General features: G+C 47.2%; 1 pseudogene across 1 annotated transcript; it reads right to left on the bottom strand.

Moving 5' to 3' along the window:
• Positions 1–12733: 12733 nt before the first annotated feature.
• Positions 12734–47743, bottom strand: LOC308258797 (large ribosomal subunit protein uL13-like; annotated as a pseudogene). Its single transcript has 2 exons — positions 47680–47743; positions 12734–13310 (listed from the first exon to the last, which is right to left on the bottom strand). The product of its transcript is annotated as a large ribosomal subunit protein uL13-like (transcript).
• Positions 47744–72089: the final 24346 nt, after the last annotated feature.

Consider the following 72089-nt stretch of genomic DNA (forward strand, 5'->3'; position numbering starts at 1 on the left):
ACCTGTAAGATGGTCCAGGAACGTACGTGAAGAATAATTTGCAATCTAGTCACATGGATGCCTCTCCCCATCTTTCAGCTATGTAAAAGTAATATTACCAAATGCACTTATAAAGTAAAAATTACACAGTAAAGTCAAGCTGTCTGGATGTTTGACAGGGTGTGAAAAGAACATTGCTCTCGTAACACTGACAGCTATTAGCTGATTCAATTCAGGGGATGCTTTAAGTTCTACTTTAAAAATAAGCACAATAACCATCATAAAATCTCTTTGAACAAGCATCACTTGTGGGCTGACAGGCACAGAGCTGCATGTTCCTAATTTATCCCTAGAAAATAAAATGGACTCAGGATCTGTAATGGTCTCATGGGCATGCTGTGTGTGTGGGGTGGATACTGGGGATTGAATCCAGGGGCATTCTACCTCCGAGCTACACCCGCAGCCCTCTTATTTTTTAATTTTGAAATAGAGTTTTGCTAAGTCCTTGAGGGTCTCACTAAATTGCTGAGGCTGGCCTCGAACCTATGATCCTCCGGTCTCAGTCTCCCAAGTACTGGGATTACAGGTGTGTACTAATGCTATATGGTCAATCCATATCTTTCAATGAATGGTGTGGTAAAACCTCTCTCCAGGAGTTTCACACGTTAGCAGTTCAGCTCAAAAGAGACAGAAATTACGTCTGAATATGGAAACAGCAATGTGATATTGCAGGCCCCTCTAGTAACTGCGACGCAGCCGACGCAGAGCCACCACTCACTACGACAGCGTCGGCGCGGGAGTCCGTGGAGGAGGGAAGGGCCCGCTGGACCCTTACCTCTTCCTTCCTTTCCTCTGGGCTGGCCTCCCCGCTGAGGCTCGGCGGAGGCTGGCTGCCGCGGCCACTGTCGTCGTCGTCCTCCTCGGCCTCCTCGCAGGGCGCGGGCTCCTCCGTCCTCCCCTCGGTCCTCCCCTCGCTGTCCGCCGAGCCGAGGGGCAGCGCGCCGAGGCCGCCGGGCGCGGGGCTGCGCGGGCTCGGGGGCTTGGGCGCGGCGGGCCGCGGCGGGGTGGGCGGGCCGGCGCGGGGGTCGTGGCGGGCCGGGGGCGCGGGCCCGCAGCCGGGGGCGGGCGGCCGGCGGGCGGACTCGGAGCCGCGCGAGGCCCGGCGCGAGTAGTCGTCGTGCAGGCGGCTGCGCGGCGCGGGCTCGGGCTCGGGGGGCTCGGGCTCCCCGGCGCCCCCCAGCCGCAGCGCGCGGCCCAGGCCCGGCGGCCGCAGGGGGCTCCGCCAGCGCGGCCGGGCGGCGGCGGGGAGCCCGAGCCCCCCGGGGCCGTCGCTGCTGCGGCCGCGGCCGGGCTCGGGCTCGGGCTCGGGCTCGGGGGGCTCGGGGGGCTCCGGCTCCCGCAGGCCGAGGCCGAGGCGCAGGCGGCCGGGGCCCAGCGCGCGGCGCAGGCTGCGCGAGCGGCGCGAGCTCCGCGCGAAGGCGCCGTCCTCGTCGGCGTCCAGGTCCTCGTCCTCGTCCTCGCCCTCGTCCCGGTCCTCGCCCTCGTCCTCGGGCTCCGAGCCCGGCGCGCCGGGGGCCTCCTCGCGGGCCGCCTCCCCGCCGCGGCCCTGGATGCCCTGCAGCACCGAGGCCCGGAGCTTCTTGAAAGACCCCACCTTCCGGAGCGAGGCCAGCGCCGACCACGAGGGCCCCGCGGCCCTGCGGCCCGAGAGCAGGCGCGCCAGCCCCGAGCGGCCCGGCGCGGCGGCGGGGCCGGCGCAGCCTCCGTTGTGACACGGGCCGGAGGCTGGGCGGGGGTCCGCGGCTGGGCGGGGGTCCGCGGCGCCGGGCCCGTGGCCGTTCTGCGCCGTCGTCATGTTCCGGGGGCGGGGGTCCTGCCTCAGACCCCGCCGGGCCGCTGCGTCCTCCGGCCCCGGCTCCACACCGCGGGCTGCCGGCGCCCCGGCCCGGCGCCCACACCTGCCGCGCTCATCAGGCTCCGACGAGGTGGCCACAGCCTGTAAGAGAAAAACAAAGGCGCTCAGACATTTTGCCCGCAGAAAAGTGAGACCATCAGTGTGCTAACAACCGGGAACGGAGGAACCCGAGGACCCGTGCCAGGGCTGATCAAATAAACTGTAAATTAAAAGTTAACTTTTGCTTAATAAATTTACTTAGTAAAGTTTGACTTTTAATTTGTAAGCTTACTTTAGAAATTAAAAGTTTACTTTTCTCTTTGTCAACTCATTTCACAATAAATTAAGGGGAAATGCAAGTCAATATCCCCCCAAAAGAGTTAAGAGGGGTGTGTGTGTGTGTGTCGCTGGAGACTGAACTCGGGGGCATTCTACCTCTACATCCTTAGCCCTTTTTATTTTGAAACAGGGTCCTCTAATTCTGCTAGGGTGTATTAAGATTCAGAGCCGAGGTAATTAAGTTGTGATCTCATCAGCAGATAAACTCATCGTAATGGATTTATTGGTGGCCGTCTAGGGGAGAGTCTGGAAAAGGCCTGGGGGTGTCTGAATCCCTTGCTCACTTCCCTCTGCTTCCAGCCTCCATGCTATAGGAGCAGAGCCTGCTCTCTTGTCCCCGTTTCCTGCCACCATGCCCTGAGCTGTGAAGACCCGGCCTGGCACAGATTGAACTCTGGAATCTCCAAAAAACTGAGCAAACAAACCTTCCTTCCTCTAAGTTGTGTGGTCCATTTTTGGATTATAGCAGTGAGACTATACACACTGAGACAGTTCCTGAGTCTTGATAAATTGCTAAGGCTGCTTAAACGCTATCCTCCTGTCTCAGCCTCCTAAGTACTAGGATTGCAGGCTATAGGTTGTACAGGTAATGTGATAAGGTTCTGAATTTGTTGAGCCTAAGTAAAAGTTTTGAAAACCTGCTGAAACAAAGACCATATACTTTCTCTTACTTTCTTTTTTCTCTTTCTTTCTTTCTTTCTTTCTTTCTTTCTTTCTTTCTTTCTTGTGTGTTATTAGAGCTTGAACCTAGGGGCACTCTACTACAGTCCTTTTTACCATTTATTTTGAGACAGAGTATCACTAAGTAGCTAAGGCTGGTTTTGAACCTGTGGTCCTCCTGTATTAGCTTTCCAGGTACTGAGATTACAGGTATGCACCACCATGCCAGGCTTGTGTCTATTCTTTTTTTGAACTGAGTCTTTTTAGTATTAAGTACCCCAAACCCAGCCAGGTGTAGTGGCGCATAAATTGTAATTCCAGTACTTGAAAGGCTGAGACAGAGGAGGCCAGCCTTAGCAAATTAGTGAGACTCTTTCAAAAAATAGTCCTGAGATGTAGAATGCTCTCCGGTGGAGAGACCAGGATGCTCTGGCTGCTTCCTACCTAAAGAGGGCGCCAGAAAGTCGAAGGAAAAGCCATGCAAGGTCAGGAGGGAGGACCCAAGGAAGGGGGATAGGCTTTGGCTTTGTGAATAGCTCAGTTAGTGAAGAGACTTAAGGGACTGGCTGGCCAAGGAAAGGGAGCTGGAGAACAGGAGAACCAGCAACCCGGCACACACGGCGGCCCCTTCCTGCCTCAGCCCCACAGCCAGCAGCACCCGCCCAGCCACCTGCTCCCCCATGCTCCGGGTCCCTTACTTAACCTTAACGTTTCCCACCAGGCCAGACCTGCTCAGCCTTCATGGGCAGGTGTAAATGCCACAGCCAGCCCTCCCACTCCCTGTAAGTCATGAATAAGTGGATGACAGGCCATGATAGTAACTTCCAGAGGCTTCTATTCAATTCGTGCTCACCAGATGTCTGGGCCTTGCACTAACGTATTTCTTCTTCTTTTTCTTTTCCTTTTCTTTCTTTTTTTTTTTTTTTTTTTTTTTTTTTTGGTGGTACTGGGGTTCCTGAAAACCCTTCTACCTCCGGGGTACACTCCCAGACCTATTTTATGATTTTATTTGGAAACAGGGTCTCTTAAGCCAGCGCGGCTGGCTTCGAATCTGCGCGATCCTCCTGTCTCTGCCTCCCAAGCGTGGAGATTACCCAAAAAGTGTGTACAACCACGCCCGGCTTTTTTCTTCTTTTTTGCGCTCGCTCCTGGAAATGGAACCCAGGGGTAGTTTACCTTTGAGCTCCACCCCCAGCAGTATTTAGTTTTTATTTTGAGATAGGATCTCACCACATTTCTGAGGCTAGCTTTAGAATTACTATCCTCCTGTCTCAGTCTCCCGAGTAGTGGGATTATAGGCGTGTGCCACCACGCCTGGCTTGTACTGAGGTCTTTAAAAACATCATGCCACTGAGAACTCATGCAAATCCCAGAGGCTAATAGGGTGACTTCCATCCCCAACCCTTGCCCTGAAAATGGAAATTGAACTAGGGCCTTGCAATATGCTAGGCAGGCAAACACTCTACCACTGAGCTACAGCCCCAGCCCTTTTTCTTTTACTTTGAGATAGGGTCTCACTAGGTTGCCAGACTGACCTTAAATGTGTGATCCTCCTTCAGCCTCCCAAGTAGTTGGGATTACAGTCTTGTGCGACCACGTCAGACCATGATTCCACTTTGTGTGTATTTGTGTGATCTGGCATTGAACCCAGGGGCATTGTACCTCTGAGCTACATCCCCAGCCATATATATATATTTTGTTGTTGTTGTTGTTGTTGTTGTTGTTGTTGTTGTTGTTGTTTCGTACTGGGGATAAAACCCAGAAGCATTCTACCTCCAAGGTACATCTCCAGCCCTCTATTTTTTTAATTCTTTATTTTGAAATGGGATCTCACTGAGTTGCAAAGGCCTAAGTAGCTGAAGCTGTCTGTGAACCCAGATCCTCCAGTCTCAACCTTCCAAATGCTGGGATTACAAGCGTTTGTCACCACGCTCAGGTCTATTTTTCTTTCTTTCTTTCTTTCTTTCTTTCTTTCTTTCTTTCTTTCTTCTCTCTCTCTGCTGGTCTGGAGGTGGAACCCAGAGGCATTTGACCTCCAAGCTACACCCCCTGCCCTATTTTTTATTCTTTATTTTGAAACAGGGTCTCACTAAGTTGCGGAGGGCCTCACTAAGTAGCTGAGGCTGTCCACGAACTGCGATCCTCCAGTCTCAGCCTCCTGAATGCTGGGATTACAAGCGTGTGCCACCAGGTCCGGCTCTATTCCTTATTTTGAAACAGGATCTCACTAAGTTGCAGAAGACCTCACTAAGTAGATGAGGCTGGTCGCAAACCCAGATCCTTCTGTCTCAGCCTCCCAAGTACTGGGATTACAAGCATATGCCACCACACCTGGCTTATTTTTAATTTTGAAACAGGGTCTTGCTAGGTTGCTGAGGGCATAGCTAAATTGCAGAGCCTAGTCTTGAACCTGTGATTCTCCTATCTCAGCCTCTTGACCTATCCTATCTCCTAACCCTGCCTCCGTGTGGCAGGGTTTCCACCTTCTAGATGATCGAATGGGTGTTTGGCAGTTTAGGCCTCCTGCCTGGGGTCCTGCACCTCCCCCTCCCACCCCTAAGCTGTGTTCCACTGCATTAAGCTAATGAGCAGAGAGACAGGCCCAGCTGGGCTCTGCACCCCTCCAACTCCAGTACCTCATGACCCTGGCAAATCAAATTCTGGCAATCTCTAGAGGCCTGTCAAGGCCATTACCTCCAAGGTAATATTAAAGGCAGGAGGGAGAAGGAAGAGGAAGCCATAGAAAGACCTGAAGATTAGATCTCCATGTAGCTTGCCCTTGGAAACCTCAGATAAAGTAATGTGTCGTCTGCCCCCATGCCCCAGCTTCTTGGTGAATTCTTGACCCTACTTCATGCCAAATGAGGGGGGGGTCCCCAGGGAGAGCCATGGTTGACTCCGCCTGGGACTAGGGGGCTCCTCTTCCCTACTCCGCCAGACAGCCCATGATTGAGAAGATGGGCTGCCACACCTGTTGCAGTTTAATGATGTAAAGGGGAAATCAGGGGCCCAAGAAACTGAGGGTTGCATATAAATGGGCCATTTAAGCAGGGTTTCAAATCATCCCCACACCTGACTGATATGAAACCTGTAACCAGTTACAAAGTCTAATATGCAGCATCCCCTGTCCACTCTGGAGGGGTATGGCTTTGGTTAAATATCTCAGAATCCTGAAATAGCCAGATAATTCCATCAGACATTCCAGTTCCGCTCACAGGCACCGACCAGCTGCATAGTAAGTAGTAATGGTTTTATGACAACTACACTGTCACAGCAGAGAAGCAGGACTGTCCCTGTACAACTCAGCTGGACAGCCTCTGGCCTCAAAACTAGAGGGCATCAGGAGACCTTCTGCAACCAAAGAGGACCCTGTGCCAAGCTGACCTAAGGTCTCGAGGCATGCCGGGAAGCACGTGATCCAATGTCAGGTAGTTTGAAGACACTGCTTGGGAGACCTGGGGATGGGCAAAATAGATGTGGCATGAACCTGTAATCCCAGGATTTGGGAGGCAGAGACAGCAGGTTCAAGGCCAGCTTTGGCAACTTAGTGAGACCCTGTTTCAAAATCAAAAACAAGGCCGGGTGTGGTGGCGCACGCTTGTAATCCCCGTGCTTGGGAGGCAGGGACAGGAGGATCGCGCAGGTTTGAAGCCAGCCGCACTGGTTTAAGGGACCCTGTTTCCAAATAGAAAGTTTAAATAAGTCTGGGAGTGTAGCCTTGAAGTAGAAGCGCTTCCAGGAACCCCAGTACCACAAAAATAAATAAATAAATAAATAAATAAATAAATAAATAAATAAATAAATAAAAAACAAGAAGGGCTGAGGGTGTTGTTCATAGGTAGAATACCCCTAGGTTTAACCTCCAGTACTACAGAGAGAGAGGGAGAGAGAAATTGGCACGAGCTGAGTAACAGTCCCACTGGGAGGTGTAAGCTCGGTGATGGCGGTCCAGCTGATGTCGGGCTGGGGTTTCCAGGATGTGGGACCTTGGAGGCTGAGGCTGGGTGCACCCTTTACCAACTCGTGTGACTGATCTTCACACTCAGCTAGAGTAGCACCCTGGGAAGGACAGCTCCAGGTAACACGGTAGAAGGGATGAAGGGGAAGTGAGCTGCAGGGTCCACAGGCCTTAGTCTAATACCTCGAAGTCCTTTGAGACCAACCACAGGTGTTGCCCGCTCCTGGGATTCCTTTCCTGTACTCTGCAAAATGAAGAAGCTTCCTAGATCCCTGAATCCGTGGGGCTTCAGGAATCCCGCCCAACTATCAACTAAACATTCTATGATGATGGTTCTAGCTGGCTGCCTTCAGAATAAGATGGTAGGCTCACAGCACAAAATTTGTGTGCCTTGACATGTTTTTTGTACTGAGGATTGGATCTAAGGGTGTTCTTCCTCTGAGCTATGCCCCCAGCCCTTTTAATATTTTGTTTTGAAACAAGGTCTCATATGTTACTGAGGGTGGCCTCGAAACTGTGATCTCCTCATTTTGGTTTATCTTCCCCCACCCTCAGTACTGAGAATTGAGCCTAAGGTTGCTCTTCCACTAAATATACTCCCCAACACTATCTATCTATCTATCTATTTATTTATTTATTCTTATTTATTTTTAGTACTGGGGATTAAACCCAGGGGCAGTCTACCTCTGAGCTACACCCCATCCCTATTTTATTTTTATTTTGAAACAGGGTCTCACTAGGTTGCTGAGAGTCGCACTACTCATTAAGGTTGTCCTTGAATCTGTGATTCTCCTGCCTCCTGAATACTGGCATTATAGATCTGCGCCACCACACCTGGCTCCCTTTTTATTTTTGAGACAGGGTCTAAGTTGCTCAAGTTGGCCTTGAGCTTGGGATCCTCCGGCCTCAGTCTCTCAAGTAGCTGCAATTATAGGCATTGTGCAGCCATGCCTGGCAGATAGTTTATCTTAATGTGAAATTGTGATTCTGCTTTCTGTCTGTTTCAAGACTTACACACCACTATTTTTCTAGAATGAAAATGCTTCAAGTTGTATAAATAATATTTACTCAAAACTTTAGTTTTTGAATTCAGAATCTGTTAAACATACAAGCAACAAACAAACAAAAGCCAGGCATGGTGGCGCACGCTTGTAATCCCCGCGCTTGGGAGGCTGAGACAGGAGGATCGCACAGGTTCGAAGCCAGAGTGAGGCTCTCAGCAACTTAGTGAGACCCTGTTTCCAAATAAAATACAAAATGGGTCTGGGTATAGCCTGGAGGTAGAAAAGCCCCTGAGTTCCACCCCCAGTACCACCAAAACAAAAAAAATCACTGAAATTCTAATGGGCAATCATGTTTGTTTATTTATTTATTTATTTATTTATTTATTTATTTTTGTAGTACTGGGGATGGACCCCAGGGGCTTTTCTACCTCTGGGCTACACTTACAGACTTATTTTATACTTTATTTGGAAGCAGGGTCTCACTAAGTTGCTGAGAGCCTCACTAAATAGCTGAGGCTGGCTTCGAACCTGTGTGATCCTCCTGTCTTAGCCTCCCATGCACAGGGATTACAAGCGTGCACCACCGCGTCTGGCGTATTTATTTATTTTAGTATCAGGGATTGGACCTCTGTGCTACAGCCAGCCCTATTTTATCTTTTAGGGTGTGTGTGTGTAGGACTTGCCTGAGTGAGAGAGAGAGAGAGAGAGAGAGAGAGAGACAGACAGACAGACAGACAGACAGACAGACTGACTGACTAGTAAGGTTTATGGGTAGAACAATGTGATTGTTGTTTACTGCTTAGAATGAAACTGAAAATGGTGGAAAAAAAGCTTTTCCTGGAATTTCTGAGTAACATACTACATTGCATTATTTAGAACTAATACCCTGACCTCTATTAACTAACAAGCATTGCAATTCAATTAGTGGTTTTACAGTAAGCCTTACAAATCATGGGCGCTCTGCCAGAGATACTTACGAACAGAACTACAAGAAGGAATTTTAGAAGGGAATATTGTGAAATCCAATTGTCCACAAAGTGGATGGGGGGGGGGTGAACTTTAAAATAGTACCTTTCTTCCCAGCGGTAATGAGAATTTTCTAAAAACAACCCTGACCGGCAAACTAAAATTAGACCCTAAATCTGAAATTCAGAAATATAACCAGGAAGCCAGGTGTGATGGTGCACACTTGTAATCCCAGCACTAGGGAGGCTGAGATAGGAAGATTGCAGGTTTGCAGCCAGCCTCAACAATATAGCAAGGCCCTCTGTGACTTAGTGAGACCCTGTTTTAAAATAAAAGAATAAAATAGGAGCCAGGCATGGTGGCACATGCTTGTAATCCCAGCATTCGGGAGGCTGAGACCGGAGGATCATGATTCAGGGACAGCCTCAGCTACTTAGTGAGGCCCTTCGCAACTCAGTGAGACCAGGTTTCAAAATAAAGAAAGAATAAGCTGAGCATGGTGGCGCACGCTTGTAATCCCCGTGCTTGGGAGGCAGAGACAGGAGGATCGCTCAGGTTCAAAGCCAGCCTCCCTGGCTTAAGAGACCCTGTTTCTAAATAAAAATATATAAAAATAGGTCTGCGAGCATAGCCCGGAGGTAGAAGGGAACCCCAGTACCACCAAAAAAAGAATAAAAAATAGGACAGAAGGTGTAGCTCAGAGATCGAATACCCCTGAGTTCCATCCCCAGACCCGAAATAAATAAATAAATAAATAAATAAATAAATAAATAAATAGGGCTGAGGGTGCAACTCTGAGGTAGAATGTCCCTGGGCTCCACCTCTGGTACCACCAAAAACCAAACCAAAACAAAACAAAAAAAGACGTAGAACCAGGAGAAACACACAAACAATAAGATTTCTTTAATATGTTGATGTAAAGTATAGAAAAATGTGACAATCAAATAAAACACACTGAACTCTGAAATTCTGATGGAGGAGGGTGGATCCCTAAGTCCCAGCACTGCCAAATGTTCCCTCGGGCAAGTTTAACCCTACTGGTAGAGATCAGGACCAAGGGACCAGTGAAGCTGGTGATTTATGATCCCCAGGTTTACTGTCCATGTTTTTAGTTTCATCCAGACCAAAAAAAAATATACAATGGAATGTTCCAGATCTAAAAATATCAAATGGAATATTCCAGAAGAAAACAATTCGCACATTCTACATCAGGTTGTTTTGTGTAGTATGGCAAATTCCCATGCCATCCTGCTGTGTCCTGCCCAGGACACGAACCATGAACCATCCCTTTTCCAGCTTATCCATGCTGGGTGCAGCACCCTCAAGTTAGTCCATTTGTAGCTGTGTTATTGTCAGATAGACTGCTGTGTTGCTTGTGTTCAAGCCACTATTCATTCATTCATTCATTCATTCATTCTCATTCTCTCTCTCTCTCTCTTTCTCTCTCATACTGAGTATCAAAATCCAGGAGCATTTTATCTCCAAGCTACATTCTCAGCCCTTTTTATTTTCATTTTAAAACAGTGTATTACTACATTGTGGCTGGCCTCGAACCTAGAGTCCTCCTGTCTCAGCCTCCCAAGTACTGAGGTTCCAGCTATACACCACCATGCTGCCTAAGTGACCCTTATTTTACTTAATAATGATCCCAAAACACAAGAATAGTGATGCTGGCCATTCAAACATGCTAAAAAGAAGCAGTTAAGTGCTCCCTTTATCTCAAAAGGTGTGTGGGGAGCCATTAAGGCTTTCCCCTTTAAGAACACTTCTGACTGTCCTTTGCCCAGAGCCAATAAGGTTTGGGGTCATGGAAAGTTCAACGTCTGAGAGAAGCTCAGGTGGAATTGATTGCTTTGACCGCTAAGCGCACAGGTGGTGACGGCACAGGCTTGATTGGTTTGACCGTTACGTGCGTAGGTGGTGACGTCACGAGGGTTGGTTGACCGGGAGCGGTATAAATAGGATGAGAGCGATAAAACCGGGATCGGTCAGTAGAGATATCGACCCGGGAGTGTACTGGCGATCCTTCCATGAGAGAATAAAGTATTCTATGAATAAAATTCATTGAATAAAATTCTTTTCATCCTCACTCCTCTCTTCAGAACCCGTACTTTTGCCGGCTGGCTCCGGCAAAGGTGGAGGTTTACCATAGGTATGCATATATAGTGTATGGTGAGGATTCAGCACTTTTGTGGTGAACACACCTGTGGGTAAGGGTCTACACTAAGGCCTGAGGGAAGGAATCAGCCAGCAGGGTGTGCTTCTGGTTCCAGCACAGCCACCTCCGGGGCAGAAGCCTGGACATCCTCCACCACTCCCGCTGCAGACCTCTTTGGTCCCTGAACCTAAGGGAAGGTGCCGCCTGTCTCTCCAGCTTGAGGAACCTCCCACTGGACAGGGACCTGGGCCAGCCAGCTGCCCTCCCATCACCGGGTCTGGCTCTCATCATGCCTTCCTTCTGCCACCAGCACCCATTCCAGGCTGTAAACTCAGCCATGTCCCCTCATCCAGCCACCTCAGAAGACGTGGAATGCCCCAGCCCAGCCTTCGGGTCCTCTTTCTTTGGCCGTGTTGTCTCCGGACTGTGGGGAAGGGCCATTCCCAGGGTCCCCGATGAGTGGCTTCTGGCCAGCTTTCCGGTGGCTGCCCCTTCTTTGGGTCCTGCCTCTTGGTAGCAAGCACCATCATGCCTGGCTTTATTTTTTATTTTGAAATGGGATCTCCCTAAGTTGTTGAGGATCTCACTAAATTACTGAGGCTAGCCTCTAACCTGTAATCCTCCTGTCTCACCTTCCCAATCCCAGCCTCCAGGGATGACAGGTGTGAGCCATCATTCCTGGTTGAGTTTGAGTTCTTTGAAGGCAGAACACATGACGGCTCTGTATCCTCAGCAACCGTGGGCTGAGTGATGACAGACCGGGAAAACACTTGTTTTACAGACTCAGATGTATCAACTCGGGCCATTTGGAGCCAGATAACTTTTGTTGGGAGCTGTCCTGTGAGTCAAAGGACGTTACCAGGAGTGGAACCACTGAACACCACAAAATGGTCACTCTTAGAGTTGTTTCTTTGAAGCTATGGAAATTTACCATTTTCAATCACAACGTAGAATGGTCTATTTACTGATGGTATGGGTCACAAAATAAATTATAACATTGTTAACAGCTATAGTTTCCTGTGGTTAAAAGTTCAGGTTTTTTTTGTGTGTGTGTGGTACTGGGGTTCCTGGAAGCCCTTCTATCTCCGGGCTACACTCCAGACCTATTTTTACATTTTTATTTGGAAACAGGGTCTCCTAAGCCAGCACGCGCGGCTGGCTTCGAACCTGCGTGATCCTCCTATCTCTGCCTCCCAAGCGCGGGGATTACAAGCGTGCGCCACCACGCCCGGCAAAAGTTCAGTTTAAGGATTGTTTATGTTCCATTATGGCAGTAATATCTAATTTTGTTAGTGGCTTTTTAAAAATTCAGTTAAAAAGAATTTTTAGTATAATAAAATAAATACTAGCATGTAAATAAGTATACTCAAGTGTGTGTGTGTGTGTGTGTGTGTGTGTGTGTGTGTATTTTACTGGGGTTGAACCCAGGGCCATTCTATCTCCAAGCTACACGCTCAGATATTTATTTTTTATTCTGAAACAGAGTCTCACTAAATTGCCCTCAAATTTGTGATCTTCATGTCTCAGCAATTGGGTGTACTGAGAGTATTGGGATTATAGGTGTGTACCAGAGCACCCAGCTTAAAAAAAAAAAAAAAAAAAAAAAATATATATATATATATATATATATATATATATATATATATATATCAACATACCTTTTGTGTGTGTGTAGGGGTATACTGGGGATGAACCCAAGGGCAGCTCTACCTCTGAGCTACACCCCCAGTCCTATTTTACTGACTTTTTTGAGGCATAAACAATCTTTATTGGGCTCAGACCAGAAGTCCATTGGTCCTGAGGACCTCTGAGAACTTGCTAATTTTCTTCTCCACGGTCTTTTCTACCTGTTTCTATAGCCTCATAAGCTGCTTTTTCTTCTGGTAATGGATCTTGGTCTTCTTCTCCTCAGGGTGGCTATGACTGCCTAGTACTTCTAGCCAGTCTCATGAGCCAGGTGCCCAACATAGGCAAACTTTCTTGTGGGCTTCAGGCTCACAACCGTGAGGGCAGCAGGAACCACCATCCGCTTTTTCTTGTCATGGAGAGGTGGGGTCCCATCGGACACTTGGAGGCGGCCAGGGCAACCTGGCCTTGCTTGGTCTCGTGGGTCAGGATGCCTCACACAGTCCACCAGATGTGGCTAGGCTTGGAAGTAGCACACCCCCAGGATGGGTTGGTGTTCATCCCCTTGCGGAGGAAGGTCAGGTACTTATCTTGTTTCTGTAGAAATTGCCAGAAATGCTGATGCCCTCATAGCGCACCGCCAGCACCTTCCAGCCAGCCGTAACTGCTTGGCCACGATGGCCACCAGGCGGCCCAGGAGATGTCCTTGGCCACCCAGCACCAGGACTGCCTCTCCACCTTCTTCAGCAGCCACCAGCACTTACTGATTTTTTTTTTTTTGGTGGTACTGGGGTTCCTGGAAGCCCTTCTACCTCCGGGCTACACTCCCATGGGCTACACTCCCAGACTTATTTTATACTTTTTTATGTGGAAACAGGGTCTCTTAAGCCAGCGCGGCTGGCTTCAAACCTGCGCCATCCTCCTGTCTCCACCTCCCAAGCGCGGGGATTACAAGCATGCACCACCACACCCGGCTTACTGATTGTTTTGAAACAGGGTCTCACTAAGTTGCACAATACCTTGTGTTGCTGAGGCTGGCCGTAAACATGCGATCCTCCAGCCTCAGCATACCAATAATGGGATTACAAGCATGTGCCACCATGCTGGGCTAGAAGTACATATACATTTTTAAAATATAAAACATTTTTTCACTGGATGTAGTGGCGCACAGTTATAATCCCAGTACTTGGGACACTGAGACAGGAGGATCGCAGGTTTGCAGCCAGATTCAGCAACACCAGGTCCTGCAGAACTTAGTGAGATCTTGTTTCAAAAATAAAGAGTAAAAAATAGGGCTGGGGGTGTAGCTCGGAGGTAGAATGTCCCGGATTCAATCTCTAAAACTGCAAAAAAAAAAAAAAAAAAAAAACTTTTATAAAATATATCTTGGAAATATATAATGTAAGCCATATATATCATATCTTCCTTAATTTTTGTTCAAAAAGACTATTTTAACTTAATAAAATCTAAAGCAAAAGCAAAATGGCATGTTAAGTAAACAGGCAAAATAATTGGCAGCCAGGAACTTTGGCTTCATTCAAATATTCAACATAGCAGCCGGGCATGGTGGCACACACTTGTAATCCCAGCATTCGGGAGGCTGAGACAGGAGGATTGCGGTTCTTAGACAGCCTCAGCTACTTAGTGAGGCCCTCTGCAACTCAGTGAGACCTGGTTTCAAAATAAATAATAAAAAATAGGGCAAGGGTTGTAGCTCGGAGGTCGAATGCCCCTGAGTTCCATCCCCAGACCCACAAAAAAAACAAACCAAAACAAAACAAAAAACAAATATTCAACATAGAAGGCTGTGAGATGGCATATGCCTGTAATCCTAGTACTTGGGAGGCTGAGACTGGAGGACCTCAGGTTTGAGGATAGGCCCAGCAACTTGGTGAGACTCAGCAAGCCACCTAGACCTTGTTTCAAAACAAAAATTTTTAAAAGTATGGTGCGTAATCCCAGTACTTGGAAGGCAGAGACAGGAGAATCATAGGTTCTCAGCAATTTAACTAGCAAGACCTTGTTTCCAAACAAAAAATAAAAAAGGGCTGGGGGTAGCTTAGAGGTAGAATGGCTCTAGGTTCGATCCCCAGTACCACTAAATAAGTGGTCATTTAAGTCAAATGTTGGCCAATTGGAAGTCTATGTAAAAACCTACAGGAAGGCAATATGGTTGAGACTGAGTACACCTGAACGATGGCCTCTATGGGAAAGGTGTCGGTTTCACACAGTCCTGGGATGGTCTTGCCTGGCTTTATCTAGGTTACTGGGCTGAACCACATTCCTGTGGGTAAGACGGTGTTTCCCTGATGGGGATGGCTGTTTGCTTTGTGGATCCTGTGGGGTGCTGGGGAGGGGGAAATGAGGATTTGCCAAGGTAGACTTTAGGTCTAAGGAGAAAATCTTCCTTCTGTCTTGAAAATTGGGGGTCCAGCAGGTGTAGTGCGAGATGCCAGGGCAGACAGGTCTGGACCATGCAGCAGGGAGGCCCTCCTCTGCCTTGCATCTAGGCTCCTTCAGTTACAGCCTCCGTGTCCCCTTCCAGGAACACATCAACTCCAGGACTCAGAGGCTTGGAAGACAGCCAGCCCTGCTCAGAGGCAGGCCTTGTCCTGGCTGCCTACTGCGCATGCTCCCTCTGCTCCCGCCTCATGGCAAGTCAGATCCCCGTAGCCACCAAAGTTCATGGCCAGGACTCCCCATGCCTGCCACCAAGCCAAGGACTGATGTCACCTCAGAGAGGCCCCCCCTCGCATTTACCATTCAAAGCAAAGAAAGCGTTCCAGATGGGTGGCCCTAATCTCCAAGGCGCTTTGAAGGTCACTGGAGCAAAAATAATGTCTGCTTGCTGGGCTTGCAGGGGCTGACTGGTGGATCTGGGGCCCTGGTCCCTGGGCTTACCTCAGCAGCCCATAGCGCGCTGCAGTCAGCAGGGAAGCCCCTCAGACAGACAGCAGCCATTACACCCACCGTGTAACTACAAGTATTAACATCTATCTCTTTCTTCCTTCCTCCCTCCCTCCCTCCCTCCCTCCCTCCCTCCCTCCCTTCCTTCTTTCCTTCCTTCCTTTCTTCCATGCTGGAGATTAAGTGTTCTACCTCCAACTATACCTCCAAGCCCACCTCTTTTTTAGTGGTATGATTTTAGGGGCATTCTACCTCTGACCTACACTCCCAGCCCTATTTTTTTATTCTTTATTTTGAAACAGAGTCTCACTACATTGCAGAGGGCCTCACTAAGTAGCCGAGACTGGCCTTGAACCTGAGATCCTCCCAGCTCAGCCTCTTAAATACTAGGATTACAGGCATGTACCACTGTGCAAGGCTACTAAAAACTTGTGTAAGAGCATAGCTTTGTATCATATTATCCTTGCATTTATTTTAGCTGAGGTTTTTTTTTTTTCAGTACTTGGTATGGAACCCAGGGGCATTCTACCTCCAAGTTACACCCCCAGCCCTATATTTTATTCTTTATTTTGAAATAAGGTCTCACTGAGTTGCAAAGGGCCTCCATCACGAAGTAGCTGGGGCTGTCCATGAACCGCGATCCTCCTGGCTCAGCCTCTTAGCGTGCGCCACCACACCTGGCTTAGCTGAGATATTTTGTTTTTGCTCTTTGCATTAAATGTATCACTGGCAAAGAGAACAACTTTCACTCGGTTTCCTTCTGGAGCCAATCAGGTCATAATTTAGAGGATGTCACAGTAGTGCATTCTAATATACCTAGGGGCAGAGATCCAGAGAAGGTCCTTTCCCCACAATTTGTTCAAATAAGCACCTCAATCCAGGTGTGGTGGTGCACGCCTGCAATCTCAGTACTTGAGAGGCCGAGACTGGAAGATTGCAGGGTTGGAGTCAGCCTCAGCAACTTAGCAAGACCCTGTTTCAAAATAAAAATTAAAAAGGGCTGAGTGTGTGGCTCAGTGGTAGAATGAGCCTTGCTTAAAACTGTCAGACCACAAAACATCTCAGATTCTCAAATTAGGTCTGTACATTTGAGAAAAGCCTACGTGCATCCTACTGTGCAACTTAGGCCCTTCCCTCTGACGGAGCGCTCAGTGAGGCTCGCCCTCCACGGCGCTTTCCACAACGTACTCACTTAGGAGCCACCAGAGCGTGAGGCGCCATGGCGCCAGGGACAAGTGAGGCCAGCATGGGTGGTGCTCACTCCTCTGCCATCTTGATATCGCGACTGCCGGGTCTGACCACAGAGGCTTGGAGACCACTTGGTTAGACGAAGAGGCCCTTGTTCCTAGCCCATCCTCGGGGACATTGCTCAGACACAAGGAGTTCCCGTCAGGGAATCAGTACCACAGGGTCATACTCTCCTGACACAGCACAGGGCCCAGCGGCAAAAATCCCAGCAAGGGGGAAAAGGAGGGAAACTCAGGGACCTTTATGGGGAAGAAAAAGATCACAGTGCTCAGCCCTTCACTACCAGCACAGAGCTGAAGCTCAGGGCTATGTAGTGGCTTCTGGGAGTTTTACGTTGTGTGTGTGTGTATGTGTGTGTGTGTGTGTGTGTACAGAACCCAGGGGCATTCTACCTCCAAGCTACACCTCCAACCTTTTAAAATTTTTATTTTGAAACAGGATCTCACTATTTTTTTTTTTTTTGGTGGTACTGAGGATCCTGGAAACCCTTTTACCTCCGGGATACACTCCCAGGCCTATTTTATATATTTTTTTAAATTTGGAAACAGGGTCTCTTAAGCAGAGAGGCTGGCTTCAAACCTGCGGGATCCTCCTATCTCCACCTCCCAAGGATGGGAATTACAAGCGTGTGCCACCATGCCTGGCAGGATCTCACTAATTTGCTGAGGGTCTTGCTAAATTGCTGAGGCTATGCCGGGTGTGGTGGCGCACGCTTGTAATTCCTGCGCTTGGGAGGCGGAAACAGGAGGATCGTGCAGGTTCGAAGCCAACCTTGCTGGCTTAAGAGACCCTGTTTCCAAATATATATGTATATAGTAGGTGCCTGAGAGTGTAGCCGGGAGGTAGAAGGGTTCCCAGGAACCCCAGTACCACCAAATAAATAAATCAATTAAATAAAAAATAAATTGCAGAGGCTGGCCTGGAACCTGCAGTCCCCCTGTCTCAGTACTGGGATTATAGGTGTGCACCATCACCACCATCCTCAGCTAGTTTTACCATTTGAACCCACCAAGATTTGTGGCCGGAGGTTTCCATGGGGTCACCTGGGCTCCCAGGCTCAGGAACCAGCTATGAGCATGGTTGTAGTTTTTGGCACTGGACATGGAAAGGCCTTGGTGCAACAGGATCAATGACACTGGGACTTACTAGGATTGGAACGTTCCCTTCAAAATTCAGGCTCAAACTTAACTGCCATGGTATGAAGAGACATTAAGAGAGCCAGGTGCAGTGGGGCACACCTGTAATCCCAGTGCTTGGGAGGCTGAGACAGGAGGATAGCAGGTTAGAGACCAGCCCCAGAAACTTAGTGAGACTTTGTCTCAAAATAAAAAGAACTGAGGGTATAGCTCAGCGGTAGAACGTTTCTGGGTTCAATCTCCACTACTTTAAGTAAAATAAAATACGATGTTGGAAAGTCAGTGGAGTTAAGACTTTGGCAGGCATAACATATCCCCGGTGGCCTGCAGGGGCACAGAAATGCACCCACAGGAGCAGACCCGGGCATTGAGGCTAACCCCTCTGCAATCCTCAGAAGATGCCCCCCCTCTTCCCTACAGTCACTCTGCCAGTTCCAAGGTCATGCCAGGTGGACAAGCATGACTGCTTTTCCCAAAGAGTGCCTGGAGCCAAATACATAGTAAACACCATTCTATCATTTTAAGATCAGCTCTACGTCATCTCCATGAATATGGATAGCACACATAACAGGACTCTTTCTGACTCTGACTGTGAGATGTAAGTAGGATTTTACTTTTATTTTCAGTGTTGGGGATCCAACCCAGGCCCTCAAGCAGGCTAGTCTACCACAGAGGTGCACACTCAGCCACACAGACTGTGAAATATAAATATCAGATGCTTCAGCCGGGTGTGGTGGAGCACGCTTGTAATCCCAGCATTCAGGAGGCTGAGACCTGGAGGATCGCGGTTTGCGGACAGCCTCAGCTACTTAGTGAGGCCCTCTGCAACTCAGTAAGACTGTTTCAAAATAAAGAATAAAAAAATAGGGCAGGGGGTGTAGCTCGGAGGTCAAATGCCCCTGGGTTCCATCTCCAGACCCACACACACACACAAAAAAAAGCCTCAAAATGTTGGACAATTAGTATTCAGGGTAATTCTCCACAATCCGAATTGATCAGACTTCAAGACACACTTTCCTCCCCCCAACCCGACTTAATTCATAATGCAAATTGTCGACGTAACCACTGGTAATAGGATCACTCTATCAATAATTGCTCATTAGTGATATGCCAAAGTCAATGAGCTGTCAGGATTCTATGAAAAAACGACCCTGAGCCAGGCATGGTGGCGCACGCTTGTAATCCCATTACTTGGGAGGCTGAGACAGGAGGATCTCAGGTTTGAAGCCAGCCTCAGCTATTCAGTGAGGCCCTCCACAATTTAGTGAGACCTTGTTTCAAAACAAAAGAATAAAAAATAGGGCCAGGGGTTTAACTCGGAGGCAAAATGGCCCCTGGGTCTAATCCCCATTACCACAGAAAAAATGGAAAATTTTATTTTATTTTATTTATTATTATTATTATTTTTTTGGTGGTACTGGGGTTCCTGGAAGCCCTTCTACCTCCGGGATACACTTCCACGGGCTACACTCCCAGACCTATTTTTTAACTTTTATTTTTTTTTGGAAACAGGGTCTCTTACGCCAGCACGGCTGGCTTTGAACCAGCCCGATCCTCCTGTCTCCGCCTCCCAAGCACAGAGATTACAAGCATGCGCCACCACGCCCGGCAAAATGGAAAAATTTAAAAAGCCTGATATCTTTGGCGCAGAAGAGAAACGGTAGAAGAATGGGACAAAGAGAGGAACCAGCCACCCTACCTTGGAGCTATACCCTCGATCCTTTATTTTTTATTTTGAAACAGGGTCTTACGCCGGGCGTGGTGGCGCACGCTTGTAATCCCAGTGATTGGGAGGTGGAGACAGGAGGATCGTGCAGGTTTGAAGCCAGCCATGCTGGCTTAAGAGACCCTGTTTCCAAATATAAAAAAAGTATAAAATAGGTCTGGGAGTAAAGCTTGGAGGTAGAAGGGTTTCCAGGAACCCCAGTACCACCAAATAAATAAATAAATAAATAAATAAATAAATAAATAAATAAATAAATAATAAATAAATAAAAACAGGGTCTTGCTAAGTTGTTGAGTCTGGCCTTGGACCTGTGCTCCTCCCATCTCAGCCTCCTAAGTAAGTACTGCGACTACACCATATGCCCAGCTCTTCCCAATATTTTGAAGCAGGTGGCTTTGTCCTTGGCGTCCTCTGACCTTCCTCCCTGGGTGCTGGTCCTCTTCGACCTGTTCGCAGTCCCCACGACATTCCATAAGACACTCGGTACTTCTGCCCCTTGTGCGCCTCCGTCTGCTCGCCCGCTGCAGGGGCCTGCCCTCGGTGCTGTGGAGGGCCTGGCGCAGGCCAGCACCCTGGTCTGCTCCTGTCCTTTCCTCTTCTGTAATGTGCGCCTGCGGCCAGACCCGGCCCAGGTCAGCGGCTCTCACCTCCCCACCACACGCCACAGGTTCATGGGCTCTCTGCTCTGCTCTTACTACTTTGGTGGCTGTTTCGTTTCTCCCGATGGCAGCAGCTTTAGATCCTGCAGGGCAGGATGTGAGTGAGATCTGTGCGCCTCAGCCTTCCCATCCACCAAAAAGGCCTGTCTCTCAGTTATTCAGTGTCCAGCGAAGGGAAAGTGTCTGCTCAGGCACGTGCTGCAATGTGATCCATTTGACTATATTCAAATTTCATTTAAAAACAACATACAAGCCAGTGTGGTAGAGCACGCCTGTAAGCCCAGTGCTCAGGAGGCTGAGACGGAGGATCTAAGGTCCGAGGCCAGCCTTGGCAAACAAAGGCTTCCAGTGGAGCTCAGAGCTTCACCCTCCCCCATTTCCACTCCCAGCTTCAACCTGTCAAAGTCTGCCGGTTCATTTCTTTTCCAATTATCATTTCAGAACTATAATGATACCATCGACAGCTAAGTCCCAGTAGTCCCTGGGAGACTAGGGTCCTGACGCAACAGAGGCTGCAGTTTGGCAACACTCTGCCCGTGTTGCCTGGGTAGTTACACAAGGAGTTCAGGGCCACGAGCGCTGAGCACACGGAAAGGCGCTGAGCACACGGAAAGGCCACCCAGAGGGCGACACTGGAGCAGACGCCAATGAGAAAGGAAAACTGCCACCCCCATTCCAGTGAGGCGCCCGTGGCGCGTTCCCTTGTCTTCCAGCAAGAAAGAGCCTGGAGTGAGACACGATTCATGTACCATGCAGAGATGTTCCCTCGGTTCCTCCCATCCCAGTGGAATCAGAGGGTAGGCCCACCAGGAGAGGACGGTGAAGAGCAGATGCAGCAGGGCTGGGTGTGGTGGCACATACATGGCGTTTCAACATTTGGGAGGCTGAGATGGGGAGACTGCAGGTGGGAGACCAGCCGCAGCAACTTAGCAAGGCTTTCAGCATTCTTATCAAGCCCGTTTCAAAATGAAAAGCAAAAAGGGCGAGGGGTGTAGCTCAGAGATAGAATGCCCCTGGGTTCAATTCCCAGTAACAAAATAAGTAAATAAATAAATGAGAGAGGGAGAGCCAGGCGTGGTGGTACACGCTGGTAAGCCCAGTACTTGGGAGGCTGAGACAGGAAGATTGCAGGTTCAAGGACAGCCTCAGCTACTTAGTGAGGCCCTCTGCAACTTAGTGAGACCTATTTCAAAATAAAGAATAAAGAAATTAAGCCTAGGGTGTAGCGCAGAGTAAAATCCCCCTGGATTCTGCAAAAAGAAATAAAGAGAGCGAAAAAGAAAGAGAGAGACAGAGAGAGAGACAGAGAGAGAGAGAGACAGAGAGAGATGTGATTGACAGGCAGAGAGGAGAGACAGATGATAGGATGGATGAACAGATGATAGGAAAAAATATGGATCGGTGGAGAGAGATAACAAACAGTTGGACAGACTGCTGACAAAAGTCCTCTCTCCTCATTCCAAGGCCTCCGTGGTCCACAGTCAGCCAGGTATCAAACATACCACAGACGTCCTCTTCCTCTCCCACCCCAGCTTGTAGCAACCCAAGAGTATGATTTTCCCCATTCCTTGATAAAATGAGGCTTTATCATCTCACTCCAGGGGAAAGCTTTTTGGCTCCTCTGGAAGATCTGCAGGGCAAACACCAGGATTCTTGTGCTCCAGGTCCAGTTTTAAGTAACATAAGAGTCACTGAGCACAAGGACGACAAGGCAGTGAGAGTCTATCTGACAACGGAGACGGCTGCAACGAGACACTGCAAACACATTCTGAGAGACTGCATTCTTTTTTTTTTTTTTTTTTTTTTGGGGTCTGGGGATGGAACCCAGGGGCATTTGACCTCCGAGCTACACACCCTGCCCTATTTTTATTCTTTATTTTGTTGGGTTTCTTTTGTTTGATTTTGTTTTTTGGTGGTACTGAGGGTGGAAGCAGGGGCTTTCCTACCTCCAGGCTATACTCTCAGACCTATTTTTATATTTTACTTGAAAAGAGGGTCTCATTAAGTTGCTGAGAGCCTCACTAAGTAGCTGAGGCTGTCTAAGAACTGCGATCCTCCAGTCTCAGCCTCCCAAATGCTGGGATTACAAGGGTGCGCCGGCACACGCAGCTTAATTCTTTATTTTGAAACAGGGTCTTACTAAGTTGCAGAGGGCCTCACTAAGTAGCTGAGGCTGGCTGGGAATCGAACCATTCTCCAATCTCGGCCTCCCAAATGTTGGGATTTCAAGTGTGGGTTACATTCTTGTAACATTTATTATGGCATATTGTTATTCGTGTTACTAATACTTGTTATTACTACCTATTGTTAATCTCTCACTGGGTTTAATTTCTGAATTTAACTTTACTATAGATATATGTCTAGGAAAAACATAATCTACATTGGGCTTGGTAGCTTCCTCAGACCCAGGCATCCACTGGGTGTCTTGGGACAAGGACCGGCTGTAGCCTCTATTATCACACTCATTTCACAGATAGCAACATCTTAGGTTAATCCCAAATCACACCGCAGCAAGTGGCAAAGCTAATAAGATCTCTAAAAGCACCGCATCTTTTTTCTCTACCCACCAAATGCCAACTGCCACTCCCTCGGGGTTTAGGGTGTCCTGCCCATCACACCTTGGGAGAAAGGTGAGAAGCTGGAGATTTCTTTCTTTAAAGTTCCATGGCCTATCTGAACAAATCACACAAATTTTGCATTCTTTTCATAAGACATGTCTTTATAAATAACAGTGCTTTAGGGCTGGAGTGGAGCTCAGTGGTAGATCAATTGCCCAGCATGCAGGAGGCTCTGGGTTCCATTGGCAAAAACAACCACAAGACAGTGGCTTCTACCTCATATTCATTTAGGATGGGGAAGGAAGGAAGGAGGGAAGGAAGGGAGGGAAGAAGGGAAGGAGGGAGGGAGGGAGGGAGGGAGGGAATGAAAAAAAGGAAGGGAAAAAGAAAGGAAATGACAAGCATTACTGCAGATGTGGAGGAAGAGGGACTCCTCTGCCCTCTCAGGGGGAGTGTAAAATGGTGCAGCCACTATGGGAAACAGTCTGAGGCTTCTCAAAAAATTAATCATAGACAGAAGAACTGATGAAAGAAACAGTTCAAATTCTGCTGCACCCGTGTGTGAAGGTATCACCCCAAACTCACTGGTATGCACAGGGAGGGTGGGGAGCGGGCGGGACCTGAAGGGACCGCACCAAGGTGTGTGTGTGTGTGTGTGTGTGTGTGTGTGTGTGTGTGTGACTATGAACTGCACCATGGTGTACAATTATAATGCTCCGATAAAAGCATTAAAAATTAAACGCGGAACGACTGTTTGTTGCAGCAATTCCACTCCTGGGTACACATTGTAAGAGAGTTGAAAGTAGGGACTGGGACAGGTGTTGGTACACTCACGCTCACAGCAGCATCATTCTGAAGAGCTAAAAGGTAGAAAGAACCCAAATGTACATGGGTGGACAAATGGATAAATAAAATGTGGTATGCACATATAAGAGAAGATAATTCCACCTTAAAAAGGAAGGAAATTGCAACACATGCTACAGCGTGAAGGAACCTTGAGGACATTGTGCTACCTGCAAGCAGCCAGGGGTAAAAGGACCGACACTGTAATTCCACTTCTGTGAGGTTCCTGGAGTAACCACATTCACAGGTGTGGGAAAGAGTGACAGCTACCGGACTCCGGAGTGGGGGAGGGAGAGACGGAAATCGTTTAACGGGTAAAGGGATTCCATTTGGGAAAATGGAAAAATTCTGAACGGAGATGAAGGTGGTGGTTGCAGAATAATGTGAACGTTGTGAACTAAATGCCTCTGAATTGCACATCTAAAATAGATAAAATGAGAAATTTTACGTATACAAATTTTACTATACTGAAAAAAGCTATGGCTAAAAAAATCATGAAAACAATGCTTTTTAAAATGTATCAGGCCAAACCGGGCATGGTGGCGCACGCTTGTAATCCTCGTGCTTGGGAGGCTGAGACAGGAGGATCGCGCAGGTTTGAAGCCAGCCTCAGCTACTTAGTGAGGCTCTCAACAACTTAGTGAGACCCTGTTTCCAAATAAAATATTAAAAAAAAAGGTCTGGGAGTATAGCCCAGAGGTAGAAAGCCTCTGGGTTTCACTCCCAGTACCACCAAAAAAAAAAAAAAAAAAAATGTATCAGGCCAGGCATGGTGGCACATGCTTGTAATGCCCACGCTTGGGAGGCGGAGACAGGAGGATCACACAGGTTCAAAGCCAGCCTCGCTGGCTTAAGAAACCCTGTTTCCAAATAAAATATAAAATAGGTCTGGGAGTGTAGCCTGGAGCCTGGAAGTAGAAGGGTTCCATCCCTAGTACCACCAAAAAAAAAAAAAAATTATCAGAGCCTGGCGTGGTGGCGCACGCTTATAATCCCAGCATTCGGGAGGCTAAGACCAGAGGATCCCGGTGTGTGGACAGCCTCAGCTACTTACTGAGGCCCTCTGCAACTTAGTGAGACCCTGTTTCAAAATAAAGAATAAAAAATAGGGCAGGGATTGTAGCTCGGAAGTCAAATGCCCCTGGGTTCCATCCCCAGACCGGCAAAAGAAGAAAAAAAAAATGTATCATCCGGGCTTGTAATCCCCACGCTTGGGAGGCTGAGACAGGAGGATCGCACGGGTTCGAAGCCAGCCTCAGCTACTTAGTGAGGCTCTCAGCAACTTAGTGAGACCCTGTTTCCAAACAAAATATAAAGTAGGTCTGGGAGTGTAGCCTGGAGGTAGAAAGGCCCTGGGTTTCATCCCCAGTACTGAAAAAAAAAAAAAAAAAAAAAAAAAGGATCAGTTAAATTGCTTGCAGATTTCCAAAATAGACTTGGCGTGGGAGGACTCACATCCCCCTGAGCAGTTTCCTGAGCGTGTCTGTCAGTTAGGGTAACAAACACAGAGCTGGGGGCCCGCGGAGAGCGGCTGGCTGTCACGCAAGGCCCTGTGACCCGCCGCCCACCTTATCCTTGGTCACTGTCCCCGGGCGAGTGCAGCATGCCGCTGAGCTGCAGCTCGTGAAGCACCTTCGGGAAGCAACACCCCAGGGAGGCTCCCGACACGCACAAGTCCACGTGAGTCCGTGACGCTGGCCTTGCCTCATGGCCACATGTCACAGGACCTCAAGTTGTGCTTTCGCGAGACTGGCCTCCTCCAAGCAAATATAAACGCTTTCAGGATGGGGCCTGCCTGAGTCATCCTTAGCCACAGCACGTCTAAATACACGGCACAGGGTCAGGCACCTAATAGCAGCTCAATATCTGATGAGGCTTTCCGGGCCTCTTTGTAAACAGGAGGTTTGGATGTCCACAAAGTAAACTCACCCTGCCATGGGAGAGACTGCAGCCATTCCTCTCCGGCTGGTGATGTGGCTTAGTGATAGAGCGCTCAGCTCGCCTGTGCCAGGCCTGGGTTTCATCCTCAGCGCCACAAAAGTGTAAAACTTCTTGTGAATTATCTGAATACTGGCAAAGGAGACAAATCTGAGAACTGGAGGACCTACTGAATTTAGGACCCCCAATACCCTATCCTACTTTTTTTCTTCGAGAGTGAGTCATAAAGCTGGGCATGGTGATGCACACCTGTAATCCTAGTACTTGGGAGGCTGCAATAGGAGGCTCTGAGGTTTGAAGCCAGCCTCAGCAACTTAGTTAGACTCTCGGCAACCTAGCAAGACCTTGTTTTAAGATAAAACATTTTTAAAAGGGCTAGGGGTATAGCTCAGAGTTATATCATCCCTGGTTTCAATCTCCAGTACCACCAAATAATAAATAAATTAAGTAATAATAAATTAATAATAAATTAATAAATAAATAAAGTCAGCCATGAAATGGCTGCAAGACCCTATGTTCCCCCTGTCAGGTTCTGTATTAACACATGCACATTTATACACAGCACAGAGACTGACAAACCCAGCCGAATCCTCAACAGCGAGCTCTGAGAGGCTTCGCCCCTGCTCGCCACCTGACACTTGACCAAGAGGCTGCATGAAGTGGAACAGCGCCCCCGGGCTTCTGTGTGCGGCACTGGGAGGCGAGCCGAGTTGTGGAAAACAGATGAACCGCTGCATGATCGATGTGATTACGCTTGGTGCTGAATCACGTCATGAACTCCACGGAACAGTCCTTAGAGGAGGAGACATGAAGAAGGAGGAAGACTCCTGCTAGAGCTGCGGGGGGCACGTCTGCGAGCCCGGTACGTGGCAGCCTGAGACAGGAGGCGCACAGGTTTGAGGAGAGCCGCAGTGACTCAGTGGGACTCTCGGCAACCTAGTGAGACCATTTCAAAACAAAACAACTTGAAGCCAGGCGTGGTGGCGCACGCTTGTAATCCCAATGCGGCTTGGAGGCAGAATGCCCCTGGGTTAAATCCTCAGCATCACACACACACACACACACACACACACACCCCTCACCAAAAATCCAGGAGCTATGGATCACTTCCTAAGTTGCGTTTTCCAATTTCCTTATCAATTACTCTTACTTAAAGCAAAGCGAGCAAATGGAATGCTTCTTCTTCTTGTGCTGAGGATTAAACTCAGAGGCATTCTACCTCTGAGTTACACCCCCAGCCCTATTTTATTTTGCAATGGGGTCTCGTTAAGTTGCTAAGGGCCTCCCTAAGTTGCTGAGGCTGGCCTTGAACCTGTGGTCCTCCTGTCTCAGCCTCCCAAATACCGGGATTGCAAGGGTGCACCACCAGGTCCTGGCAATGGCGTTTCAGCTTCACAACATTTTTATTTCACACAACAAAGGGTATGCATAACCTTCTTCTAGTCTCCTAGGACAGCCTCACTACCCTCGGTTGGTGGAAGTTCCACCTTAAATAATAAGGAATGCAAAGAGAGATGAAGGACAGGAGAGCCTGAACGAGGAGACCCTTCTCACTTTCTTTGCCTGTCTTCACACACTAAACCTATTCTCCAATATCTTACAAGATTTCCTCCTTCTGCTCCTTTCCGCTCTGGAACTCCAATTTTAATTTTCTTCCCTACACATACAAAAAAAAAAAAAAAAGTAACAGGAGCTTTCTAATACTGCAGCTCATGTGACAAGTGAAGCTAAACCCCAGAGCACAGGTCTGGGACGTGGCCGTCACCGGGCACCACCTGCTGCAATAGGACAGAGCGCTCCAGCATGGCCCCTGGCCGGGGAGGTCACAGAGCGTGCCGTTCTTGGCAGAACCCCAGCTGCCCTTACTGACGAGGGGCAAAACGCCTGCTCCAGGGACGCCTGCTCCTGTGGCTAACTCCCCTGTGGAGTGAGACAGCCAAAGCCCTTCTGAACTTAAAGCAGAATGCACAGACACAACCAAAAGGCACCTTCCCCTGTTATTTATTGAAAGAGAAGGATAAATTTTTATGTATTAAAGGATACAGGAAACATAGATGGCAGAGTCACTTGCAGGGGGGTAGGTGGGCACTGGGGATTGAACTCAGGGACATTCTACCTCTGAGCTACACCTATTTTTGGAAACAGAGTCTCAGTAAGTTGCTGAGGGCCTCACTAAATAGCTGGGACTGGCCTTGAACCTGAGATCTTCCTGTTTCAGCCTCCCAGGTATGAGGATTACAGGTGTGTACCACAAGGCCCAGTGGTAGAGTTACTTATTTATTTAGTACTTGGGACTGAATCCAGGGGCATTCTTCCTTTGAGCTACATCCCCAGCTCTATTTACTTTTTATGTTAAAACAGGGTCTAAGTTGCCAAGGCTGGCCTCCAACCTGAGATCCTCCTGTCTCAGCCTCCCAAGTACTTGGATTACAAGCATGTGCCACCATGCCCAGCTCCAAATCAATTATTTTAATTGTATAAAAACAAATACTGCCACAACATGAGTGAACTGCAAAAGCATCGGGCTAGTAAGAGAGAGAATGAAGAACCTTGCTGTACAATTCCACAGACGCACACATGCCAGAAGGCCCTGGCCATGGAAACAGGCGGAGTGCTGCTTGTCAGGCTAGAGAAGGAAACAGGCGGTGGTATGAATGGGCGCCAGAGTTGTGGGGAGAGATGGAAACGCTCAAATTAGATGATACGGCTGGTTGCTCTGCTTTGTGAATGCACCAAAATCACTGAGCTGCATAGTTAAAGTGAACAGTTCTACGGTATGTGAGCTGCTTCTCAGTAAAGCTTTAAAAGTTAAAAGATATTTTGGTCATAATTACCTTAACAGTCTAATAAACACTACGAAGAGGACTTAGACAACGTGTTATATAATTCAAACATGTTTTTAGGTTCGTAAGTAACAAAGAGTCACAACCTGGCATCTCCCAAGTATGTGCCTATGATACTATTTATATAATTATTATTTCTGGCTCCCAACTCCTCTAGCCTTTGTTATTTTCTAATTGATTGGAATAATAAGGCTAAAGTATTTGTCCTTTTAACTTTGGCCCCTGAAGCAGTTTTATTTTTAATTAATTTATTTATTTTGTGGTACTGGGGATGGAACCCAGAAGCATTCTACCTCTGAGTGACACACCCAGCCCTAATTTTTCATTCTTTATTTTGAAACAGGGTCTCACTGAGTTGCAAAGGGCCTAAGTAGCCGAGGCTGTCTGTGAACGATCCTCCGGTCTGTGCCTTCTGAATGCTGGGATTACAAGTGTGTGCCACCACGCCTGGCCCCTGAAGCAGTTTTATTTATTTATTTATTTATTTATTTATTTATTTATTTATTTATTGTGGGAGGATACTGGGGGTGAAACCCAGAGGCTTTCTACCTCCGGGCTATACTCCCAGCCCTATTTTATATTTTATTTGGAAACAGGGTCTCACTAAGTTGCTGAGGCTGGCTTCGAACCTGCGCGATCCTCCTGTCTCAGCCTCCCAAGCGCTGGGATTACAAGCGTGCGCCACCACGCCCGGCCCTGAAGCAGTTTTACAATAGTTTCAAGGTGATAAAGATGAAAGATAGTTTTTTTGGTTTTGGTGGTACTGGGGATTGAACCCAAGGGCATTCTACCTCCAAACTACCCTCAGCCCTATTTTTATTCTTTAGTTTTGAAACAGGGTCTCACTAAGTTGACGAGGGGCTCACTAAGTAGCTGAGTCTGGCTGCGAACCTGGATCCTCCTGTCTCGGCCTTCCAAGTACTGGGATTACAAGTGTGCACCACTACACCTGGCAAAAGATAGTTTTTCATTATAATGTTAGGTGCTTTAGGTGCGTTGGGTCCCAGAAGCAGCAAAACCCCCACCCCGTATTATTTTTCTTACTACTAGGCATTGAACCCAGGGAATTTCTACCTCAGAGCTATACCTCCAGCCCTTTTATTCTTCTTATTATTTTTTAAATTTTAAAACAGGGTACTTGCTAAGTTCCTGAGGTTCTCGATAAGTTGACAAGACTGTCCTCAAACCTGTGATCTTTCTGTAAGATTGTGGGATTACAGTCTTTTTATTTTTTATTTTGAAACAGGGTCTCACTAAGTTGCTGCAGCTGGCCTTGAACCTGCAATCCTCCTGTCTCAGCCTCCAAGTACTGAGATGACGGGTGTGCACCACACACTCAGCTTTGTTAGAAACTTCAAAAGGAAACTTTTGACTTCTTGGCCCTTGCCCATTGTCAAGTCTCTTCCCTGGCAAAACCACGAAATTACGCAGGAAAGAAAACTTTGTCCTTCTGCAACAAAAGAACAAGGAACTGTATAAAACCTGATCTGCCAGAGACAACCGAGTGTGAGCCAAGGGAAGACCGCTTTCTCCTGTGCAAGCCAGACATGCGGGGCAGGTGGGTGTTCACACCCATCACTCTGGCCGGGCCTCCGGGCCACCCGGTGTCTGCTGAGCTACCCCGCGCTCTCAGCCTCAGCTGGTTTTACTGTCTCCTTGCCAAACAGAGGCATCATGACTGTCCACATTCCAGCCCTTTCTTCCTAGCTCTACCTTCAAGGCTGGTGACAGGTGGAAAAGCCACTGGCTGGGAGCAGCAGGCACTTGGGTCCCAGGACAGAGCCCTGTGCGTGTCTCCCCTCCCCAGGCCACTGCAGCCCCCAGGCCCACACCTTCCAGGTGGGCTTCCTGCTGCCCATCTTTAAAACCACAAATGAGCCCATCCATTCATTTCCTCTCACCTGACACCTGTCTGTGCCATCTCTCCCCTCCTCCTCCCTCAGGCACCTCCTCTGTGGGGTGTGTGAAAATGTCGCCCATCCTCATTTTCTGTCTTAGTAGTCAAATTTATTTCTCCACCGATGGCTCTGTGTGTGTGTGTGTGTGTGTGTATGTGTGTGTGTGTGTGTATTTTAAACAAGGTCTTGCTAAATTGCAGAGGCTGATCTCAAACCTGTGATCCTCCTGTCTCCGTTTCCCAAGTACTAGGATTAAAAGTCCACACCGACACATAGGGGTAAAAATAAAATTATTAATTTTAAAAAATCATCAGCTGAAGAGCAAGCAGCACCATCAGGACAACAGAAGGCTCAGAAACCTGCCCCTGGACTGAGAAACACACTATTGCACTAAAGCCGAAAAAGAGCCAACATATCACAACACCAGAAATAAAAAATACAGCCAGTCTCTGACCTGCAGGTTCTACTCCCCTGCATTCAACCAACCAGACTAAAACCATCGAAAAAAAATAACGCATCTCCACTGAGCGCATAGACTTTTCTTATCGTTATTCTCAGTGAGACAGCACCACAGTAACTTACGAAGCACTCACACTGGGCTGGTGCTAGAAATCATCTAGAGACGAGTTCCAGCCCACGGGGGGGCCAGGCATGGGGCTCGCGTCTGTAATCCCAGTACTTGAGAGGCTGAGGCAGAAGGATTGCAGGTTTGAGACCAACTTCAGCAATTTAGTGAGAAAGGACCTCAATAATTTAGTGAGACTCTGTCTCAAAATAAAACATCAAAAGAGCTGGGGCTGTAGTTCAGAAGCAGAATGCATTTGGGATTAACCCCTAATACCCCCAAATAATTAATAATAAAGTACAGGGGAGGCTTGGGGGTTTCAGCTCAGTAGCAGAGAGCTTGCTTCTCATGCCTGTCAACACTGTAAATAAATCAATGTCTATGTGTAGGTTCTAGGCAAATACTATGTCATTCTGTATAAGGGACTTGGGCATCCAGGGGTTCTGCTGGCCGTGGGGGTGCTGGGACCAATGCCTCTGACACCGAAGGGCCACTGTATGATTGGATCTGGAAGGTGCCCAGAAAAGTTCAAGTGTTGGCAGTGCAGCAAGTTCAGAAATGACACACTAAATCCAGGCTGTGACTTCATTGGCGAAATAACACACTGATGCATTATTGGTTGGAATGGACTCAATGGGTGGTGACTGTAGGTGGGGGTGTGGCTGGAGGAGGCAGGTCATGAAAGGGTCATGGCCTTGGAATCTCTCTCTCTCATTCCTCCTGGATTTCTGGATTCCATGAGCCTGTCAGCTATCCTCCACCACATCCTACTGCTGTGATGTTGCTGCCTTGGAGCTGGCCAACCTTGAACTGAACCAGAAATTGTGAGTCTAAATAGACTCTCTCTCTCTCTCTCTCTCTCTCTCTCTCTCTCTCTCTCTCTGCAGTTCTGGGGATGGAACCCAGGGGCATTCTGCCTTCGAGCTACACCCCCAGCCCTAGTTTTTATTCTTTATTTTGAATCAGGGCCTCAATGAGTTGCAGAGGGCCTCACTAAGTAGCTGAAGCTGTCCATGAACCACGATCCTCCTGTCTCAGCCTCCCGAATGCTGGGATTACAAGCGTGTGCCACCACACCTGGAGACTGTTCCTCTTCTTTGGGAGGAGTGCTGGGAATTGAACCTAGAGGCGTTCTACCTCCAAACTATTCTCTCAGCCCAATTTTATTTCTTTATTCAGAAACAGGGTCTCACTAGGTTGTTGAGACCCTCGCTAAGTTGCCAAGGCTGGCTTTAAACCTGTGATCCTCCTGTCTCAGCTTCCCAAGTACCGGGATTACAAGAGTGCACCACCATGTCCAGCTTCATGGGAACACTTAACACAAAAGTCTCAAGATACAGTGACCTGGATGGCTGATGTGATCTGACTTGTCATGATCTATCGAAAATGTCAATACATCCGTAGGCTGGGCAACAACAGCAGAGCTCAGATCCAAAGAGGCAATCGTTTCCCGCACCTTGTCTAAACTCACACACGGTTAATCGGTGTGGGATAATATATTCAGTTCCCAGCGCTACGACTGAGAGGAAAGATGTACAAACCACCGATGGGTCTGGACAACACTTCTGCCACCAGAACCTTCCACCCACCAACGGTAACACATGATTGTTAGAAGTGTGTTTAGAGGCACACTCTAGGAGAATCAGTATGCAGGATGTGAGCATTTTTTCATTCTGTGACAAAGAATTCCCTAACAGTCAGAGCTGTTTACAAGCAGAACATGCAGTCTAGTGAGGTGTAGACTTCCCACCTTCAGGAATGCTCAGCAGGTGGAGTCACCGTGACAGAGGAGTGGGGCCGGGCTTCCAAACCTCCAGACTGCCCTATAACTTTAACATTTTATTTGGGGTTCTCTCAGGGAGCATCCCAGTACTTGGGAGGCTCAAACAGGAGGATTACAGGTTGGAGAGCCACCTCAGAAACTTAGTAAGACCCTGTTTTAAATTTTAAAAATAATAGCCAGGCATGGTGTTGCATGCTTGTAATCCCAGTTCTTGGGAGGCTGAGATAGGAGGACTGCAAGTTCTCTGCCATCCTCAGCTACTTAGAGAAGCCCTCCATAACTTAGTGAGACCCTGTTTCAAAATAAAGAATAAAAAAAAAAAAATAGGGCAGGAGGTGTAGCTCGGAGGGTTCCATCCCCAGACCCGCCAAAACAAAAACAAACAAACAAACAAACAAACAAAAAACCAAAAAACAAAAATAAGCTGGGCATGGTGGTACATGCTTGTAATCCCAGTACTCGGGAGGGCTCACAGGTTCCAATCCAGTCTCAGCAATTTATTGAAACCCTGTTTCCAAATAAAAAATAACTGGGGTATAACTTGGAGATAGAATACCTCTAGGTTCAATCCCCAGTACTACATATACAAAAAATAAATAAAATAAAAATAAAAAATAAAAAATAAAGTGCTGTGGGTGTATTCATGGCCTACAAATTTAATCCTGCATCATCAGCAGAACTTCACAATTACGTGACAGCCTGTCATTGCTGCAGCTCATCCAGAGCTGCTCAAGTTCACAAGTTCAGAATCTTTATCGTTCCCACGTCCTAATGACAGCACATGGGTCAGGCCCACAGTCCTAATCAGGGATTGCAGAACAAGGAGAGAAAGATGCAATACAGTGAAGCAACTCCTTGTCTGACCACATGTCCAGTTTTAAATAACAATCAACACTGACGTAGGAAGCCAGTCTGCCCAGCCAGCTGATTGGAAGGGGAGAGCAACACTGGACAGTGGCCTGCCACCCACTGCACCCTGCTCTGAAGGCTTTAGTGGCAGAGTAGCTTGGGGACATCTTTTTCCCATTTCTGGGACATGCAGCAAAGCAATTATGTATCTGAAATAGGGATTTCCACCTTACTTATTTATTTAGTTTTGGCACTGGGGATTGAATGCAGGAACATCTTATCTCCTTACATCTTATACCCACACTATTTTAGTTTTTATATTTATTTATTTATTTATTTATTTATTTATTTATTTATTTATTTTGGAACCCAGGGACATTCTGCCTCCGAGCTATACTCCCAGCCCCACTTTTTATTCTTTATTTTGAAACAGGGTCTCACTAGGCTGCGGTGGGCCTCACAAGTCACTGAGAGTGGCTGCAACCCTGAGATCCTCCTGTCTCAGCCTCCCAAGTACTGGGATTACACGCGTGCACCACCACGCCTGGCTCTTACTTTTTATTCTGAAACAGGATCTTGCTGAGTTGTTGAAGGCTTTGTTGGCTAACTTGCCTAAGCTAAACTCAAATGTGATCCTTCCATCTCAGCTTCCCAAGTACTGGGACTGTAGAAGTGCACCACCACACTCAGCCATTTATTTATTTGCTTATTTACTTATTATAGTACTAGAAGTTGAACCCAGGGTGCTCTGCCTTCATACTACACCTTCAGTCCTATTCTTTTACTTATTTATCCATATATCCTTTTTATTTATATGGATAAATAAAATATAAAGTATATATGTATATATGTACTGGAGGATTGAACCCATGGATGTTCTACTTCTGAGCTGTACCCTCAGTCCTTTTTACTTCTTGTTTCGAAACAGAGTCTCACTAAGTTGCCGTGGCTATTGGTAAACTTGCCATCCTCCAGCCTCAGCCTCCCAAGTACTGAGATTATAGGAGCGTATCCCCATGCCCAGCCTCTCTCTGCTTTTGGGTATATTTGGACACATAACTGTAATATGTTGCATGAGACTCTTTTTTTTTAAGATACTGGAGGTGGAACCCAGGGGCATTCTACCTCCGAGCTACACCCCCAGCTCTATTTTTTCTTCTTTATTTTGAAACAGGGTCTCACTGAGTTGCAAAGGGCCTCACTAAGTAGTAGCTGAGGCTGTCCTCGAACCGCGGTCCTCCTGTCTTGGCCTCACAAATGCTGGGGTTACAAGCGTGCGCCACCACGCCCGGCAGATTCTTTGGCTTCTACAGTTTTAATTGTACTCTTTGCTCTATGAGTTCTCCAGACACCATTTAAATGTTCACACATGTAAAAAGACCAGGAAGGGACTAATTATTCTTCTCCCTTCTCTGTCTGCATTTCCAGTTATCTCTCTGTACATGAGATCACAGAGTCCTGCACAATGACCAGTTATCCAAAGCCACACCAAGGTGGTTTAGACTGAACGCACATGGGATAACAGAGTCTGATTTCTTTTTTTTTTCTAGCATATTTATTTACTTATTTATTTTTTCTTTTAACAATTTTTTATTGAACATACATAGTATACATTTAAACTATATTTGGTGCCCTCTCTCTCCCCCGCCCCCGTTTTCCCTTCCCCCCTCCCACCAATGGTTGTCCAGGTTAACCATGTCTTATTCATAATTTTACACATGTTCAGGTGTAGACCCTCATTAATCAAGATCGGCCTTCCTCCTCTCCTATCTTTCCATTCAAACTTAGCTAGACTCCAGATATTAGAGGGGAAATACAGAGTCTGATTTCTTTGCTACCACATCATACTCCCTCCCCAAACTCACCTAGTACCAGACGTAGCCAACACAAGCCTGCCACGCATCATTCCTTAGTGATGCTCAGAGATAACAAGTGAGAGCCAGGGCGGTAGTACATGCCTGCAATCCTAGTACATGGGAGGTGGAGGCAGGAGGACCACAGGTTGAGGCAACCTCAGTACCTTGGGGAGACCCTCCCTGTTTCAAAATAAAAAAATAAAAAGGGCTGTGGGTGTAGCTTGAAGGGAATAAAAAGGGCTGGGGGTGTAGCTTGGAGGGAAAATACTCCTGGGTTCAATCCCTAGTACCAAAAACCAAGCAATAATAAAAGAAGAAAGAAAGAAAGGAAAGAAAGAAAGAAGGAAGGAAGAAGAAAGAAAAAAAGAAAGAGGGAGAATGGAAGGAAGGAAAAGAGTAAATATGTCAGCCAAGAACTGAAACATAAATTCAGGTTCTCCTAACTTTATGTAAAATAGCCATCCTTGCTGGGCATGGTGGCACATGACTGTAATCTCAGTACTTGGGAGGCTGAGAAAAGAGGACAGCCAAATTCAAGGCCAGCCTTGGTAACTTAGCCAGACCCTGTTTCAAAATAAAAAAAATATAAAATATAAACGGGTTGGGTGAATAGCTTGGAAATAGAATGCACCTGGGCTTGATCCCTAGCACCAACACAAAACTAGCAAAAAGACCCTGTTACCCCAGTGACTTGTTTGCCAGTAATCAAGCCCTCGACCCCATCTCTTTCCAGGCATCCTTGAGTCCTTCTCAGTTTGTATCCTTTGCACCAGATTTCTTGTATCACGTCTTAATGCTGTCTTCCCACATACTTTGTACAGCCTTAAAGAGAATGGGCCACATCTTTAGGTTTTTATACCCTAGGCCAGGGGTGAGTAAGTCTCTATCAAACCACTGGATGATGGCAAAGGACAGTAAGTGTGTTCTACATAAATCGCACAAATCGGAATGTTTCAGTTCACCAGAGGCAGGTGCAGCTCTTTTTATTTGATGTTATATAATTTCTGACTTTAATATTAAAATAAATATTGTCTATCATATAAATAGTAAACTTGGAACAAAGTTCCTGTGGACTTTGAAAGATTGGAGTGTGGCGCTTCCAAGTCACACTGGTTCCTGCCAGGCCACTTTCTGCTTCCAAATCTCAGGAGGCCTCTACCTCTCTATGGTCAGGAGGGATGAGTGGACACACCACTGAGATACTGATAGTCCCCCGGATATAGGCAATATAGGAAGCTTTTAGAGAAGCTATCCCAGAACCCCTAAGATATTTTGAAAAGTCTACACTGTGTTAACTGCTATCATATTAGTTGAATTTTCATGTGTGTGTGTGTGTGTGTGTGTGTGTGTGTGTGTGTGTATGTATGTGTTTTACTGGAGACTGAACCATTGAACCCAAGGGTGTTACACCACTGAGCTATACCCTAGCCCTATTTTATTTTGGGACAGGGTCTTTCTAAGTTGTTGAGGGCCTTATTAAACTGCTCAGGCTGGCCTCCACCCTGCAATCTTCTTGATTCAGACTCCCAAGTACTGGGATTAGAGGTGTGGGCCACCATGCCCAACTAACTTTTCATAAATGAAAACATAAAACTCACAAATTATCATGAGAATACATCTCCAGATCTACAGGTCTACTTTCCATTAATCTCAAATATCACCTATACTAATAAATCCCTCTCAGGCCTTTTTAACCAGCTTGTTAACAGGTGTTAATATGTAGCTACATTAACAGATTTAAGATTTTCATGTTCTCTTCACCCTCCTCTCTCCAAGGAAGTGAAACTAGATATTCAAGTGAAACCGACAAGTCAATAACTTGGGAGACAGAAACAAAAACCCTAGAAAATTCACCAGATAGATACAACTGCCTGAATAATTAAGAGTCTGACATAATACTCCACTGTTCCAAACACCCCCAGCGTCGGCGGGAATGTGAAGAAATCAGAACCTCTACACTGCTGGTGGGAAGCAAATAGGCAGTCCCTCAAGATATTAGCCGTAGTCATCACATCACTGAGCAATTCCACTCCTAGGGATAGACCCGTGAGAACTGAAAGCATATGCTAGCACAAAACACGTGTCTGTGAATGTTGACAGCAACATAACTCCTCACAGTCTGAGAGGAGGAACGGACCAAACACCCACCAACTGACGCATGGTTAATGTGGTATAGCCACATAACTGAGTATTTTTAAACTAAAAAAAGGAATTTTACAGCTGGACGTAGTGGCTTACACCTGTAATCCCAGTACTCAGGAGGCTGAGACAGGAGGATCATAGGTTCCAGGCCAGCCTCAGCAACTTGGTGAAACCCTCAGCAACTTAGCACAACCCTGTTTCAAAACAAAAAATAAAAAAGGGCTGAGGATGTAGCTCAAAGGTAGAATGCCCCGGGCTCAATTCCTAGTACCAATACATACATACATACAAGAACCGCATGAAACACTGCTATGGTTTCTTGCCAAAATATCACGCCATGCAACCTGGTGTTTGCTGTAAACGCCTCCCCAAAGAGAAGGATGAATAAAAGTCTTTTTGTTGGTTCTGCCTGGTTTGCATAAACCCACACCTCTGCATCTATCCACACGAAGGCTCCTTTCAACTAAACAGCCTATTAAGTGTGACTTTACAGAAATGAAGCCACTTTCTGGAGCAACGAGCCAATTAGCATTCCCTGCATACATACAAAACCTAAATGCACTGCTCTTCCCAAGCCTACCTCCTGGTCTTCCTGCCTGCCTCTCTTTTATTCTCACTTAGATTGTTTACATCAATAGTTCTGCTGTTTGTTCCAAATGAGCTGCCCTGTGGAGCGCTTCTCTCTGAACCCCATATTTCCAGAGCACAAATCTGATGGCCCTGCCACAATGCTGTGGTTTGCTTTGGTTTCCTGAAACTGAGGGCTGAGACGTTCTGAAAGGTGACCAACACGGCTTTGGCTATGGGGTCCAGTGCAGTGGCATCGCTGAGACCTAGAGGGCACAGTCAAACCATTTCAGCTGGACTCTGCACTCAGAGAATCGCTGGCACTCTGGGATTTGGGGTACCTGCCATCAGTGTGGCTAAGCCTTACTGCTGTACCCCTCAAAAATCCTTTCCTCAGCCGGGCATGGTGGCACACGCTTGTAATCCCAATACTTGGGAGGCTGAGACGAGGAGGGGGGGGGGTTTGCAGGTTTGTGGCCAGGCTCAGCTACTTAGTGAGGCCCTCCAGAACTGAGATCCTGTTTCAAAATAAAGAATAAAAGATAGGGCTGGGTGGGCGGGGGGGGGGGGGAGTTTGGAGGTAGAATGCCCCTGGATTCAATCCCCAGGCCTGAAAAAAAAAAAGAGAAAATCTTTTCCTCTTTGAAGATATATTCAGCCCCCAGCAAATACACTTCCATAGGACACACCATAAACCTCGGGCTTTAGCCATGTTCCTGGTTCCATCCCCAGTACAAAAAAACACAAACCATATATATAGGGGGGGAGGATAAAATTACCTTCAGGCATATATGCATAGGGTATAATATGAAACATAACTGGGTTTCATTTTTAGACTTGGGTCCCGTCCTAAGAGATCGTATTCTGAATAAGCACATATTTCAAAACTATATATATATATATATATATATATACACATCTATAACACACATACATGATATATACATCTATAAACACACACACACACACATCCTATTGGTTCTGTTTCTCTGGAGAACTCTGAGAACTCTAATACAGGGAATCATAAAGGAAAACATTTATTTGTACCTATTTGCATGTTTTCTAAGTTAAATCCAGGTAATTATAAACCTTCAATGAAATATATCATATGATTAGAGGGGGGCTGCTGGGGATTGAACCCAGAGCTCTCTATATAATGTATAAATGTATATAGCTATACATTTAGCCCTTTTTATTTTTTATTTGTTTATTTTTATATTTTTGTGGTACTGGGAGTGGAACTCGGGGCATTCTACCAATGAGCTACAGCTCCAGCCCTATTCTTTATTCCTTATTTTGAAACAGGGTCTCACTGAGTTGCAGAGGGCCTCACTAAATAGCTGAGGCTGGCTGTGAACCACAATCCTCCTGTCTCAGCTTCCCAAATGCTGGGATTACAAGCATGTAGCACCACGCCTGGCTTTTATTTTGAAATAGGGTCTCCCTAAGCTGCTAAGGCTTTGATAAGTTGCTGAGGCTGGCCTTGAACCTGTGCCACCCATGCCTGGCCATCATATGATTTTTAAAACACCATGCCTATTATGTTAAAACCAATACTTTGCTTAAGGTTTCTGAAATGAGACCATATTAAAAGACATATCAATAATCATGATGTCAAAAAATTGTAGAAGGCTATTAATGGATTTTAAATTAAGGCACAATTATTTCCAGAGGTAATATAAAAGTCATAACTTAACTTGGCCCTTTCAAATCTCAGTTGCTTACATCCTCCGCAAAGGCTGATTTCTAGCTGATTGCTTTAGAATAAATTCAGCCTTGAATCAGGAAAATCGAAATTACAGGTCCCTGAAATTGATGTTCACGGCAGTAGTTTACTAATAAGTAAAGTCTCTAGTGAAAGAAATCCTTCGTAAGCAAGCAATAAAGTTCTCCGAGTGCCCGGCATGTGTGATGGGCACTGTTAAGACAGAAGCTCTGACTGTGCGGTCCTTGAAACACACGCCGTCATCTCAGCGCCACCCAACACATCCCAGTGTGGTGCTTCTGGGCTCAGCGCGAGGAAAGGCTCCCATCCAACTGCAGGGAGGGTGTCCACGCCGGCAATGTGCGCTGTGACAAAGCAGGACCCTGAGGCAGGCGCTCACCCTGGCCAAAGGATGGCTTCCCAAGCCCTCTGAAGGCAGAGCTCTCTCCCAAGGGATGAGCTGTCTCTACTCAGCCTGTAAGGCAGCGGTCACTACCTAGTGACTTCTTAAACTTAGGGCTACTTGATCTTCAGCTCAGAGAAATAATCCAACCATGACTTTCCTTTGACTCTGATTTTCACTGAGATAACCAAGACCATCATCATCATTATTATTATTATTATTATTATTATTATTTTATTGTGGTGCTGGGATTAAACCCAGGGGCATTTTTACCTCCAAGCTATACACCTAGCCCTCGTTTATTTATTATTTGAAACAGGGTCTCATCAAGTTTGTAAAGTCTCACTAAGTTGCTGAGGCTGGCCTCAAACCTGTGATCCTTCTGTTTCAGCCTCCCAAGTACTGGGATTACAAGCATACACCACCATGCCCAGCAGGACCATTTTATTTGAAAGCCACAAACTGGCTGGGCGTGGTGGTGCACGCCTGTAATGCCAGCATTTGGGAGGCTGAGACTGGAGGATTGCAGTTTGTGGACAGCCTCAACTACTTAGTGAGGCCCTCTGCAACTTGGTGAGACCCTGCTTCAAAATATAGAATTAAAAATAGGGCTGGGGGTCTAGCTCAGAGGTAGAATGCCCTAGGTTCCAAACTCAGACCTGCAAAAAAAAAAAAAAAAAAAGAAGAAAGAAAGAAAAGAAAGAAAGAAAGCCACAAACTAGAATCATCTTACCTTTTCAAGAAGTCACACCACAGTGGTATGACTTTATTTCGGGTTCAGTTCCTTGGCAGGAGGGCTCAGACCATGAATTATTAGAGCTTTGAACTCTGTCCTACACAGAATGCAAAATCCCACCAGTGTGACTTGGAAATTCGTGCTGTTGCCTGGCATTAGGTTAATATATAACAACAATTACACACCAAAGAGGAAAAAAATCTACAGGTTAAATATACACTCGAGGAAAATAAAAACTGGCCACAACAACCTGAAACGGAGCGGTTTTGGGGCTTTGGTTGGCTCCATACCTGGGAACTCTGCTAGCGGCCACATGGTTCTGGACAAGGCGGACTGTATGGATTTGGACTCCGCCCACCTTGGATCCACCCCATAGAGCAAGCGCTCAGTGGCTCTAGGTAAACAGAAAAGTGATCTACCACGTGAGTTTAGGTACAACTAACCCCCCACCCCACCCCGGAGAATTTCTTTTTCTTTTCTTTACTTTTTTCCTTTCTTCTCTTTTCTTTTCTGGAGGACAAGGGTTATCGAGAATTGAATCTAGAGTCATTTTTATCTCTGAGCTATACCCCCAGCCCTTTTTATTTTTAATTTTAAAAGAGAGGCTCACTAAGTTGCTGAGGCTGGCCTTGACGTACCACTAGAGGCGAATATCATCATGCCCGGCTCCAGAGAATTTTCTAGATTTAATTTCAACATCCAAAGTATTTTAACTCTAAATTCTCAAAGTAAGTGATTCTCAGCAAGCACAGACCACCAGACACCTTTTCGTTCCCAAATTCAACACAGCAGTAAGCATCCACTGCTGTGAGAGAGGCCCAGAGTTCCAGTTCTCCTTTACTTCCTGCTTTAGGCCACACTACTTCCTACAACAATACAGCAAAAAAAGGCTTTGCTCCTTTCTCTGAGCTTTGGTTTCAGCTGGAAGTGATAATGTTGGATCCAATCAGTATGTTGTGTTCAGATGTGAGCCAAGATGGCAGAAACACAGCAGTACCATGTTGGAGAAAGCTTCTATGGTTGTTTTTAAACTCACGCAAAGCCAGCCAGGCGCGGTAGTGTACACCTGGAATCCCAGTGCATGGGAGGCTGAAACAGGAGGATTGCAGATTTGCAGCCAGCCTCAGCAACTTAGTGAGGCCCTCAGCACTCAGGGAGACCTTGTTTCAAAACTAAAACTTAAAAAAGAGCTAGGGTAGCCAGGTGTGGTGGTGCACACCCTAGTGAGACTCATCAACCTAGTGAGACCTTGTTTACAAATAAGAAATAAAATTGAGAGCTGGGCGTGGTGGCGCATGCTTGTAATTCCAGCATTTGGGAGGCTGAGACTGGAGGATAGCGGTTTGTAGACGGCCTCAGCTAATACTTAGTGAGGCCCTTTGCAACTCAGTGAGACTCTGTTTCAAAAATAAAGAATAAAAAAATAGGCTAGGGGAGCCGGGCGTGGTAGCTCACGGTTGTAATCCCAGCATTCGGGAGGCTGAGACCGGAGGATCGCGGTTCGCGGACAGCCTCAGCTACTTAGCGAGGCCCTCTGCAACTCAGTGAGACCCGGTTTCAAAATAAAGAATAAAAAACAGGGCAGGGGGTGTAGCTCGGAGGTTGAATGCCCCTGGGTTCCATCCCCAGACACGCCCCCCTCCAAAAAAAAAAAAAAAATAGGGCTGGGGTTGTAGCTCAGAGGTAAAATGCCCCTGGGTTCAATCCCGAGCACCAAAACCAAACAAACATTACACAAAGCAAAGTCTGGGTTGTAATGAAGGCCTCCAGATCTCTAACTCCAACAGAGAGAGCAGCACAACCCCAGGCTCCTCCTCAGCCCGCTGCTCCATAAGGCTACCACCAGTAACGAAGAGCACCGCACGGAAGGGGAGACGTCCCTGTACTTCCCTGAAAACTTTTTAGTGGGAAAGAGAGCCAAAGTTTAGATGTTGCTTTTTTCTCTTCTTTCTTTCTTTTCCTCTTCTTTCTTTCTTTCTTTCTTTCTTTCTTTCTTTCTTTCTTTCCTTCTGTGTTGGTATTGGGGATTGAACCCAGGGGTATTCTAACACTAAGCTATACTCCCAGCCTTATTTTATTTCTTATTTTCAAATGTAGTCTCACTAAATTGCTGAGGCTGGCCTCCAACCTGCAATCCTCCTGCAGCCTCCCAAGTACTGGGAAATCAACCTCCCAGCTGGAGGTTGCTTTTTTGTGTACAAAGTTCATGTCCTAAGGATGTCTATGTCAATGCTTGCAGGTGGAAGGCAGTTTTCCCCAGGGAAGTCGGGAAGAACCACATTTCTCCTGAAGGTATTCTGACTTACAGTTCAAAAATGTATCTCCAATTGATGCGATTATATATTTGAAAAAATGCAGCCCCTTCTCAAAGCACTTCAACAAGTACTGGGAAATAATAAAACAACTGGGAAAATACTTGGGATGATAAAATAATACCCCAAACTATGGTCCTGTATGACTTTGAGGGCCGTCAGGTATGTGGCAATCTTCCGCTCTCTTCTCTGGAGAGCCATGAAGGTACATGTGAGTGGACGTCATGCTTTTTTGTTTTGTTTTTATTTTTGGATGTTGTTCTTCTGCACTGAGATGGGGCGATGACAGCGATGCCCTGCGCACCCCTCACTGGCCACGCACCACCAGGCCCCGCAGGAGCTGCTGGCTCATCCACTCCACTCCATCGACTGCAGGAAGCAGCTCTTTTCATTTCTGGTTCTCAGGATTGACACTAGGGGCTTTCTACCTGACTACATCCCCAGCCCCTTTTAATTTGAAACCGGGTATTGCATTGCTAAGTGGCTGAGAGTTAGCTGAGGCTGGCCTTGAATCTGCTATCTTCCTGTCTCAGCCTCCCAGGAATGTGCCACCAACCCCGGCTTAATGCAACAGCTTAAGCTGGCCTGATTAACAAAGTAGACCAACAGACTGAGGGTTTCTAACATTGATACAATCCCCCCAGCCTCCTCTCAACACACACAGATTTTTTTTTGTGGTATGGGGCATTGAACCCAGGGGCATTTTGTCTCTGAGACACACTCCCAGCCCTATTTTATTTTTTTTTATTTTGAAATAGAGTCTAAGTTTCCGAGTCCTCACAAAGTTGTTGAGGCTGGCCGCAAACCTGGAATCCTCCTGTCTCAGCCTCCTCAGTACTGAGATTACAAGTGTGTGTGCCACACTTGGCACGGTTACTTATTTTTAACCCTCACAGAAAAAAATACTTGAAATGACAAATTTCAGAAATTAAGGTGCGATAAATGCGTAACCACAAAGTCTTGGTCTGGCATCCTCGAGTATCCTATCTCTACACTGAGGGTGGTGGGAAAGAGCCCTTCCCAACCCTCAGATTCTCAGCCCGTCGGGAAATAAATGTTCACCTCGCCCAGGCAGGCCTCCTTCCCACACAGGAAATTCTTATTGGGCGGGGGGAGTACTTTTCTCCAAATGGTTTAATAATTTCAGCGTAATTTTTCTTCCCAACACTGGTTGCATATCAAATGCCGTATGGAATACTGGAGATGATGACTAGAAAAGGCATGACTTAAAACACAGCACTTGTTGAATGCCAGGTGCTGTGCTAAGTGCCTGTCACTCTGTCTCTCTGAAGGCTCAGAAGGTTGCTAGGAAGCAGGGACTCGCCTCCCTGTGACAGCTGAGGAAGCAGCTGTGAGGAAGCCCACAGAGCACAACAGGGAGCACTCTACCTGGAGTCCAGAGCACTTCCTTAGGACTCCAGTGTGGCCAAGAAAAGATGACAGTCTATGACAACAGCCTCCAAATATGTTCCAAAGAATTAAAAAGCACTCCTTTGCCAAAGAATTTAATGTGGAAAAATGCCTGCCAATCAGCTACTAAAATCTAAAACTTCATTCTAAGAAGTCATCTATTAATCCAAATCCATCCTAGAACATGGTTGATAATGAATATTAGAATAAGGCTAATATCTGCCGAGGGGTAAGGCCAGTGCCGGGGCCAGTGAGGCCGGGATCAGAGCCTGCCGTGAGGCACGGCCGCTACTAAGGCCTCCGAGGCTGGGATCAGAGCCTGCTGAGAGGGTAGGCCGGTGCCGGGGCCAGCGAGGCCGGGATCAGAGCCTGCTGAGGGGTTAAGCCGGTGCTGGGGCCAGCAAATCCGGGATCGAAGCCTGCAGTGAGGCAAGGCCGGTGCTGGGACCTCCAAGGCCCGGATTGGAGCCGGCCACTACTGGGGCTGTCAAGAGTGGGATCGGTACTTGCAATGCGGCATGCACGGAGAGAAATATCGCAGAAAATAAAAACCAGATGCTTCCCCTAATCAGCAATAACTAGGAGGAAAGGGGCAACAGGAAGAGGTCAAGTTATAGAAAGGGCCCTATAGTGAAGCAACTAAGGTGACCAATCAGAGGGTATGGAATAGGGGAGGATGGAGCCTCTTTAAAAAGCAGGAGGTACATAAACAAATGTATCAAAGTTAATCACCAAACAAGCATGAGATCGAGGGAGGGGGAGGGAATGGGATGGGGGCTGGATGAGGGCTAATTGGATGATGTGTGCTTGTATATCCTCTCAAGTCTTGTATTCCAATGTGATGTATGATTACAAGGCACCAATAAAAATAAATTAAAAAAGAATAAGGTTAATATGAGATTCATTTTTTAAAACAAGCTTAAGCCAACAACTATAAATCATTATTTGTCCACTAGTATGAAATACTGGTCTAAGTAATCTAAATGCTTTATTCCGATTCTCAAACAAGTTCTATGTTATACTTGGGAAACAAACTGAAGATGAGTCTCATTGTCAAGTATTTAGCTGCATTTAAGAGCCAGAATCAAAACCCAAGAATACTGCTTCCCGCCCATTTTTCTAATCACTATACTTTGGTTTATGTTTAAAATAATACACATAGTCATCTGGGCACCCAGCACACACATTTTGGGGGTGGCTACTGGGGGTTGAACCCAGGGGCATTCTATCTCCAAGTTACTTACCCAGCCCTTTTTATTTTTTATTTTGAGACAGGGTCTCACTAAATTGCTGAGGCTGGCCTCAAACCTATGATCCTCCTGTCTTAGCCTTCCAAGTGCTGGGATTATAGTATGTACACATTTTCTAAGCATATCCACACATATGCATATATACATGAAGATATTTATGAAAGTTTACCTAATTTGAAGAAGCTTGTAATACTTGCTAGGAAATCATATAAACGAATTTTTTTCAGAGCCTGTAAGTCTATGGAACTGGGTGAAAGTTTCCCCCTTTCCTTGATGCTGTGAGCTGGGCACTTGAGGACACTGGAGCGAAGGCCTGAACAGTCATGGAGCTCAAGAAGTTCACGGTCAGTGGAGCAGACAAAGGAGCAGTTAGGAAACAGCTTGGGTGGAACCCCCAGCACACGGGGCGGCGGCGGATGGGATGGCACATTCATTCAGAAGTTCAGAATGGACCAGCTTCGAGAAGGAAAGCAACGAAAGCCTCACAGAGGAGAGAGAGCCAACCATAAGGTCAGGAAAAATGGAAACATTAGGAGTGGCTGGAGGGCTGGGTGTGGTGGTACAGTCCCGTGGTCTCAGTGCTTGGGAGGCTGAGACAGGAGGATCACAGGTTCAAGGCCAGCCTCAGCTACTTAGGAAGATCCTGTTTCAAAATGAAAAACATAAAATAAAAATAATGACAAAGTAGAACTGGGGGTATAGCTCCGAAGTAGAACACCCCTGGAAGCCAGGCGTGGTGGCGCATGCTTGTAACCCCAGTACATGGGAGGCTGAGACAGGAGGATCACAGGTTCAAGGCCAGCCTCAGCTACTTAGTGAGGCCCTCTGCAACTTAGTGAGACCCCGTTTCAAAATAAAGAATAAAAACTAGAGCTTGGGATGTAGCTCAGAGGTAGAATGTCCCTGGGGGTTCAATCCCCAGTACTGCAAAAGAGAACACCCCTGGGCTCAATCCCGAGCCCCCCAAAATAAACAAAAAATATATGTAGGTGACTGTATTTCTCAGCATTTTCACGGCCATAATCTAAAAGATTGTGACCATGTAACTTAGAGGAAGGAAGACTCACTTGCTCAGTTTAGTCCACGTGAGGCCGGGGACCGTGGCTCTTAGGGCATGGCGGCGGCAGGAAGTGGGGAGAGGAAGAGCATAGGCTTCCCTCTCACATCATAGAGGCCAGAAAAGAGAGAGCAAGGGAGGAGGAACATACAGTCCCCAAGGCAGCCCCAGGGACCACCTGCTCCAGCCAGAGCTACCAGCCCAGGCCACCTCCCAGATACATCATTACAATGGGTTTATCCACCGCTGGGATTACAACCCTCAACTATATCAACCCAGAATATTAATAAGTTAGCTCTTAGGGGGCAATCTATTTCTAACTGTGATAGTGACATTGAAGGGAAAGGTGCAGTGGTGGTGACCACGACTCGGGAAAGGGGACAAGCGAGCGTGCTTTGTTTCAGCTACAAGATAAACAGTTCTGGAGATTGGTCGCACAACAATGTGAGTGTGCAAACTGTGCGCTTAACGTGGTCAAGTGATAGTCAAAAGAAGCTCTCGCTGGGTGTGGTGGTGCTTGGGAGACTGAGAAAGGAGGGTCACAGATCCCAGGCCAACCTCAGCAACCTACCTAGATCCAGTTTCAAAAGAAAACAGAGGACTGGGGATGCAGCTAGGAGGTAGAATGCCCCTGGGTTCAGTTCTCAGAGAGACCCTCCCCCGCTTAAGCAACAGGAGAACGGCTGCCTGTGAATGGTCCTCACCAGACACAGAATCTGCCAGGGCCCGATTCTGGACTTCCAGCCTCAGAGCTGTAAGAAACACCATCTACAGCACTTTGTTACAGCAGCCAAGACAGACTGAGATAGTGTGTAGGCCTTGTTTGGCCTATACAGGAACATTTTTAAAACAGACTTTACTTCCAGAATCTAATCGATTTCACTTAAAAATCCCCAAATCCAGATTTCTCTTGTAAAATTGGAAGGCTTGATAATACGAGGCTACTCTGCCTCGTGGACTCCACAGATGGAGCTCATGGGGCAGACAACCACCCAAAGTGGTGAACTCCTGTTATCTGTGCGGCTCCAGGCATTGGCCACAGCCGGCCTGTTGCCAACTGGAGATGCAAAGATGACAGAGCCCCAGCCCCCGATCTGAAGGAGCTCACAGACCAGCAGCAGGTGACGGAAACAGCCCTTCACAACATCAGCGACAGACCACCGTGAGGCGGATTCACCTTACACAGAGAAACGCAAGGCCTGGCGAAGTCTTCTGACTCCTGTAAGGTGAGCCTGTCAGTCAGGCTGAGCGGCACCCAGGTCTCAGGGCCACGGCCTGAGGACTCGCTGCCACATAGCGTAAGAACTCCTTCATGGAACGGCCGAAAGCAAGGGCGAGGCAGGGGGCTGAAGCAGGGCGCCCACGGGGCTTCAACTAAACAACAAGAAAGAGTGAAATAGTGCAATTATCACCCCCCTTTTATACTTGGGAGAAAGGAGGAATCTCTTTAATAGAATGATACAAGAAAGCATGGATTTGTTATCATTAATAGCTTATCATCCAACCAACCATTTTGTTATTTATTTAGACATATGGAATGTCTTTTTTTAATATTGGGGATTAAACCCAGAAGCCTTCTGCCTCTAAGCTACCCTCCCCACAGTCCTATTTTAATTTTGAAACAGGGTCTTGATAAGTTGCTGAAAATCTCTATAAGTTGCTGAGGCTGGCCTCAAACCTGTGAGCCTCTTGTCTCAGGCTCCCAAATACTGGGATTACAGGTGTGCACCAGGAAACCATCTATATGGAGCAGCTTAAAGAAAACAACCAGGCTTAATTTCCACAGAAAACAAAGCAAATTGAATCAAAGAGCCCCACTGCGAGAGAAAGAAGACTGGATCGTCCAGAGCTCATGCCAAACCTGGTGGACTTAACCTGCCCTTCCACTCTCCTGGCCCCAATCCATCTAAAGACCTGGTTTTCTGGGAAAAGAACATGTTTTTGTCATCTGAAAGCAGATATTAAGAGGAAACTACGATGTCATGGGGGAAAAAGGAAAGGAAGAAATACCATAGTTTACCTAGCTGGACGTTCTAACTTCTTGTGTGTGCTACATGAAAAGCAGTAGACCAAGCTCTTGGCTGTCCTTCTAAAACCGTACCTGGTAAAACAGGTTGAACTCATGGCGTGTTTACAAACCGACACGAAGTGACCTCCGTATTGATACAGGGACTGTTGTATTTAAGTTCAACATGACTTCTGTAGAGAGTCCTCATTGTGCTGTGCCATCCAGTCTGTGAAGACCTCTATTTTGTATATGTGTGTGTTTTACTGGGGGTGGAACCCAGGGGCATTCTACCTCCAAGCTACAACCCTCAGCCCTATTTTCTTTTGAAACAGGGTCTCACTAAGTTGCTGAGGCTGGCCTCAAACCTGTGATCCCCCTGCCTCAGCCTCCCAAGTCCTAGGATTCCAGGTGTGGGCCACTGAGCCCAGGTCCTGTGAGGCACTTTAAGATTACTTCAGTTTCAGCTGCTACCATCTGAAACTAAAATGATCCTTAAAACTGAATATACTCATATTTTCTAATAATCTCTATGGAATCTGCTGGGATTTCTAAGAGTTTCTTCTGTGGGAGAAGAAAGAGATACAGCGATCTGGGCTGCTGTATTTTTATACCCTCAGGGATTGGCATCAGAGGAAGAACAGAGGAAGTACTGCACAACTGGTTAGAATAGATGCCCTCACGCCAGTCGTGCAAACAGAACCATCATGACAAAATACTAGGAGTTAAACACATGAAATGTTTATTTCTGGACTTTTCATTTAATATTTGCAGAGAGCAGTTGACTGCAGTACCTGAAACCACGGATGGGGGGACCGCTGTACCTAGAAAGCCACGCAGGAGACCCTGGGGCATCCAGCTGTCTCAGCAGGGCTGCTCCTCCTGCACCCTCTGCACAGCAGCAGCAGCTGCAGGTGCTGTCAGATCTGCTGACCAGAGTCACACTCCCCACCTCCCTTGGCCTCTTGGAAAGATGGCAGCGCTGAATACATGGCGCCATGTTCCTGGTGTCTCTGCATCCTGACGACAGAGGAGCCGTCCCGTGGGATTCTCAGACCGCCCGTATTCGCTCAGCATCAGGCATCATGGGAACATGTCGGTCTCCCGAGACCAATGTGCAGCATCCTCCAAATGGCAAGTGTCTCCTCAACTCCAAGTCCCTGGGGTGCGAGTCCCAGGCCAATCCTCTCTGGATCCTGCAGTGCTGTGTGCGTACAGGCAGAGGGTGTCCGGAAGTGTGCAACACCTGCTCACCTGGACAATCCCGGCTGTTTTAAAACAATTACAGCGCTGGAGGTTTGCCTAGTATGGGTGAGGCCCAGGGCACCATCCCCAGCATACCTCCTGCCCCAAAAGTCACACAAAAGGCCATTCTTCTGCTCAGAAAGAGCTGTAATACTAACATTTGCTGTTTTCTTTTTTTGTCCCTTTTCCTTTTTCTTTTCTTTCTTTCTTTTTTTGAAACAGGATCTCACTAAGTTGCTATGGCTGACCTCCAACCTAGGATCCTCCTGTATCAGCCTCCCAAGTACTAGGATAATAGGTATGTGTCACCACACCCAGCTAACATTCAGCTTTTTTTTTTTTTTTTTTTTTTTTTTTTTTGTGTGTGTGTGTGTGTGTGGTACTGGGGATGGAATCCAGGAGCATTCTATTTCTGAGCTGCATCCCCAGCCTTATTTTATTATTATTTATCTTGAAACAGGGTCTCACTAAGTAGCAGAGGGCCTCACTAAGTAGCTAAGGCTATCCTCGAACCTGAAATCCTCCTGTCTCAGCCTCCCAAATGCTGAGATTACAAACGTGCACCCCACGCCTAGCTTAACATTCACTTTTGAGAATTATTTTTTGTTTGAATCCTCTTAATAATGATGAAAGCCTGTCCCAGGACATTTTTCCCCCCTGTACTGGGGATTGAAACCAGCCAAAGGCATCCTACCTCCAAGCTACACTCACACCCCTTTTTGCTTTTTCATTTTGAAACAAGGTCTCATTAAGTTGCCATGGGTCTTGCTAAGTAGCGGAGGCTGGCCTCCAACCTGCCTGCTCCTATTCTCAGTGTCCCAGGCCCAGGACTTTTTAGTTGACCTGGGAACACACCCAGAGAGGCAGCTGTCGCTGTTTAGGGTGTCCAGGGCCCAGGAACCCGTCTCTGAACCAGTCTCCATTCACAATGATCTGTTTTAATCTGTGCAGCCTCATCGGCACAGATACCGGCTATCTTCATCTCAGAAGGAAAGTGTTTTCATTAACACAATGTGTTCTTCAAAAGCCTCACCCTGCGCGTGACAGAGGTGCACTGTGTGGAGGGGAAGTCTGGGCTCCAAGGGGACAGCTTTCTAGGAAAGTGTCGTCCTACTTACAAGAGGCAGTGACTCCTGTCCTGGAGTCCTCCTCCAGGATGGCGGGGGGGGGGGGCTAGTAGTGTCCACCCCTAAAGAGTGAGAGCAGATACTGAACTCCCCTTAAAGCACATCAACAAGATATAATCATCTACTTGGGTGATTCAAGTCAGCGGTCCCCGCGCACTATGCGTAATGAGCCACTAGGCTGCGTGGTGCTGACATAATTAATCTCAGCAGGCTCACAAAGAATCCCAGGAAGTCAGCGTGATAGACTGCCCTCAGATGCGCTAGTATGGAAATGAAGGAACTTATGCTAAATCAGACACGTGTAGGCAGTGGTACCAGCTTTATAAGACACTGTGATTTGAATTAGGGTCCCTAAGGCCAGTGTGTGGATCAGGTCTCCAGCCTGCGGCACTACTGGAGGTGGGGCCTACTGGGAGGAAGTTAGGTCACTGGGGTGGGGCCTCAGGAGATAGGGGATGCTGACCCTTCCTTTTTCTTTTCCTTTTGCTTCCCAGATGCCATAAAGAAAGCACCTTTGCCCCACACCATGACATCCTGCCTCACAATGAGTCCCAAACCAAGAGCCAGCCAACCACAGACTGAAAGTTCTGGGATCCGGAGCCGAAACAAACCTCTCCTCCTTATAAGTTGTTTATCTTGGGTATTTTGTTACAGTAACAGAAAACTGACTAACACATAAGGTTTAACCTACCCACCTCTGAGCATCTGAAGCCTACAAATGTGGTAAATTGAAGATATGACCCTGTAATACTAAACCATGCTTGTTTCTGTGTACTGCCAGAGGGCTCCTGGGTCAGAACTCATTGAGGGGTGAGCTCTTTATATGAAGAGGTTAGGTTACAAATAAGGATTAGAAAAAGCAGGAAGAGTTCTCGCTTCTCCTGTGAGATTACCTCTCTATCAGAAGTAAGTGCCCAGCATGCTCTAAACCCCGATGTTTTCTCTGATTTCCAGGGGAGCCCTGGGAGCACAGCTGGTCTGCAGACACAGCAGGTGGGCAGGAGAGGGGGGTGGGGACTGATGGAGCCACCTGTATTCTAAACCCCACGTTCCCTAGAAGCAGAAGATTCTAGCCTGAAAGGAAAAGTCTAGAAGGTCTTCCTCCCTCTTTTCTCATTCAGCAGAGATTCAAGGAGAGAGACAAGGTGAGGGGCGAGGTGAGGGGCCAGGGCAGAGCTGAGCCCCACCCGGTTATTGTGGAGACAGGCCTGCACCTCGCTCTGGCCAGCCCTGTGGCATCAGCTCCAGGAGGACAGGACATTCTGCTGGGCCCTGGCCTTGCAGAGCCATGTCTGGCTGGAGAAGTTCCCTTGCTGCATATGCTCGGCCACTAGCACAACTGTGTGCAGTGATACAAAATGGGTCTTGGGTCATTTAATGATGGGAACATGCTCTGAAAAATACATCAACATCAATATTCTCACAATATTCATTGTGAAACTATCAAAATGCACTTAGACAAACCTACACAGCTGGATGCAGGCAAGTGCTTGTAATCCCGGTACCTGGAGGCTGAGCCAGGAGGATTGCAGGTTCAAGGCCACCTCAGCAATTTAGCAAGACCTTGTTTCAAAAATAAAAAATAAAATAGGGCTGGTTTGTAGCCTGGAGGAGTGTGTCTGAGTTCAATCCCTAGTACCAAAAAAGGAAAGAAGGCAGGCAGGCAGGCAGGCAGGCTGGCTGGCTGGCTGGCTGAGAGTAAAGGCTCTACTGTGCAGCTGGGCTAATATGGCCTATACTGTACATATGGTATAGTTTATGGCTTCTAGTACCATAATGAGCAAAACAACATGCAATTATGCCAAATGCAAGACAAAATGACACAATAATAAAGGAAGAGAAACCTCAGTGGCGCAATGAAGGGGTCTAGGGGAGGGTGGTCTTTGGGCACAGAATTAATAAAGGAAACACTTCGACTGATATTATATACATGTGACATCACCAAAGCCAATCAGTATCGTGTATGGGGAAGGGGAAGGAGCGGGGGACTCACAAGCGCTATATGTATGTCACTATCACTCTGAGCTACATTATGATGTGACACTACAATGTACCAATGAAAGGATCCTTCAAGAAACAGTGTGAACACGAGACCTGAGCTGCCTTTCATTAGGCGCCACACGTGAGGACAACCTGGGGATGATGGTGATGAGGTCACATCACCTCGTGATGTCATAGTGATGGTGTGCTCAGAATTCCGGCCACTGTCTGAGTTATGTTTGTATACCCACTAAACAATGTGTGGGTATACAAACATAACTCAGACATCACACCAGCCCCAGGAGTTTAGAAAGTCTTCCTGCTGGGGCCTTACCACATGGAAAAAAAGAGAGAGAGAGAGAGAAAAGCCTCTAAAGAAGAGTCCTGTCCTTACTCAAAGCTTACTGTGTGGTTGATGCAGGGCAGCCCAGAGCCCGAGCTCACTCTGTGGCGGGCAGCCAGAAGGGGATGGGGATGCAGACGTCACAAGGGAAATAGCTTCCTTTTCTAGGAAGGCGCAGGAACCCACAGTCTTGGCAGAGTGACGGGGACTCGTGGGGAGACGCCCTAGCGCCAGGGTTGGATTCTACCCGTGAAACAAGACACCTCTCTTCAGTAAGATGAGCACATTGTCCACTCTGGGGACTCCGGATCTGTTTTAGAAAGTCAAAGGTAGAAACAGCATAGACAGTGGGCCTGGGGATCTTAAAACACCATTTTAAAGAATATTATGTTTTTTTTGGCATATTTTGTATTACCTGTGTACCTCCAGTTTTTTAAAATTAAAATTTAACTTTTATCATTGACATATATACTCCTTTTGACTATGACTAGACCTGCAGATATTAATATATTCTCTTCCTTTTTTTTTGTTTCAGATGAGGGCTGGAGGGATGTTATTTCAGAAGGATCCAGGGAACATTTGAGCAAGGGCCCTTCCTTTGAAGGCCTGTGTTTCTAAGCTCTATTCAGGCGTGGGTAAGGCCAGGGACAATGGTTAAAGCCACACAATGGAAGCCACTCTTTACCATAAGACTGAGGGCCTGTGTGCTAGCTATACAAAAGTTTCCCCAGCGGTGGCTTTTCACTTAGTAACTGGCAATGAACAGATACAGTGCCTTGATTCTTCCCACTTGCGATTCACACCTAAACTAAGTACGAGGGCCAGTTTACCAGAAACATCCGTTACTTGCATCCATGCAGCAAAACAGAACCCGAAACACAATCTGACTTTCGCACAGAAAGAGAACGAATCATAAACTCCGTATGAGTTTACCTAATTCTCGTTTTATATAACTATCTGACCAGACCACCAGGGATGATTCTGCACCAAAACAAACAAGAAGCTGGCGGCAGCTAAACTGGATCAAGACTTCTCTCCAGCACTGTGCTGTGGGCTGTTGCCTAAATCTTGCAGTCCTGGGTGAACTTGGTTTTAATAACTTGTTGGGCTATTTTAAGATAATTGATGTCACGGGGCTTGATTTAATTAATCTCAGCAGGGTTCAAAAAGGCTCATGAAGTCCATGTGAAAAGTGTCCTTCAAATGTTCTATTATTAAAAGTTGAGTAATTATGTCACCATAAAAGACAGGTATAGAGAATGCTGCTGCTATAAATCAAAACTAAAAGAAAGGGCTGGCGGTGTAGATCAGTCGTAGGGCATTTGCTTAGCATGCCTCTAAGGCCCAGGGTTCAATCCTCATTATAGCCAAAAAAAAAAAAAAGAAATACTTTATCCATGACAAGAAGAACAACAAATGCTGTTCTTTCCACCTAGAAAAGGGCTAAAGCCGCTCGCTGAGCACTAAAGGCAAAGCAGATACTCACCCACATTTGCTGAATGAATAAAACAATGAGGTGGAATGAATATGAATGAAATAATATATGCAAAATGATTAATCTTTCAAGTAATGCTTAGAAATTTCTTTTTCTTTTCTTTCTTTTTATTTATTTATTTATTCATTCATTCATTTTTTGGTAGTGGTACTGAGGATTGAACCCAGGGGCACTCTTCCTCTAAGCTACACCTAAATCCCTATTTTTTTTATTTTGTAACAAGGTCTCACTCAGTTGCTGAGGCTGACCTCAAACCTGCAATCTTCCTGTCTCAGCCTTCCAAGGACTGGGATTACAGGCGAGCACAAGCATGCCTGACTTGGAATACATAACTGATAACACTACTCAGATCCTAGAGAATATATCAGTTGCCAAAGAGAGACCAAGTCTAAAAATGGATTGTGTGTGTTTGAGAACTAGCAGGTAGAAAGAGATGATCGCATCGAGAAGGGACAGAACCCTCGAGTGCCCAGTTCACACCAACACTCCCACCCACACTGTTCGGCACTTCATGACCTTGGGCGGCAGCATCTTCTGAATCCTTGCCCCAGAGGATGGTTGGGAATCAGATGTGGAGATCTACAGCCTGGGTACGAGTTTACTTCCTGACTCTCAGAATGGAACAAGATCACCAGGAGGCCCGCAGCCTGTCAAGGCGTTCCACAGGCGCCAGTCGACACGTAAAAGGGTGCCACCCCTGCTTCCCATTGTAACGCCATCCAGCCTCCATCTCAAGACTTGTCCTCAGCACTGCCCGCGGGCCAGGCGTGTTCTTCTGAGCACTTTACAAGGACTAACCCATGGTGGTGCTTCCCAAACTTGACTTTGAGTGGGACTTAAAGTCAAGGCCATGCCCAGGCTCAATCAAAATTTTAGGTAGGGGAAGGGAAGAGGCATCAAGTTTTTGTCTCTCAAATTACAGGTGTGTGCCACCATGCCCAGCTACCCCAGCACTTTTTATTTTATTTTATTTATTTTTTTAGTGGTACTAGGGGTGTAACCCAGGGGCTTTTCTACCTCTGGGCTATACTCCCAGACCTATTTTATACTTTATTCAGAAACAGGGTCTCACTAAGTTGCTGAGAGCCTCACTAAGTAGCTGAGGCTGGCTTCGAACCTGCGCAATCCTCCTGTCTCAGCCTCCCAAGCGCGAGGATTACAAGTGTGCGTCACCACGCCCGGCTAGCACTTTTTATTTTTTATTTTGAAACAGGGTCTCGCTAAGTTGCTGAGGTTGACCTTGAACCTGTGATCCTCTTGTCGCAGCCTCTCAAATACTAATATTACAGATTTGCTGCCAAATCTGTAATATTAGTTTTGCTTTTGGAACAAATCCCCAAGCTTTACTGATGGAGAGCCATACCCTAAGGGTACAGATCAGGCGCGATGACTGACTGGGGGCTGCAGCTGCAGCCGCCCCTGCTCCTGCCTCTGCTTACTGTCCCAGAGGTCAGGGTGTGCGTGTGGCCAGCTTCTCCCTCTGCCTGGGCCTCGGGAACTCGCACCTATAAACTGCCCCTGCCACCTTCCACATGCCATTTGATACGTAATTTTTTGTACATCCGTCTCTCCCAGGAGTCCAGAAGGTTTACCGCTATGTGCGAATGGGCTATTGTGATTTAGTTTCCCACTTCAGCACATAAAAGATACCCAGTAACAGCCAGGCATGGTGTCAGACATCTGTAAATCTAGCTACCTGGAGGCCCAGGCTGGAGGGTTGCAAGTTTGAGGCCAGCCTCAGAAATTTAGCAAAATTTTGTCTCAAAATAAAAAAAATTAAAAAGGCTGGGGACGTGGTTAGAGCACCCTTGTACCAAGGTGGAGGGGGAGATACACAAAAAGTGTTAGGTTTACATTTGTCTCTGCAAACCAGCACGGAAGAGATTATCATGTAAACCTGTGAACACAATGTTCAAAAACACATAATTCCCAGGCTAGGCAATTCGTAATGAATTAGAAAGAAGCTCCTATGTGACAGAGATGCAGTGTGCACCACCATCTCCCAAGGAGGAAGGAAACAAAGCACACTCCTGAAGCAGCAGCAGCTTTTTTTTTTTCTTCAGTACTAGATGAAAGCCAAGGGCACTTTATCTCCAAGATACACCCCCAGCCCTATTTTTTATTATTTTATTTTTGAAAGAGGGTCTCACTGAGTTGCAAAGGGCCTAAGTAGCTGAGGCTGGCTGCTAACCATGATCCTCCTGTCTCAGCCTCCCGAATGCTGGGATCACAAGCGTGCGCCACCACGCCATAAGATATGTCTAGAAGTATATGTGTAGGGCCAGGCCTGGATGGTGGTGCATGCCTGGAATCCCAAAACTCGGGAGGCTAAGACAGGAGGACCATAGGTTTGAGGTGAGCCTCAACAACTTAACAAGAACTTCAGCAACTGAGCAAGACCCTGTTTCAAAACAAAAATAATAAAATAGGGCTGGGGTATTGCTTGGAAGTAGAATTCCCCTGGGTTCAATCTCCAGCACCAAAATAAAGAAAAAAGTCCATGTGTGAGTTGTTTAGCTTGTTTATCACCATCTTTATCATACAGAGCAACTCCATACCGAGGCCTCATCTCAGAAACTTAGGACAACTGAATGTTGACTTTAACACTCAAGTACAACCGAGTACTCACAGCACTATCACACGGGAAAGTTCTTTCTACCAAAGACTGATTGGAGGTTCAGCTGCAACCCCAGGAACTCATCTCCCTGCAGCCGCGGCCACACAGCGAAAGCTCTCCTGCCTCCACCCTGAATCTGCTCCGGGCATGAGCGAGGATGCCCTGCTAGGTTTCCCACTACCTGCAGTGGAGCTGGGGGAGGAACAGATGTGACGAGGAGAGGCTGAGCCAGGACGGGAGGGCAGGGCGAGACCTGAGCAAGACCTCTCAGGCCACCTCCCGACCCAGACGTGCCAGTCTGACCACTGCAGGCCTGTCTTCTATTTTCCTCCAGGGACAGCTCCCCAGTCTTGGGAAACATAGCCTGCCACTGTGTTAATGCAGGCTAAGAGGACAAGCTAGCCCTTCCCCTTTCCCAGACTGGACACGTAGTCGTCTTCCAGTTCCTCGATCCCGTGCCTAAATCCAGAGTGAGGTGGTGGCTGAGCGGGAGAAATTTTGAGGGAGGCACATGGTCCCTAAAATTACACCATCTGAGCGCTCTCGTGTCCCACAGCGATGCTGAGGACTGAGGGGTCCTCCTGTGGGAAAAAGATGCCAGTGTCTTCTGACCAGGAAGTCAGGTCCTGGAAGGTCCCGGTTAGACCAGGGGCCAGTCATATGTCTGGGATACTGGAACATGAGGACGCTAAGATGGGTTATTCCTGGTGTCCACCAATGTGGCCATCTCAACCAGAGCAAATGGCCAGAGCCACAGAGGAAAAGCAAGCCCCTGTCCTCTGTCTCTGCATCCTGCAGCCAGCCATGGCTCCCAGGGCTCAGGAAAGCAGGGCGGAATTACCTGTACCCTGCAGAGCCAAGATAGGCCTGAAATGTTCTGGGCCCTGCTGTCCTGCTGTGCTAAAAAGGCTCTGTGGTGGCAGTCTTGCCCTGGGAGCCACGGGCTACAGCATCTGGGTCTCCTAAGCCAGGCAGCCCTGGGTTCAAGCCTCAGTCTTACCATCGATGGGGCTTCAAACACAATGGCTTCCCTGAACCTTTGAGCTCCAAACCCTCACCGAGCTGCTTTGAAATAATCCTCCAAAGCACAGAGGATGAGGCTCTCACAGGTGTTCGCTCTACTCCAGGAGTCCAGGCCACTGGCTACATTCTCGAAGCCTAGAGAACCATGAAGCCATCACATACAGGTGTGCCTTAAGGCAACGGGGTTATTTCTGTCCAGAAAGGCTGATCTGGAAGAATCTGGGTGAGCAGGACCCTCAAGACTCCCCCAAGGGTGGTGGGAATCAGCGTAGAGGGCTCACATGAAACCCAATGGAGAAGGCTAGGGGCAGGCTGTGGTCAAAACAAAAACAGCAGCTACTACTTTCTGCAGTGTTGAGCTGAAAGAAACCATGTACCAGCCCAGCACTAATGTGCTTCTCCTGTAAAGGGAAAAGACAAACAGGCCAGTTACTAATCCTCAGATTCCCTATTCGGCTTGCTTCTAGAAAGCCATGCACCCCTGGAGTTCTTGTCTGGTATTCTGGAAACAGCAGTTCTTTCTAAAACATCTGAATGACATTAGCATCCAATTGTCCTAGTACCTGTCCTCAAAGTGAACTTTTTCTAAATGTTTAGCTTTCAGACCAAAAATGAATAAAAGAAAACCACAGATCCTCCTGTCTCAGCCTCCCGTGTACTGGGATTCAGGCGTGCACCACTGTGCCCAGCTTCTACTTTAAGTGAACCTTGCCAGGTGTCTCTTAGCTCAGGAAAGAGAAAGAAGGTCCAGTGCCCTCCGCGGTAAGCAGAGTCCACCCTCCACACTGTGGAGCGAGGCTTCGGGCCCCGGGCCAACCCTTCAATTCTGCTGCTTTTCTTAGATGCCTCATTTTCTCTCTCTGGGCCACAGTTTCCTTGTCTGTAGTGCATAAGATCTTTTCCAGTTTCCAAAGTGTCTAACTTCGCTATCCCTCTGCCTCTCGGAGAGTGAAGACCAACAAGGAAATGTTAGATCCAGGCTTCAAGATTACAGAATGAACTAGAAATAAACAAGACTCATCAAATCACACAGCTCTCAGGGACCCTGAGGTCCACCCAGCTAAAGTGAAACCGGACGTCGCAACGGTCTTTTTTATGACCTTTTTCTTCCCAGCTACCTGTGTGGGGGAGGGAAAGCAGGCCCCATGGCAAGGCGTGGATGAACTGGGCCCCGGGTCTGTCCCCAGGCTTTCCAAGCAAACAGTGAGTTCTCCCAGTGCTCTATCCTATAGGCTTAGGTTTTGGGGTTTTTGGGTATTGGGGATTGAATTCAGGGTCTACACCCTCAACCCTTTTTAAATTTTTTATTTTCAAACAGGGTTTCAATAAGTTGCTGAGTTCACTGACTTGCTAAGTTGCTGAAGCCGGCCTTAAACTTACAATTCTCCTATCTCAGCCTCTCAAGTCCTGGGATTACAGGCATGTGCTACAGCACTTGACTCAGACTCAGAATTTGTGCCCTCACAGCCAGGCATGGTGGCACGTGCTTTTAATCCCAGTACTTGGGAGGCTAAGACAGGAGGATCATGGGTTCATCTTAGCTACTTAGGCCCTCCAAAACTTAATGAGATCCTGTTTCAAAATAAAGAATAAAAATAGGGTTAGGGATAGTGCTTAGAGGTAGAATGCCTCTGAATTCAATCCCCAGTACTAGAAGAAGAAGAAGAAGAAGAAGAAGAAGAAGAAGAAGAAGAAGAAGAAGAAGAAGAAGAAGAAGAAGAAGAAGAAGGAGAAGAAGAAGAGGAGGAGGAGGGCGGCGCCGCCAGGTGTGATGGCGGTGCCAGGTGTGATGGCGCACGCTTGTAATCCCAGGATTCAGGAGGTAGAGACTGGAGGATTGTGGTTCATGGACAGCCTCAGCTACTTAGTAAGACAGCCCTTCGCAACTCAGTGAGATCCTGTTTCAAAATAAAGAATTAAAAATAGGGCTGGGGGTGTCGCTTGGAGGTGCAATACCCCTGAAAAAAAAATTTTGTGTCCTTAACTAGTATACACTGCAGACTAAAACATGTCAAATAATGGCCTCATTTCCAAAGCTGAACGCCAGGCATGTCTGAGTTCAAGAGGTCGGTCACAGGCCGTGGGAGCTGGGCTTGGTGAGAAGAGGGCTGTGTGTCTCCTTTTTCTCATGGGCAAAAGGACAGGAGGAGGATTCTGAAATAAGTACTACTGTATGTAAAGCACTTAGAATAGGGCTTGGCAAACAGTGCGGTCCATAAATGCCGCCTAATAAACACATTCCCACAATATTGCCATCACCTCAGAACCACATGTAGGAGTCTGTTTCAGGAGAAAACAAACAGTGCAGATGGGGAGACCCAGGCAACAGCAAGGGAAACTCCCTGGTCCCAGTCGTGACATTCCCAAATACTCTGGAATAAGCAAGTCTGCAAGGAGATGGACTACCAACCGGGAAGGAGAAAGGGGAAGTCAGGGATGCTGCTGGGCTGGGGAAAGCACAGCGCTGCAGCAGGTTGTGGCTGAGGAAAGAGCAGAAGCAGCCAAAAGGGGAGAGACAGTGGAGAGAGCGGGAAGAAGCCTGCGTTTCCACACACAGGAGCATGAGGAGGAGGTCACAGACCCGGGTGGCAGGAGGGCGGCAAGCTAGGGGACCCAAGGAGGACGGTGGAAGTTAGCACAGGGCACACAGAGCCCAGGAGCTGGGGGAGGGGCAGAGAACAAGGTTCAGCAGCACATGGTGGGGTGCATAATTAACAGGCACCCAGAGAACAAAGCAGTGGGGAAGTTTGAAAGGGGGGGAAGGGGCAGAAAGAGAACCCAGTCGGGCGTTTGTTAGGAAAGGTAAAAAAAGAAAATGGAGTAGAAACAAAAAATTTAAAAGAAGATGGGGCAAAATTTCTGGGCTTGCTATCAAGCAGAATAAAGAGGAGCAAAGAGCTGGGCGACCTGGAGGGGTCAACAGGGAGCTCAACACCCAGAAAGTGAGGTGCAGGTGCAGGGAACAGTGCATAAATTCAGAGTATCATTCTATTTCTCAACTTCATTATCCAATGTTGGGAAGCAATTATGCCAGAGTTTTGCTTGCCTGCTTTGCTTTTTTTTTTTTTTTTCCCCACGTGTAAAGAGAGGACATTTGCTCGGGCTCTTTGACTCTGCAGTCAGAGGGGTGGCCCGCCAGCACAGGTCACCGGAGCTCCCCGAGGCAGGCGGCAGCGCTGGCTCAATCCCACACCCCCAGATCAAAAGTGAAGCCAAACCCATTCTGCCAGCTCGGGCCCTCCAGTCAAATGACCGCACAGACGGCGGGTACCAAAGTCTTTCTGCTGGAAGGAGTCCCAGAAGGCAACTGGGGAAAAACTCGATTTTTAAGCCTAGTTCTCCAACCGCGTCCCCTCCCGGACCCCGGGATGCACAGGTCGCGCCGCTGGGCGGGAGCAGAGTTAAAGGGGACGCTAGTGGTCACCGGCTCCCCCGACCTCTGTCGGTCCTCGGGGCTGCCGCGCAGGGTAGAGTTGCAGGGCCATCCCTGGCGGGTCCAGCTGGAAAGGGCCTCTGGCGGGAGCCGCGCGCGCACGCCCTCCCGGGAGGCGATGCTAGGCGACCGCGACAGGGCGCTCGCCAGGGGCCAACAGGTGAGCGGCCTGGGCAGGTCTCACACCCGGGGAGGAGTCGGGCGCGAGACACCCTCAAGTCCCCGAGGCCGCCGAATGGGGCTCAGGTCCCCCGCGACGCCCACCTAAGAGCCCGCGCGCCCCGGCTCAGCCTCACCTCGCGCGGTCCCCACTCGACGGAGCCTCCGAAGCCACCAACCGAAGACGTCCCCGCGCCCCAGGCCAGCTCCCGGGCCGGCGGAGCCCGGGGCCGCCGAGCTCGGTGCCGCGCGGCCACCAGAGAAAGCGCGACGGCGACTCTCCTCCCGCTCGCAGCCGCCGGCTCCCAGGCCCCGCCCACCGCAGGGCCCGCCCACGGCAAGGCCACGCCTCCACATAATTCCCCGCCCCCTTCCCAGGCCACGCCCCACTCCCATCTCGCCTCCTTTACCTTTGGCCACGCCTCTGCTCCAGCCAGCACACCTCAGGCCACGCCCCAGGACACGCCCAGCTTGACTCACCTCAGGCCACGCCCTCATCCCGGCTCCACGCAGGCCACGCCCCTGTCCCGCTAACCCGCTCTACCTCCCGCTGCTCCTCCAGCTTTGGCCACGCCCTTGGCACGGCTTCCCCACCCCCAGGCCATGCCACCCGCACTACACACCAGCTCTACCCCAAGCCACGCCCCCGGCCCAGGTCAGCCGGCCATCCTCCTGTAGCCACGCCCCTCTCACTTCACTAACCCCAGACCCTCTCCCTCACCTCCTAGCCCATTCCTTCTTTCCCAGCTGCAATACCCTCTCAGCCACTCCCCACACCACCATCCACAGATTGGACCCTCGCAACCCGGTCCATTCCCTTTTCCTACCCCCAGCCACCCCCCTTGCCCGCCCTGGGGCGGGAGGAGCCGCTGCGTCGCCCGGGCAACCACCCCTGCCACCCACCCTCCTCTGCAGGGAGTTCACCCCGGGCCAGGGCACCCGGGCGGCGCTGGCTTCAGGAGCAAAGGGAACCTTCTGCAACCTGCTGGTTCCCAAGATCCAGTGCGACTTCTGCATAGACGGTTGCGGGGGAACTCATTCTAAGAACAATCGTCTTTCCTATTTGGCTCATGGCCTGATAATTGACTCTCTTGAAAACCTGCGCCAAGATTCATGCCCCAAATTGCTCCATGATTATTTCCTGTTACACAACTAAAAGAATTCGTAAAATTAGTGCCTTCTTTTAAAAAGTGTCGCTTTTCAGACGATTCCCTTGAAGAGGTTTTAATGTGCAAGCATGAGAATTACAAACATGTATTGTTTTTTATAATCAAATCCACTATCTTTAGATGAAAGGGCATATAAAAGTATATTACGGCAATGGAGGGTATATATCATTTTGCATTTGTTAAAACCCATTGTGTGGTGAGTGTGATGGCAGACACCCATAATCCCAATAACTAGGAGGGTGAGGCAGGAGGATTGGAAGGTTGGAGGCCAGCCTGGACAATTTAGAGAGACTCGGTTTCAAAATAAAAATAAATAAATAAAAGGAAAAGCCAGCATGGTGGTGCACGCTTGTACTCCCAGTACTTGGGAGGCTGAGACAGGAGGATCGCGGTTCGCGGCCAGCCTCAGCTACTCAGTGAGGCCCTCTGCAACTTAGTGAGAACCTGTTTCAAAATAAAGAATAAAGAATAGGGCTGGAGGTGTAACTCAGGTCTAATGCACCTGAGTTCAATCCCCAGTACTGCAATAAATAAATAAATAGGAATGTAGCTCAATAGTAGGGTGCCCCTGGGTTCAAGCCCCACTCCCGCACAAACACACTCACAAACAACCTAGACGGAACCTCTTATAGACTGTATTTCCTCCCATTGTATCAGTATCGGCCTGACAGTTCTAACAAATATACAATATTAATATAGGATTCTAACAATACAAGAAACTATAAAGTAGGGGGTATGAGAGAGAATAGGTCACAACTCTATAATAGCCACTTAGTTTTCCATAAACCTAAAATTTCTCTAAAAATAGTCTATTAGTTAAAATACACACCAGCCAGGCCTGGTGACACAAGCCTGTATCCCAGCACTTGGGAGGCAGAGACAGGAGGATTGCAGGTTTGAGGCCAGTTTCAGCAATTTAGTGAAGCCCTTAGGAACTTAGTGAGATGGTGTTTAAAAATAAAAAATAACAGAGGCTAGGGATATAGCTAGAGGTAGACTGCACCTGGTTCTAACTCCCAGGACCATAAAAAAATAAACACCAAAATATTAATGATGACATCATTGGGCAATAGAAATAGATTTTATTTTATTCTTTATTGAAATTCTTAATTTTTTGACAATGAGCATTTATGTTTAAGCAGAAAAATAGCAGGGCATGGTAGTGAATGCTTGTAATCTCAGTACTTTGGAAACTCAGAGGATTCCAGGTTCACAGCCAGCCTCAGCTATTTAGTGAGACCTTCCACAACTTAGGGAGACCGTTTCAAAACTAAAGAATAAGAAATAGGGCTGGGGATGTAGCTCGGAGGTAGAATACCCCATTGGTTCAATCCCCAGTACCAAAAATAAGGAAGGAAGGAAGGAAGGAAGGAAATATTATAAAACTATAAAAAATTTTAGACATACCTACTATCATTGAATATTCTATTTTATTTATTTATTTATATAATTTTAACAAAACTGCATGAAGCACTCATACCTGAAATCTATTTCAAAATTGATTAAAAAAAGAATTTGAAGGGTGAATTGAGGGGTTTTTATTGCCTCTTCAGAATTAGCATAAATCTGAGTAGCAGAGTTTTATTTTCTTAACATCTGCTGCCTGCTTGGTGACCAACATCACTAGGTACATACAATGTATATTTGTTTGTTTGTTTGTTTGTTTGTTTATAAACAAACACCAGAGTGTTTATTTATAAATAAACCCAGGGGTGTTCAACCTCCGAGCTACACCCCCTGCTCTATTTTTTATTCTTTATTTTGAAACCGGGTCTCACTGAGTTGCAGAGGGCCTCACTAAGTAGCTGAGGCTGTCCGCGAACCGCGATCCTCCGGTCTCAGCCTCCTGAATGCTGGGATTACAAGCGTGCCACCACGCCTGGCTACAATGTATATTTAAAATCAAACCCTTAGGAAAATAAGATAATGGCTTTCTGAAGAGTTGTCCTAAAAACATCTGGCCCTTATGCCCCTCAAGACCCTGAGCAGGCCCTTAGCCAGCTAAGTCCCAGCGTCTTCTTCCTGGTCACCTGCCTCTGCATTAGCTGGAGAATTAGAACTTTAACCCACTTAGGATCTAGCACATCCAGGTGCTTGATAGTTATTAGTTTCTGTCCTTTAAAATAAGCATTTTCAGAGATTCAATGGGAGCTTCTGGGATAAGACATATTTCCAGGTTCAGAGTTTAAGCTTGTTAGAGAATGGCAGGAGGGTTCAAAAGAAAATCATGGATTGGATCCAGACAGAGGCTGTGCACTACCCCCTTCTCCATCTCTAGCCATGGGCAAATTACCACACTAATTCTCTCGTGTTTAATCTGTTAAATGAGGGATTAGGACCAGAGATCTAGAAATTTCCTTTTATTTCCATCATTACACAGGAAATCTAAGCATCTAAGTGACTAATAAGTAAAAATAAAAGCAAACAAACGAGCTCTGTCTCCTACAGAGGCAGCAGGCAGGCGGCTGACCTGCCCCGTGGCTGGCCATCACTCAGCCCTGTAAACAGAACTGACATCTGCATCTCCCTTCCTCAGGGCCTCTGGACCTCTTCTCCTCACTGGGGTCTGCTGGTACCCAAGAAGGGCTAGCAGCTGAAACCCGAACAGTAGCCAAGATTCATCAGAACCCTGAAGCTCTCTGCAGGACTACAGATTCTAGCCTTTCACAGAGCTCAACGCACGACCCCACCTCATGCCATGATAGTATCTCAGAAATCAGAATCTCTCAGTTGATAATTACTGATGCTTAATATGCTATATGCTTTACATATGTTATCTAAAAGCCTCAAAACAACCCTGGTGGTTCTATTATTGTTCTCATTTTATAGATGGGGGGGGTGTTCAGAGAGGTAGAATGGATTATCTTAGGTCACACAGATAGTAAGCCCTGGAGCCAGGATTTGCTCTCAACTCCTGCTTTTAAACACTGTGAAGGTCGGGCGTGGTGGCACACGCTTGTAATCCCCGTGCTTCGGAGGCTGGGACAGGAGGATCCACAGGTTCAAAGCCAGCTTCAGCTACTTAGTGAGGCTCTCAGCAACTTAGTGAGACCCTGTTTCCAAACAAAGTATAAAATAGGTCTGGGAGTATAGCCTAGAGGTAGAAAAGCCCGTGGGTTTTACCCCCAGTACCACCAAAAATAAATAAATAAACAAACAAACAAACAGGGTGAAGGGAGCAAAGCTGTAAGCCCCCCACTCCAGTTCAGGAGACATATTGTTGTATTCAATTTACTGAAATCCCACCCTCTCCGTTTGGTAGTGGTTTCTCAGAAGAGGCTAGGGAGGAGGGGAAACTCCTGTCTCCACATTTTTAAGGGTTTTTGTTTTGTGGTGCTGGAAATGGAACTCAGGAGCATTCTTCCTTTTAGCTACACCCCAATCCTATTTTATTTTTATTCTAAAAGAGGGTCTACAAAATTGTTGAGAGCCTCACTCAGGTGCTGAGGCTAGTTTTGAACGGGAATCTGCCTGTCTCAGCCTCCCCTGTGCTACCATCACAGGTGTGTCCCGCCACACCCGGCGGGGTTTTTTCTTTGAAGACCTTCTCTCAAGTAGCGGTTCTGCCCCACGGTTCACTGGCTGGTGGGAGGGATCCCTTGGTAGAGACTCTTAAGTGGTTCATTTGGAGCCACAGGAAGGTTCACTGTGCTTTAACACCCCCCCACACACACACACATGACTGCCTGGAGAGATGGGGTGCCAGTGTCTGAACTCTTCAGCCCAGATTCTCACCCCAGGGGAGAAGCTTCATGTCTAGACATGCCTGGGGGGGGGCACTCAAAGATTATAGCAGGAGCTGCGTGAGCATTGTCTCCAGGTGGCATTATCAGTAGTGATGTCACCACATTTTATTTTATTTTATTTTTTCGTGTCTGGGGGTGGAACCCAGGGGCATTTGACCTCTGAGCTACACCCTCTGCCCTATTTTTTTATTCATTATTTTGAAACCGGGCCTCACTAAGTTGCAGAGGGCCTCACTAAGTAGCCAAGGCTGTCCGCGAACTGCGATCCTCCAGGTCTCAGCCTCCCGAATGCTGGGATTACAAGCGTGCGCCACCACGCCCGGCTTCACCAGATTTTATCTTCCTCTGTCAGTCTCCAGCCCTGTGTTTGGTTGTGAAGGTGGACAGGGCGGGGCTAGTTGGCTTACAGCTGCCCCTAGAGCTGAGGTAAGCCCCACCATCAGAATCCCTCTCTACTCTCTAGCTCTGTGGCTTTGATAACATTCCTCACTTCACCATAACCAGCTTCTCATCCCTGCTACATTGTGAAGATTCAGCGTGACAGTGTATGGAAAGGACTAGGGCAGGCCCTGAACTTGCCCCAGAGCTCAAGAAATGGTGGCTGGCATTGCTTAGCATGGAGAAAAGCCTAGCCACCTCCTTCCTTTCTTCCTTCCTTTTTTCCCTCCTCATCCTTTTCTGTCTTCTTCTTGTATTGGGACTTGAACCCCAGGCATTCTAACTTCAAGCTCCATCTCCCAGCCCTTTTTTATTTTTTATTTTTTACTTTGAAACAGGGTCTTGCAAAGTAGCTGAAAGGTTTGTTAAGTTGCTGAAGCTGGCCTCAAACCTATGACCCTCCCGTCTCAGCCTCCCCAGTACTGGGGTTGCAGGCATGCACCACGGCACCTCACTTGGCCAGCCTTTTTAAGTTCTACACTTTCTTAGAATAGATAAGTAATTTGAAGCTCCCCAGGGTGATGATGCTTAACACATAAGCACTGATTTTCAGAAGGGAAGGAGGGGCTAATTAATATGGGCAGAGAGAGAGTGTCAGGAGAGTGTCAAGGCCAGTGGGTCTGGAGTGTGCAGAAGGAACAGACGGGAGCCAGCTTCAAGGCACGGACTACACGGCCAACCATCTGCTGGGAGAAAGGGACACCTTCACACAGGGCTGGGAGAGGACCTGATGGACCAGGCAGCCTTGAGAAAGAGAGGAAGACAAGCTGCGTAGATGCCTCAGAAATGGTATAGTGGTGGTCATGGTGGTGCATCCCTGTGGTCTCAGTGCTTGGGAGGCTGACACAGAAGGGTCACAGGTTTTGTTTCAACCTTACCAACTTAGTGAGACCCTGTTTCAAAATTAAAAAGGGTTACAGTGCAGATTGGAGGTAGGATACCCCTGGGTGCAATCCCCAATACAAAAGAAGGGAGAGAGGCGGGGGGAGAACATGAGAATGGTACGGTGATTCTTCAGATAATTAAAAATCGAATTACTATATGATCCAGCAGCTCCACTTCTGAGTTCTCCTGAAAAGGACTGAATCGGGGACTCAGACACTCATTCGCCTGGTTCATAGCTGCATAATGGCTAGAAAGTGAAAGCATCTCGGGTGTTGGGAGAAGGAAGGATGGATAAGAAAACTGTGACATATGTCTGCAAAGGAATGCTATCCAGCCTTAGAAAGGAAGGAAGCTGCCGTGTGTGGTGCACGCCCGCAATCCCAGTCCTTGAAAGGCTGAGGCAGAAGGATCACAGCTTTGCATCTAGTCTAGGCAACTTAGCAAGACCCTCTTCCAAAATAAAAACGTCTGGGGCGTAGCTCAGAGGTAGAGTGCCCCTGGGGCTAATCTCCAGCGCCGCACATGCAAGTTCACAGAGGCAGAAAGTAGAATGAAGGCTGCTGGAGGGGAGTAGGAGTGGGATGTGGGGAGTCGTTGAATGGGTGCAGAGACTGCGCTGTATGAGACAAAAAGAGCTCTGGAGATGGATGGTAACAAGGACTGCCCAGTACTGTGAACGTACTTACTGCCACCAATCGGCAAATGGAAGAGGAGACAGAAAATCCAATGTATGTCATATATATTATAATTAAAAACAAAGTGTCCCCAGCGCCTAGCCTGCAGGCCACACTCTGCACACAGTCTTTGGGATGTGGGACGAGGGAGACGGTGGTGATTCTGTTTCTGTAACTGTGACTGATCTCAGTGTGTATCTGAGGGCTCTGTAAGCCCCTGTGGTGGTTTGGATAAGTTGCTGAGGCTGGCCTCCAGCCTGTGATCCTCCTGTTTCAGCCTCCCAAGTAATGGGGTTATAGTCATGGGCCTCCATGCCCAGCTGTAGTTTGGGTATGAAATGACCCCCACAGGCTCTTGTCAAAGGCCTGGTCCCCAGCCTGGAGGAGGCAGAGCCTTTAGCAGAGGAGGCCTGGTGGGAGGTAGCTCAGGGGAGGGGAAAGGCCTCCTCTTGAAGGGGCTGTTGGGACCCCAGCCCCCTTCTTCCGCTCAGGTTGGCTTCTTTTTTTTAATTTATTTTTTTATTGGTGCATTATATTCATACAACTTATTGGGGTAAAAAACTTGTGTGTATAAACATGTACTCATCGCTGATTTAACCCCTACCCAAATACCACCCCATTCCCTCCCCGTCCCTCCCTTCCTTGCTTGGCTTAGTGATTGACTTCGATATGTTTAAGTACATTGTGTGCTTTAGAGATTTTTCTCTTCCCCCTCCTTTCTCTTCCTTTAGGTTATCTTGTTTGCTCCTCTTTTCTCCCTAACTCTCACATATTAGGGAAAGCATCTGATTTCTTATTTTATGTGCCTGACTAATCTCATTTAGCATAATGTCCTCCAGTTCCATCCATTTCCCTGGAAATGACGTAATTGAGGTTTTTTTGATGGCTGAGTAAAATTCCATTGTGTACATATCCCACAGTTTTGTAATCCATTCATCTGTTGATGGACATCTTGGCTGGTTCCATAGTTTGGCTATGGTGAATTGTGCAGCTATGAACATAGATACACATGCATGAGTTTGGTAGTTTGGTTTCTTTTCTTTTGGGTAGATACCCAACAGTGGTATTGCTGGATCAAATGGTAGGTGTGTTCCCATTCTTCTGAGGATTCTCCATACTGTTTTCCAAAGTGGTTGCACTAATTTGCAATCCCACCAACAATGTCTTAGAGTTCCCACTTCTCCACATCCTTGCCAGCATCTGTTGTTGTTTGTGTTTTGAATGATTGCCATTCTAGTTGGAGTTAGGTGAAATCTCGGGGAAGTTTTGATTTGCATCTCTCTGATTGCCAGTGATGTTGAGCATTTTTTCATGCATTTATTGGCCATTTGAATTTCTTCTTTTGTGAAGTGTCTATTTAGTTCATTTGCCCATTTTGTTATTGGATGCTTTGTTTTCTTAGTGTTGAGTTTCTTGAGTTCTCTGTATATTCTAGATATTAGTCCTCTATCGGAGGGGTAGGTGGCAAAAATCTTCTCCCATTCTGTTGGCTCTCGATTGAGGTTCTTGATAGTTTCCTTTGCTGAACAGAAGCTCTTCAGTTTCATGCAATCCCATGTATTGATTTTCCTTTTAATTTGTTGTGCCTTTGGGGGTCTTATTGAGGAAATGTTTGTCTGTGCCTATGTGTTGTACTGTTGGACCTATGCCCTCTTCAAGGAGCGTCAAAGTCTCTGGTTTAATTTCCAAGTCTTTGATCCATCGTGAGTTGACTTTTGTACAGGGTGAAAAAGTGGGATTAACATCCAATTTTCTGCATATGGTTAACCAGTTTTGCCAACACCATTTGTTGAAGAGGCTATCTTTTTTCCAGTGTATGTTTTTGGCCCCTTTGTCAAAAATCAATTGGCTGAAAGTGTGTGGACTTGTTTCTGGGTCTTCTATTCTGCTCCATTGGTCTATATATCTGTTCTTTTGCCAGTACCATGCTGTTTTTATTACAAAACATTGGCTTTGTAGTAGAGTTTAAAGTCAGGTATTGTGATTCCTCCTGCGTGGTTTTTGTTGCTGAGAACTACCTTGGCTATTCTGGGCTTTTTGTTATTCCAGATAAATTTAAGGACTGATTTTTCTATGTCTGTGAGGAATGATCTTGGTAGTTTAATGGGCATTGCATTAAATCTGTAGATCACTTTTGGGAGGATGGCCATTTTAATGATATTTATTCTGCCAATCCATGAACATGGAAGATCTTTCCATCTTCTAAGATCTTCTTCGATTTCTTTTTTCAGTGTTTTATAATTTTCTTTGTAGAGATCTTTTACCTCCTTGGTCAAATTTATTCCTAGGTATTTTATTTTTTTGTGGGAGATCCTGAGTGGAAGTGTTTTCTGAATTTCTTTTTCAGTGGATTTATGGTTGGTGTACAGGAAAGCTTCTGATTTTTTAAGATTGATTTTGTATCCAGATACTTTGCTGAATTTGTTGATCAGTTCTATAAGCCTTTTGGTTGAGTTTGTTGGGTTTTCTAAATATAGTATCATGTCATCAGCAAATAGTGAAAGCTTAAGTTCTTCTTTTCCTATTTGTACTCCTTTGATTTCCTTTTCTTGCCTTATTGCTCTGGCTAGAGTCTCTAGTACTATATTGAAGAGAAGTGGTGATAGTGGACATCCTTGTCTTGTTCCAGTTTTTAGGGGGAATTCTTGAAGTTTTTCCCCATTTAATATGATGCTGGCAGTGGGCTTGTTGTAGATTGCCTTAATAATGTTGAGATATGTTCCTTCTATTCCAATTCTCTGCAGTGTTTTTATCATAAATGGATGTTGAATTTTA

Source organism: Muscardinus avellanarius, assembly GCF_963383645.1.
Source record: "Muscardinus avellanarius genome assembly, chromosome: 2".
Lineage (NCBI taxonomy): Eukaryota > Metazoa > Chordata > Mammalia > Rodentia > Gliridae > Muscardinus > Muscardinus avellanarius.